At 46.7% G+C, this 67,915-nt stretch overlaps 6 protein-coding genes across 15 annotated transcripts; 3 read left to right on the top strand and 3 right to left on the bottom strand.

Moving 5' to 3' along the window:
- Positions 1 to 20,103: 20,103 nt before the first annotated feature.
- LOC136551836 (germin-like protein 3-1) lies at positions 20,104 to 21,216 on the bottom strand. Its single transcript, XM_066543383.1, has 2 exons — positions 21,084 to 21,216; positions 20,104 to 20,973 (listed from the first exon to the last, which is right to left on the bottom strand). Exon 2 carries the CDS (start codon positions 20,892 to 20,894, stop codon positions 20,181 to 20,183), a length of 714 nt encoding a protein of 237 aa, XP_066399480.1. The 5' UTR covers positions 20,895 to 20,973; positions 21,084 to 21,216; the 3' UTR covers positions 20,104 to 20,180.
- LOC136551781 (uncharacterized) lies at positions 20,940 to 32,785 on the bottom strand. Of its 5 annotated transcripts, none has more exons than XM_066543326.1 (17): positions 32,647 to 32,767; positions 28,491 to 28,748; positions 28,057 to 28,181; positions 26,915 to 27,116; positions 26,692 to 26,817; positions 26,160 to 26,416; positions 25,803 to 25,910; positions 25,591 to 25,732; positions 25,390 to 25,480; positions 24,563 to 24,643; positions 23,825 to 23,982; positions 23,382 to 23,705; positions 23,206 to 23,280; positions 22,939 to 23,008; positions 22,705 to 22,862; positions 21,334 to 21,582; positions 20,940 to 21,185 (listed from the first exon to the last, which is right to left on the bottom strand). In XM_066543326.1, exons 1-16 carry the CDS (start codon positions 32,728 to 32,730, stop codon positions 21,541 to 21,543), a joined length of 2,301 nt encoding a protein of 766 aa, XP_066399423.1. In that variant the 5' UTR covers positions 32,731 to 32,767; the 3' UTR covers positions 20,940 to 21,185; positions 21,334 to 21,540. The 5 variants fall into 5 exon arrangements, with proteins under 5 accessions (XP_066399423.1, XP_066399441.1, XP_066399435.1 ...); XM_066543344.1 differs by lacking the exon at positions 20,940 to 21,185 and adding an exon at positions 29,857 to 29,989 and having other exon boundaries at positions 21,445 to 21,582; positions 32,647 to 32,741; XM_066543338.1 differs by lacking the exons at positions 20,940 to 21,185; positions 32,647 to 32,767 and adding an exon at positions 29,857 to 30,581 and having other exon boundaries at positions 21,445 to 21,582.
- Positions 24,649 to 40,893, top strand: LOC136551817 (uncharacterized). 3 transcript variants are annotated; one of them, XM_066543369.1, is made up of 5 exons: positions 24,649 to 25,151; positions 33,520 to 34,508; positions 40,036 to 40,131; positions 40,236 to 40,303; positions 40,416 to 40,893. In XM_066543369.1, the coding sequence occupies exons 2-5, from the start codon at positions 33,591 to 33,593 to the stop codon at positions 40,549 to 40,551; spliced, it is 1,218 nt and encodes a 405-aa protein (XP_066399466.1). In that variant the 5' UTR covers positions 24,649 to 25,151; positions 33,520 to 33,590; the 3' UTR covers positions 40,552 to 40,893. The 3 variants fall into 3 exon arrangements, with proteins under 3 accessions (XP_066399466.1, XP_066399458.1, XP_066399473.1); XM_066543361.1 differs by lacking the exon at positions 24,649 to 25,151 and adding an exon at positions 33,240 to 33,377; XM_066543376.1 differs by lacking the exon at positions 24,649 to 25,151 and adding an exon at positions 33,240 to 33,377 and having other exon boundaries at positions 40,378 to 40,893.
- A 1,347-nt stretch (positions 40,894 to 42,240) lies between these two features.
- Positions 42,241 to 45,222, top strand: LOC136506502 (uncharacterized). 2 transcript variants are annotated; one of them, XM_066501430.1, is made up of 4 exons: positions 42,263 to 43,129; positions 44,530 to 44,622; positions 44,736 to 44,803; positions 44,938 to 45,222. In XM_066501430.1, the coding sequence occupies exons 1-4, from the start codon at positions 42,458 to 42,460 to the stop codon at positions 45,086 to 45,088; spliced, it is 984 nt and encodes a 327-aa protein (XP_066357527.1). In that variant the 5' UTR covers positions 42,263 to 42,457; the 3' UTR covers positions 45,089 to 45,222. The 2 variants fall into 2 exon arrangements, with proteins under 2 accessions (XP_066357534.1, XP_066357527.1); XM_066501437.1 differs by lacking the exon at positions 44,530 to 44,622 and having other exon boundaries at positions 42,241 to 43,129; positions 44,645 to 44,803.
- A 3,325-nt stretch (positions 45,223 to 48,547) lies between these two features.
- LOC136551749 (guanine nucleotide-binding protein alpha-1 subunit-like) lies at positions 48,548 to 53,156 on the top strand. 3 transcript variants are annotated; one of them, XM_066543299.1, is made up of 14 exons: positions 48,548 to 48,691; positions 48,893 to 49,009; positions 49,112 to 49,184; positions 49,410 to 49,447; positions 49,537 to 49,626; positions 49,781 to 49,858; positions 50,433 to 50,540; positions 50,621 to 50,722; positions 51,584 to 51,639; positions 51,719 to 51,853; positions 52,155 to 52,248; positions 52,334 to 52,393; positions 52,480 to 52,559; positions 52,702 to 53,156. In XM_066543299.1, exons 2-14 carry the CDS (start codon positions 48,917 to 48,919, stop codon positions 52,865 to 52,867), a joined length of 1,173 nt encoding a protein of 390 aa, XP_066399396.1. In that variant the 5' UTR covers positions 48,548 to 48,691; positions 48,893 to 48,916; the 3' UTR covers positions 52,868 to 53,156. The 3 variants fall into 3 exon arrangements, with proteins under 3 accessions (XP_066399396.1, XP_066399388.1, XP_066399403.1); XM_066543291.1 differs by having other exon boundaries at positions 48,889 to 49,009; XM_066543306.1 differs by lacking the exon at positions 52,334 to 52,393 and having other exon boundaries at positions 48,889 to 49,009.
- A 176-nt stretch (positions 53,157 to 53,332) lies between these two features.
- Positions 53,333 to 55,142, bottom strand: LOC136551772 (ylmG homolog protein 2, chloroplastic-like). The gene is made up of 3 exons (XM_066543317.1): positions 54,854 to 55,142; positions 54,552 to 54,757; positions 53,333 to 53,946 (listed from the first exon to the last, which is right to left on the bottom strand). The coding sequence occupies exons 1-3, from the start codon at positions 55,085 to 55,087 to the stop codon at positions 53,667 to 53,669; spliced, it is 720 nt and encodes a 239-aa protein (XP_066399414.1). The 5' UTR covers positions 55,088 to 55,142; the 3' UTR covers positions 53,333 to 53,666.
- Between the last annotated feature and the right edge of the window lie 12,773 nt (positions 55,143 to 67,915).

Raw genomic sequence — 67,915 nt, 5'->3', positions numbered from 1 at the left:
TGTTTCCCTTGCCTTTGCCTAGGACCTTGGCGGGCCCCACTGCCCCCACGGCCTGACATATGAGTTTGGGCGCACGACAGGGATACAACGATCGGTTTCGGCGGGCAACGGGTGATGTCCAGGTAGTTGGCGGGGTAGTCATCGTCGGCGTCCACCCATCGGTGGCTCTTCATGTGCCCTCCCATGGGGCCACCCGGGTAGAACAGAGCCATGTCTAGAGAGAGGGTGGGCGAGCTAGAGGCGTTGACAGCGGAGAGAGCATCTGGCCCGCGGTGCGAAGACGTGGGTGGCGGCGGAGGTGGAGTCACAGACCGTGGTGACGGTGGCTGCTGTCATGCGGTGGCCTCCCTGCCATCAGTGGTTGTGGATCTGGCTGCCTGGGGCCGGCCTGCACGGGATCCAGGGAAGGGGCTGGCCGAAGGCACGGCGGCGGCCTCTAGAGAACCCACATGCCCAAAAGGCCCAGTCTTAGACCCGGATGGCGTGGATTCCCCACCACCGGCAGCGGTGGACCTGCCCGCACAGGAACTAGCACCCTCCATCACTGGTGCTAGTTGTGGCGGCCGAGCAGCGGTCCTGCCACCTCTGACGTCCTCTTCGACGCAGCTGCCATCTCCGACGACTGCATCCGTGGAGCTGGCACCTCCGACGATGGCGTGAGGCAGGGGATGAGCAGGCGGGGTGGTTGAAGATGAGGGAGAGGAGGGGAACGCGAGCGCCGGTGGCAGGGTAAGGGAGGCTGCCACCATGGGCGATGCCTTAGGGCTAGCGCCTGTGGCAGAACCGCTCGAAATAGCACACTTATGGAGGCGCTCGTCTTCCACCAGACACTAAGCACCCCGAAAGCAAGCTACAGCGGGCGGTGTCCGTCGGATACACCCTAAGGGAGAACCTGAAAGATCCACATTTTTCTCAAGGATCCAATAATGAGAACGAGTTACAATACTTGTCCATTTCATACATCAGAGTTTCTTAAAAAGTACATTATTACAATACCAAATGTCAGAGTGCGGAATGATAAACAACGAAATTTAAAATGAACATCTAGCGATAAGAACGAGGATCTGTCTGAGCCCACCAGAAGAATCCTCCACACAAAGGTACTTCTCATGCATCACCTACAACAGGGGTAAATAAACTTCCCTAAAAAAACAAGGGTAAATAAACCCTGAGTACACAATGTACTCGCAAGACTTATCCGATTAGTGGGAATAATTTCCCGACTCCAAGGAACATGAGAAGCTTTATGGTTTGCTGGTTTATTTTAGCAGAAAGCAATACTAATAGTGAGTCCTTATTTAGGTTATTATTATTGGCCGTATCAAGTTATTATCTATCCAGTCTATATAAGCACATGTTCTACTTTCAAGCAAGAGTTGAGCAATCAGTTCCATTTCATCATCTTTCATCTTTCAGTTCTTACTACGATGCTAGAGTTAAGACAAGTCGTACCGACTCAGCGGCGATTCGCGAACTAATGTGACCAGCTGGGTGCCTAGAAAACACACACCCCGCTTGTACCCTAAGCACAAGCAGGACCAACCCATCACTCTCCTATCCCGGGTGTCCAGGTCCCCGTCCAAACTTGGACTCCCAGCTCCCACTCCTGAGTCCTGGACTCAGTGTGGTGCAAGGACCTCCACCATCTCCGCCTCCAATCGGTCGGTCCGGAAAGAGCCGGATCCGCGACAAGAGAGCAACAAGTCTTCCATGCGCCCATACCCAAGTATGCGCTCGGGACAATAGATCTGTGACTTGCCTAGCGTCCATTGCAACGACCGGTCCTTAATTGACACAGATAGAGAAAAAGTATAACCGAGCTATGCCCCGCTGGCCGCAGGACACAACCCCTTATACCTACCAGTACCCAAACCATATCCCTGCCCGGTCACCATTTCCATTTCCACCATTTTATCATGAGTGATCATATTTTATCACCTATTTGCGAGTAACGGCAGGTTACTTACGCTACCGATATCCTGAGCATAGCAGCTACTCGACCTGTACTAGTAGGACTCATAGGTAGATATATTTATGCATGTAGTTTCTATAAAATTCCTATAACTTAAATGCACATCACATATATATATTCAGTGATCATTAAAATAGGGGTTATGCACTGGGGCTTGCCTTGGGCAGACGACGGGTCAGTACGATCAAAACCAATAGGCTCCAGGGCTCCCTCCTGCACGAGGATCTCCTCCTCATACTCCTCAATCACCTCATCGTACTCCTGCTCGTCGACGGGCACGAAATCTACCAGCTAATGATCTACATGCATGAAATGATGATGCAATGCTCAGTAATATAGCAACAACAACTTTTAAAATAAAGGTACATTTGTTTAACCACTAAGATAGTGCTACTGACCACACTATTAAGCTATCTATCGTTGCCGATAACAAACTTGACGTATGGCATACAATATTATAACAACTACATGTATTCTTACTCCTAACGCTGATCTACACTATATACGATAAAGCAAGGGTAATAGCTATTCTATTTCGCAACCCATTCTAAGGCTACAAAATTTACAACAAGTACATAATAACCTAGCGAGCCTACTGTAAAAATTTTATAGCTATATCCATCTCCAATCTACCACAAAAATTCATACAATTATTAATCCACATAATACTAAGCCATTTAGTTTGAATTTATGAACCTACCATTATCATAGCTAACTGTAATCTAACTGTACTAACAAGTATATGGTAATTTTGTGAATCTAACAAAATTGGTTTCACTATTTTTGGACTTCTACATAATTTACTACAATTTATCAAAGTTCAGCTCGTAACTAAATTAAATAAGCATTTCGACTTTACTGGAAATTGAAGAAACCGCTTTCAAACTTGTGGCTCGGCCCACAACGGCACGACGCGCGCGCAGGTGCAGCGCGGTCCACGCTGGGGCGTGGCCCAGCCGGACGACGGCCCGTGACGGGAAGGACCCGCGCGCGCCGGTCAAAATGCAGAAACGCCCTCGGACTGTCCCGTAATCACCCGAGCGCTAAGTGCACTATTCCACTAGTCTACCGTTTTATAGCTACGCCCTCGGAAAATCCTACCTTCACAACAGCTACATCCCCGACACCCCCGCGCGCGCTTCGGCGCGGCGGCGCTGGCACCGGAGCCATACGCCGGCCATAGCAGACCTTCCCCTCCCCAACAACCGAGCCGACCCTTACCTAGGAGCGAACGCAAAGTGCCGGGCGAAGGAAGCGCGAGCCAGGATGTAGCAGCGCGGTCTGACCACGGTGGCGGAGGTCCTGCAGTCATGGCGGTGCCGTTCCGGTGAATGTCAGCAAGTCCGGGGCAAAATAGGTAGCTAGTGAGCTCTAGTGACTCACCACGGAACCCTTCGAGACGGTGATTCGTTCGGAGATGGCCTGATCCGAGCTGGCCACGTGCGTGTGGGGTGGTGCGGCGGCGCACGGCGATGGCACGGCCTCATCAGGGAAAGCTGGGCTACGGTAGCGTTACGGCCGAGGTGCGTAGGGTACTTAGGAGGGGGAGACGAGGTCGGTGGTGCAAGGAATCGCCACGGGGTGCTTTGGATAGGTGGCTTGCCGACGGCGTGCGCCCGTCCGGTCTTAAGGACCCGGCGGAGCGGCGATTCCAAATTGAGGCACTGTGCGGCGGTACAAGTAGCTAGGTGGGGACGGTCATGTGGCTAGCTACCCAGCGGAGCCGAGGATGCGGCTAATTGGATTAAGGCGCTGCCATCACAGCGAATCGAAGGAAACGGCCCCGCCGGCCAAGGCGACAGCGGAGACAGGGGGGTTAGGCACGGCCTGGCTCGACACTGTCGTGGCCTTCAACGCAAGGTACAAGTGCGCACGGGCGATGGGGAGCAGCGAGGCGTGCACAAGACGTTGCCACACTGCACCCCACGCGCGTCGATGGCGACTCGGCACTGATCGCCGCAAAGGATGGCAGGTCCAGGAAGGTAGCGACGAAATGTGGCAGCGGACACGGGCGTGCTAGCGAAATAGGCGGCTGTCCCATGCGCGTGCAGCTGCGCTGCGTCAACGACAATAGTGACGCGCAGGTGGTGCTCGTGAGCGTGCCTGGCAAACGGCGACACCAGAACGGCGCAAGCGGACGCGACAGCGGGCAGAGTAGCAGGACCCATCGGTGCAGTGCGCGTGCGTGCACGAGCGTATGCCAGGGCGCACCAGGGACCCTGGCTAGCAATGCGGCCATACGCATGGGCGATGCGCGCGGGCGCGACGGCGGTGCAGCGCAGCGCGGCGATACGAGACCGCGTGGTAGGGCGCGAGCGCGAGCTTGCGCGGCGTGCCAAGGCAGCAACGCGGCGTGGTCAGTAGGGCGGTGCTAGTGGCGAGGACGGCCGGTGCAGCGGCCCATGCATGGCGCGCTCGCAGGGCAGCAGACGCGGCGACGACGAGCGCTGGCGCGGCAACACCGAGCCGATCAAGGTGACCGCGGCCAGCGCTGGCACCGTTCACAGATACATGACCTGCACACTTATTAAAGCAGCTCAAAAACTCAAACCCGATGCTCCAAACGCCAAGCCAGTTGTTCAACACTCAAAAGGGTACCTAGGGGTAGCCAACTGTGCCAAAACATCTCGCCACTCCTTAACTTGATCGCTCTACAAAAATTGCCGAACATGGCTTCGTCGACCCATTTTCAAACTTAACGCGAAAGGACTTAAACTTCGAACGGTTTCGTGTCGCATTCCGTTCCCAAGCTACTTGACACACTAGCTAGCGAACCCCATTTCCGACCGCAAGTATTTAACCGTCACCTATGAAGTTTATACTACCCACTTTATTAAAGTTCACATACGCATCCTATAGCATTTCCGTTCAATAAAAATTCATTAAGAACCCTAAGTAACACCATGCGGCATGAAATGTAAACTCGTTGCCTATTTCAATTAAACGCTTCAAGTTTCGAAATTTGCTTTATACCTTATAATACCAACATGTATACACAAATATGATGCTTATGCAGTGTGTAGCTGTACAATGTAACACCGATGGTGTTACAGCGCCCGGCGACGGTAGCGGCTGCAGATCTCGTGCTCATGGCTACTAGGGAGTAGCTCGCAGGGTGGAGGGAGGAAGGGGAGGGGAGGGAGCTGCTCGCACAGAGATGCACATATCGACGACACGTGTATTTCTGTACGGAGAGCTTGTTTACAAGGTAAATTCAAATATTCAAAAAACACACAATGACACAAGACAGGAGGCCATGCATGTATATGTCCGTCCTAACGCCCGCTAGGTGCATGCATGGAGTCCGTGTTGTGGATCCCAGCGGGATTAACCACTAACGACCAGCTGAGTCCCAGTGGCAACGTGCTAGGATATACGGTGGCCAAAGATTAGATAGAGTTGCAAGTTGCTACCGCAACCCTGACGTCGCATGCATGGTGATGATGCATGCTCTTGACGAGTTACACCGTCCCGGCCGGCCAAGCCGTGACGAGAGGTCGATCGATCGCCGATCGGGGACGACCCTTACCGCTCTTACGTAGCGCCTCTGCGTGGACAGAGAGTCAGCGCTCTGCGATCGCAGCATAGACCGTTGGACCGGACCGGAGGAAGGGCTCTCCTGTGTCCTGTCCGGACCATGCATATCCATCCGGTCGTGTGCTAGCTTCACGGATTTTTTTTTTAATTTTAACTTTTTTTAAACTAATTTTAAATTTAACGTGTCCGATTTTTTTTAAAAAAAAACTAACACTTTTGGCCGCGTCTATTGCCCTGGCGCGGCCAAATGCCTGTGCCGCGCCATCAGAGCTGACGTGACGGCGACCAGGAGTGATGACCGCTGACGAGGCAGGGCCTGCCGCGCCACCCATCTTGGCGCGGCAGTGCCGCGTCAGGGGTCATGGCACGGCTGGGCCAAATAAACCCCCACAGCCAGTCATGCCAGCCTGAGCAGCAAGCCTGCCCGCCGCGCCCGCCGCCAACCCGGCGGTACCTGGACGGTTTAATCGGAACGCGTCGCGCCGATGGTGGGAGTTGTTGTAAGTATTGTTTGACGTAAAATGAATAGTGAATTTGTTTCTATATTTTGTTAAATTTTTTCAAGGCCGAATAGAGAAATTGATAAGGCAATTGATATTTTTTTCGTCTTTCATAATATGGTTAAACACCATGTTAACTAATCAATTACGAAAAATTGGATCGGATTGAAACGAATATTTTTTGAAAGCCGTTTTTTAAACTAGTTGCTACTTAATCTCGCAAGCAGTGATGTCACGACGCATTAAAACGAAAATGAAGCAAATAACATAAGTTAACAAGCTGCCACATAAGTTTGACTTAAGATCGATATAACATAACCAAATAAGCCTGCAAGTTTCGGACCCCGATAATAGTTCGACCTAACAAACTAAGACCTAGGAGTGTAAGGATTCCTCGGACGCCTATGTCTCTTCGGATTTGTTGGCAACACATTGGGAGTGTAGCCAACGTCGGTGCGGTCGCGTCACCGGTGCGTATGGCTCGTACCCTGCAAGTATGTGATATGCACGATTACTTAGAATTATTTGTGATCGTTAGTTCATGTAGCCTACGTATTTAAAGAAACTACCTTGTTAGTACCTGTGATGCTCCTTGGGTGCCAAGCGGGGCACCACCTAGCTGAGGCATACCGATCTCGTCCTACGGCCAATCTTCCCACTCGTCGTCGTCGTCGTCGTCCTCGTCGTCCTCGATTGCAGGGTCCTTCCCAACGCTATAATGTGGTGGTGTACGCACTGCGAAAGTGGCACATGTCACCGGCTGAGAAGAGCTGGCTGGCGTCCTCAAAGAGGCTGAAGACGTACCACCCGACTGCGCTGGGAGTGGCGGTTCCTCATAAGGAGTGTCCATGCAGCTCAACTTTTGAGCTAGCTTCCTGCAGCTCTTCTTCACCTTCTGCATAAATAGACGTTAAAGTTAGCGTATTTCACAAACGCATATACACTAAAGAAACAATTTCGGAACAGACTAGTTTATGTTTACCTCCACAAAAGCTTCGAGAACGTCTGGCCCCTGCCCTCTAGACTCGTGAAGCCGGTACGCTGTTTCGTTGGACAGTCTCGACAATTATGTCGCCTGGGTTTAGAAACGCGGTTGAACATTTTTAGTATACATAATTAATACCAAATGGATAACAAATTGTACCATTCAAGTATCTTACCACGTATCTTTGTAGCAGGGCTCTCTGTAGCTGTGTGTCCTCTCTAGTGGCAACGTCGTACACATCTTCGATCATATCTTCCTCCGAGTCCTCGTCAATCGCCTCCTCGGTGTACGGGGGCTTGATATGTGTCCTCGTAGACCTGTAAAGCCAGCGCAGGTACTCGTCGAAGGTGTGCTGATCGTGTGGAGGACCCGCATGGACCGACTACCGTTCCCTGTTCTCCCACAAGTGGATGTACGCGCTGTGTGTCACGCGCCAATCCTTGGTCTTGTACCTCTTCTTGTGGTCAAACCTGCAACAAAACAATGTTAGTTCTACTACACACACCTCTGGATTGTAGCTCTGTTATTAATAAGTAAAGCACTCGTGCAATACTTGGTTGGTGGAGTAAAGCGGTGGTGGTGAAAGGTCCTAATGGCTAGAGGAGGGGTGAATAGCCTAATAAAAATTTCTACAACAACACTTAACAAAATGGTTAGACAATTATAAGGTGAAGCAAGTGTTGCGCTAGCCTAATCAAAATGCAAGCCACCTACCACAATTCTAGTTTAGATAGTATCTATCCACACAATAGCTATGACACTACCCTATGTTAGTGTGCTCTCAAAGGCTAACTAAAAAGCCACACCAACCGACCAAGCAAGCTCTCACAACTAGCTACACTAAAGAGCTTGACAACTAGTTTACGGTAATGTAAAGAGAGTGATCAAGAAGATTATACCGCCGTGTAGATGAGAGAACCAATCAATCACAAGGATGAATAACAATGAAGACCAATCACCTCAGAATCAATGATGAACACAATGATTTTTTACCGAGGTTCACTTACTTGCTGGCAAGCTAGTCCTCGTTGTGGCGATTCACTCACTTGGAGGTTCACGTGCTAATTGGCTTCACACGCCAAACCCTCAATAGGGCGCCGCACAACCAACACAAGATGAGGATCACACAAGCCACGAGCAATCCACTAGAGTATCTTTTGGCTCTCCGCCGGGGAAAGGTCAAGAAACCCTCACAATCACCACGATCAGAGCCGGAGACAATCACCACCCTCCGCTCAACGATCCTCGCTGCTCCAAGCCATCTAGGTGGCGGCAACCACCAAGAGTAACAAGCGAAATCCGCAGCGGAACACGAACACCAAGTGCCTCTAGATGCAATCACTCAAGCAATGCACTTGGATTCACTCCCAATCTCACTATGATGTTGAATCAATGATGGAGATGAGTGGGAGGGCTTTGGCTAAGCTCACAAGGTTGCTATGTCAATGAAAATGTGCAAGAGGGTGAGCTTCAACCGGCCATGGGGCTTAAATAGAAGCCCCCATAAAATAGAGCTGTTATACCCCTTCACTGGGCATAACATGGGTTGACCGGACGCTGCAGTCCAACTGACCGGACACAGCACCGGATGCTCCGGTCGTGAATACCGAACGTGTCCGGTAGCCCCAGACCGCCACGTGTCCAGTTCAAACTGACTTAGTCGTTGCTGCCCCTTCTGCTAACGACCGGACGCTCACACTGGATGTAGAACTACGAACGACCGGACACAGAGCCACCGAGTCCGGTCGAGTCTAGTAAGCCACCAGGCCGACCGGACGCGTTTGCTAGAAAACGACCGGATGCTGAGCCTCAGCGTCCGGTGGAGTACAGTAAGCATCCTAGCCCGACCGGACGCGTCTGGTGATACCGAACCGAACGCTGCCAGCGTCCGATCGGTTGTCCTCCATATACTGTTGTTTCTGATTCACACCGGACGCGTCCGGTGTGGCGACCGGACGCGTCCGGTCGCTGAGTCTGTCGCCAAAATTCCGGATGTGTCCGGTCACATACCGGACGCGTTCGGTCACTCTGTAACCAGCGCGACTAACTCCTCTTCGACTCTATCTTCTTCACCCTTGCTCAAATGTGCCAACCACCAAGTGTATCACCTTGTGCACTTGTGTTAGCATATTTTCACAAATATTTTCAAGGGTGTTAGCACTCCACTAGATCCTAAATGCATATGCAATGGGTTAGAGTATCTAGTGGCACTTTGATAACCGCATTCCGATACGAGTTTCACCCCTCTTAATAGTACGGCTATCAAACCTAAATGTGATCACACTCTCTAAGTGTCTTGATTACTAAAACAAAATAGCTCCTATAGTTTATACCTTTGCCTTGAGCTTTTTATTTTTCTCTTTCTTCTTTCCAAGTCCAAGCACTTGATCATCATTATGATATCAACATCATCATGCTATGGTCTTCATTTGCTTCATCACTTGGAGTGTGCTACCTATCTCATGATCACTTGATAAACTAGGTTAGCACTTAGGGTTTCATCAATTCACCAAAACCAAACTAGAGCTTTCAGTTGGGTAGCCTGTCATTCTTCCAAACTATCTACAGACCCTAACGGAGAAGTGAATCTCGACCATGTGGAAGAAAATAAGAGGGACGTTGCAGCGATACTCCTCTGACTCGTCCCTAGTGACAGGACTAAGATAGTTCTACAACTCCAAAGCATCCCAAGGACACCAATGCACCTGAACATTTTGTAATTGAGTTAGGCTGTGATATAGTGTAGATCAAACAAGACACATGTATGATAGTAAAAAGAGCGTAACCTGGTGCTGTGTTAGGACGTCGAGACCGTCCGTGTACTCCCTGTACTTGCGCCTCACATTCCCTCTAACTAACTCTGATTCCGTCCAGATAAACAGAGCTATAGAGAGTGTATCTTGTCCGTTCCATTGCTGCATTGAACATGATAATGAATTAGCCATTAATAAACTCATCATATGTAACCATATCGAAGAATATAATGAACCCAAGTACTTACCGGTAAACCCATATTAAGGGGCCTCCCAACGGGCCATCGTTCCTAACACCAAACCTGGAGTAGGTACGAGCAACCCCCAAGGTTCGCATACCCTGAGGTGCGACGACAGGCAACGCATAGCTGTCGATACGTCCATGCCAGGACAGTGCTGCCCCAGCTGTACGCCGCTATGTTCTCCCATGGCTGGCGTAGTATGTTAAGGAAGATCCAGCTGATGGTGTTGCTCGAGGCGTCTGAAAAGAGGAAAGCGCCAAGAAAGTGCCGGAGCCACACTCGAGCGAACCTGTCGATCTGAGCCTCCTCAGCCTGTGGGTCCAAGTAATCAAAGCGCTCTGTGATCCAGGACGACGAAACACCAGAAGTTTTCCTAAAATTTACCAAAGAAAATGAGACCCGATGGCTGCAGGAAAGCGATGCAAATATTAAATAGGCTTGAATTTCTCACTTATTTTTCTTGGAAGCCTCGTCGTCCGGTGGAACAAAGCCAGTAAACTGAGCCACTAGCTCCCTCCAGTGATCGTTATCAACTATCCCTGTCACTAGAAGTCCCCCCAATCGAAGGCCTAAAATAGCATTCACGTCCTGCAACGTCAAGGTCATCTCGCCACAAGGTAGGTGGAACGTGTGGGTCTCAGGCCTCCACCTGTTATAAGAATAGAACGACTGTTAGTTGCCTCAAATTTGTTACAAGAAAGTTTATGTATAAAGAATGCACTCGCACCTGTCTACAACTGCGGTAAGTAGTGCTGGGTCAAGGGGCGGAAGACCGTGGTTGACAACACGGACAAGCTCAAGGAAGCCGGCACGCCGTATGTACGGCGCGTAATGCTCGTCCCACTGGTGCGCCCTGGTGTGTGTGCGGGGCCTCAAAGGAGGCAAGGCCACCTCTGCGTCGTTGTCACTCAAGATGTGTGCTCGGTGCTGGTCGTCGTACTCCACCTCAAGAATGGGGTACAATGGGTGCTGCGTGGGATGGGCCATCCTGTTACAAATTGATAAACAAAGCGTTAGAGTACTCAAATTAACAAAATTCAAATTAACATTATATAGCATTGTAAAGTAAAATATTCACTCTAACCCAAAATAAATCGGCACAAGGATAGGATAAACAAGCGCGCAAAAGAGCTAAAGCCCGATGGTCATGTGCTAGGGACGTGGATAGAGGCTAGAGATCATAGTACGACAAAACCAACCAAGAAGCGAGGGAGCCAGTTACGCTCAGCGTTATGGCCACTGCGGGATGAACCTACGATCGAAACGTTCGAATGGAATATGATCCCTCGACCAGCTCGCTATAATCCCTAACTAAATAACTAACTATAAACTAAATAATAACCGGATCTACCAGTGACAACCGCATCGCTACAATCCCTAACTAAATCAATAACTACAAACTAAATAACAAATACCTAATCAATCCCTAAACCTAAAATTCTAACCTAAAAACTAAAAACTACATACGTATATCACAAACTAATTATGCTAAAACAATAATAATCATAATAACATTAAACCGAGAGGGAGGTACCCTAGGAGCGGGCGGCCTCAACGCGCCGAGGTTCGTGGCGCGGCCGGCGTGAGTGCTGTGAGGGCGAGGGCCGCCCGAGTGGCCGGGCGTGGCCGGCGAGGGCGCCGGAGGTGGGCGCGGTGTGGGCGCGGGCAGGCATGGGTGCTAGAGGCGGGTGATGGCCGGCAGCGGGGCGCGTCGGCTGGCTGGCGGTGCAGGCGGGCGGGCAGGGGTGCGTGCGGCCGGGAGCTTGGCCGCGGGGTTTTATTTGGCCCAGACGCGCCATGACCCCTGGCGCGGCACTGCCGCGCCAAGATGGGTGGCGCGGCAGTGTAACACCCCGGTGTTACGATTCTTTTTAGCGCTACGATTTGGGCTTCAGTAAAACTTTCAAAACGAGTTTCTCGAAATTTTGATTTAAAATATACGGCAAACGATAAGCGAAGCTTGCGTAAATTAGTAAACCGTGTAAAAGTTACGACAGATGAACGTGCTCCAAAGTAAAGTGCTGTTACGACGATATATATAAGAGTGTCGGAGTCAGAAGCACATGGTACTGTTTCCGAGTCAACTCGTGTCAATTTCGCCGCGCTGTCCCTACATCGATGGAGTTGGCCGAACCCGTACTCATCTCCTTGCCTGGCTCAGCTTGTCCCTGCCTCTGGGCTGAGCCGTGCACTGAGGTTTGCTCCATGCTAGGAGAGTACTGGACGTTTGTTTCCTCGTTGACTCGTTCTCGTCCTCGCTGCTACGGTTTTGTTTGTTTTCGCTCTCACTGCTTGCCACGTCCTCTCCTCGCATTAATACGGCCTTGCCTGTGCTTGCAGTGTACGTGGTTCTCTGCCTCACCGTGGCTTGTCCAAATCAGTCCTCGCTTGTCTGGACTGCCTCGGTACCGAGCCAAGCACCGATTGACAGCGTCCCAGTTGCTTTGGCTTACTCACCGTGCCTCCTTGTTTTCTCCGCTCCGCTCTTCCTTCCTCGCTCTTCTAGCGCTGCCTCCTCCCTTTTCTCTTTGCTGCCCGCAGCTGCGCACGTTGCTCCCCCTAGGCCTTCGTCGTCGTGCCGCACCACCGCGCGGCCAGCCTCGCGGACGAGCCGCCCCTTCCACGCTTGGGGCGCCTTTCCCGCGCGTCTCCAGCGCCTTCCTCTTCCTTCCCCATAGCTCCATAGCATTCGACCTCCGCATCCACACCGAACCACGGTCCCACGGTGGTCCCATTGCCATCCCGCGTGCCGGCGCTCGCAACCAGCCAAGCCGCAGCCGCGCCCGTGTGCGCCTGAGCTCCTTGCGCCCCGCACTGGGCCTGCTGCGCAGCAGCGCTGCTCCGCCCTGGCCTGCACTGGTTCGCCACCTATGCATGCGCCGTGGCCGCGGACCTCCCACGCCTGAGCCCCGCTACCTCCCGTGTGCGCGCACGAGCTTCCTTGCCTCGCGCCGGAGCCACTGCTCCAAGTTCCTCCTCATCCGCGCATGCACCAGCGCCCCCTCCTCTTCCTCTTGGGTGCCCGCAGCAGCCATACCTGGAGCCGTGGAGCCCTCCTGCCAGCGCGTGGCTCTGCCTCACTTCATCTTCCTCCCCGCGCGCCTGCGCCCCGCCATCAACCGAGCCGCAGCACCTTGCCTCCACCTACGCCGCCGTCTTCCGTCTCCTCGCGTACGCGCGCACCGCAGTCTCGCGCTGGACCACAGCCGTCGTGGCCTGGCTCAGGTTTTCTCTGTGCCGCCCGCACCTATGGCCGTGACGGCCATAGCGCCAGGTCCGCCTCGCTGCCCTGCGCACCATCTCCATCGCCGGCGTACCGCCGCTGCGGCCGGCGCTCTATTTTCCTCCGTGCTCTGCTTCAAGACTGATAAAAGGTAGAGCAAGGACCCGAAAGCAAATAGCAAGTCGTACTGTGTCTATTTTGCAAAAACGTTAGACTCATAAATTTGCAAATGAGGGCTTAGTTGATTTAGGGAACTTCGGGGGGCCTTTATGCAAGTTACCACCGCACCGGTAGGCTCGTCCGCGCTAGGCCGGCCTGCTCCTGTGCGTCCGCTGGGCCGCCTACGCCGCGCCTGTCCCGTGCTGGGCCGGCTGCTGGCACGCGCTCCTGGCCCGCGCCCGTCCACCTGGGCCGCTGCGCCTTGCCGCGCGCTGCGCTCCGGTGGGCCGCGCCTGCTGTGGGCCATTTTGGTGACAGCTGGCCCCTTTTATTTTTCTAAAGCACTTGATAATTTTGTTTGGGAAGTAAACTTGTAAAATAAATATAAAATAGTATAGAGATACAAAAATAGTGAAACCAGTTTGGTTGAGCTCCAAAAATTAGGATCTTCCTATTAGTATATTTTGTGCACATAGTTTGATAATATTTTTGGGAGCTATATAATTAAATTTGGATACTTAATATGGCAAAATATAAACTTGTTGAAACTTCCGTGATAAATTGGTAATAGTATTGGATCTGAAATCTTTACAGGAGGTTCCTAGCAATATTAGCTGCTCACCGTAATTTTTGTAGCTCTAGAATAATCAGTTGCTAGATAAATAATGATGTCCTATTACGAATAAAGAAACACCGTTAGCTTATATAACTAAAAGAATTGTTGAGAAATAACGTCTTATGCGACAACATAGATATGTAGCCTAAGTATGGTCGTCGTTAGAACTAGCTCGATCACTTGAGAGACGTAGAGCGTAGTTATACGAGTCACGATTGCAGTCAGTTGATCATACCCTTGCAATTCATTACATTGCATATTATGATAGGGACGTCGATGGATCACGGAGTCATCGGGAGTTGCTGGAGAAATGGTGCTTTTAGAGATCATGTCGCCATGATGGAAAGCTAACTTCTGATTATATTTTACCCAGGCAAGCCCCGGTGCATAACCCCTACTTTTCTGCAGTTTAAATTATATTTGTGCATTAAGTTTCAAGGAGTTGAATGAAACCACTTGCATATATATCTTTATCCTATGAGTCTTACTAGTATGACAGGATCGTGTAGACTGCTATGCTACAGGACTCCGGTAGAAGTCGAGTGATTGCCTGTCACTCGCGAGATATAGGAAATATGTTACTATATGATTATCACTTGGAATATATAAAATGGTGGAAAGGAAAATGATAACCGGGCAGGGATATGGTTTGGGTATTGGTGGGTGTAAGAAGTTGTGTCGCCGCGGAGGCGGGTCATAGCTTGGTTACATCGTTTTTCCTTGTCTGGTCGGTTAAGGACCGATCATTGCATATGACTCTAGGCAGGTCACAGACTTATTATCCCGAGCACATACTTGTGTATGGGCGCTTGGAAGACTTGTTGCTCTCTTATCGCGGATCCGGCTCTTTCCGGACCGACTGTTAGGGTTTTATTTTGGTGGAGGAGGTCTTTGCACCGCACTGAGTTCGGGACTCAGGGGCAGAGGCTTGGAGTCCCAGTTTGAACGGAGACCTAGACACCCGGGACAGGAGAGTGATGGGTTGGTCCTGCTTGTGCCTGAGGTACAAGCGGGGCATGTGTTTTCGGGGTACCCAGCTAGGGGCATTGATTCGCGAATCGCTGGACTATCCGGTACGGCTTGTCTACGGTTTAACATCGTAGTAAGAACTGAAGATGAATGATGGAAGATGGGACAAGGAAATCTGATTGCTTACCACCTGCTTGAAAGTAGCACATGTGCTTACATAGAATGGTTAGTAATGAACCAATGCGGCTATTAATAAAGAATCGAATATAAGGACGCACGCTTAGTAATGCTTCCTGCAAATGCAACCCATAAGCCAGAAAGCCTTGCATATCCTTGGAGTCTTTTCTTTCCTCCTGTCGGGTAAGTCTTGCTGATTACAATTGAGTACTTAGGGTTTAATTCCCCCTGTTGCAGGTAACAGGTGAAGGCTTGAGCTGACCTTTGTGTGTGGATTTCTCCTGGTGGGCTCAGAGAGAATTTCCTTTACGCTGCGATCGTAGTTGCTATTTATAACTCTCACCAAATGCTTTTATAAATGAAAGTTTCATAATCTATTGTCGTAGTGTATATATCAATACTTCATCATGTCATTAATAGATGTTTATTTCCGCTATAGCTCTGTTCACATGTTTAAATTCCGCTGTTCAATTAAATTATTCATAACTCTGATAATATGATTTCATTCTACGGTTATAATAATAAATATTATACTCTAATATTGTATTAAAAGTGATGTAAGAAATGGTTAAATGTTGTAAGCTTTATTATCTTATTTGTGATCCTGACGGCAAAAATATGGATTTTCGGGTTCTTCCCTGGGGTATGCCCGACGGAACCGAGTAATTTAGTGTTCTCCTTTGGTTGCTTAGTGTCTAATGGAAGACAAGCACTCCTGGGAGGCATTAGATTAGGCGGTTCTGCCACAGGTAGGCCCTGCCCCGTCAGCGGTCATCGCTCCTGGTTGTCGCCACGTCAGCCCTGTGCCGCGCCACCATGCATGGCGCGGCACAGGCATTTGACCGCGTCAGGACAATAGGCGCGGCTAAAAGTGTTAGTTTTAAAAAAAATCGGACATGTTAGATTTAAAATTAGTTTCGAAAAAAGGTTAAAATTAAAAAAAAAATCGCTTCACGCCACACGGGACGCGCGGACGCGGTTTCGCAGTTCGTCCCGGTGGCCGGCCGTTGGGCAGCTCGTCCCAGGGCCCCGGCGGCCGCAACCGCAACCCAAGCCAGGCCTTGGTCTCGTCTGATCTGCGTGGAAGCCCAGGATGGGGCCGCCCGCCGCGCCCGCGAGGTCCGCGGACCACCGTACCGGACCGGCAGTGCACAGGTCGGAGTACGGTGTACCCAAGGGGAAACCTTCGTTCGCGCGTCTAATCTCTAATCGGCTCGCGACCAGGACCATCAGATCGGAGTAGCCAAGTCGTCAGGCGCGGCGACGCTGCCAGCCGGCTGACGAGTGGTGACGTCCGTCCAAACTGCAGCCGGTTTACCAAGCCGATCATCAATCAGTTCGTCGATGCATGACTATAGGTACAAGTAGATTACTACTTCGTGTGACGCTGTGATCGACCTGTGGACGTCGATCTATACTTTATTACCACCGAACCATGGATTTCAAAACAACAGTCCGGCTGCATGCGGGACTAGTATAGACGGTTAAATGGGGGTTGGTGAGCTGACGACGTGAAAACGTTTAATATTTTTCCCCCCTCGTCCTTTTGAACGTGATGTGTAATGTTGGTTGGCCTGCCTGCCAAGCAACCCGGTCGGTCGTTCCGTGCGCATGCATGGAGATGGAGCACACCAATTTGTCCCTAGTTTCGCCTAACAACAACGTATATATAGCTATGCAACAAATCATCTGTAGCTCCCATGTGTCACAAAGCTAGCTCGCTACTACATTCAATTCACCAATCAAAACAGCGCGTCCAAGTTCATATTCTCTACGTGTCCGCCTCATCCCGGCCAGATGCATGTTCATACATCACTAAATAATGTCCCGTCCTAAGTAGAGCTGTTAAAGTTTAACACGTACGTACTAAGGCGAGTTTTTACACGCCGATCGATACCTGTCGTCGTGATCCTGAATCTTTTTTTTCATGGCGTCGCTACCTTAAAGCTTGTACTGTAGTGGCCTTTGACAAGAACGCAAAGGTACACACATCCTTTTTTTCAACAGTGATGCATGCAAGAGACAAGGGCGTACGTCTTAATCAAATATATATCAACATCTCAATGGCTGCACCACCCAAACCCAATAAACACACTAGGATGCAGGTGCTTAGCCTGATATACACACCCAAGTTCAGTTTTCGAAAACTTTTCCGAGGGAAAATTAAGATCGATGACGAGGAACGAAGAAGAGACTATTTGAAGACATCAGCTAGGCTACAGATCGAGTATTGTACACACAAGAGCAAGTTGAGATGAACAAATTACATACAAGTCAAGAAGCGACAACAACATCTTGATCAAGATGGAGTGTCTCAAAGATATTCCCGGCCTATTAACTCAGAGTTGGGTGCAACCACAGCTTATACTTGAGGTTTACTTTATCTCCGAGAGATGACTGAGTGACTAGCGTGATTGATCTACACTGGAAACACGTCGACTAATTAATAGAATTTTTTAAGAAAAGGAAAGGATAATAATTATTATTAACATTGGCTGCCGGTTGATAGTCTTTCTAGAAAGAAACGTACGGTTCATTTGAAGATAGAAATGCATGCATCAAGCTGACTTAAGCTCCAGATTTGATCATGTAAACTTTGTCCGTCCAGTCATCTCAATCACGATGAATACACCAGTTTTTAAGAGGATAATTCAAAGAACATGCTGATCTCCATCTACCTGAGCTGAATCCTTGGAATAATTTCAACGGTACATTATCTCACCGTATTGAAATTCGAAACACTTTGAGTTAGTTCCTGCAGATATTTGTCAACAACAGTCGACAATGTTAACTAGCCACTTTCAACTAAGTTAATAATGATGCTGACCTTGCTGAGTTAACCTAGTTGGCCCTTTATGAACCAGCCTAGTGTCAACGGCGGAAGAAGCAAGCAAGCTAAACCATTGCACGCTGCCTTTAGAATTGTTGATGTACAGGACGGTGAAGTCTACTGTCTTTCTAATTTTCTCCAGGGAAAGAATTTTCAGTTCAGAGGCAGCCCCAACTTTTTTATAAAAAAAACACTTTGATTCTATCTCTGTCAGACGATGACGACGACCTATCAGTGTCGTATGGCATGTCCATGTCAGGGATTAGGTGCAGAATTGGACACTCCGTTCGTATCAGCAAACTGAATTGCGTTTGCGTCCGTCCGCAGAGAATAGTTTTGAGAGACGGACATCATATCTGAACATCACCAGGAAATTAAAACATCATATCTGAACATCACCAGCAAACTGGATTCCAATCACCAGCAAACAGGACTTGAGACGAAGACGGGCTCGCTGGGAGATTGACGAATGGGTCCTTACCTAGAACAGCCGAAAACGATGGGGTCTCTTGGCAAGTACCGTACCACGCAGCTGCACTGCTGCAGCTTGTGTGGCACATGTTTGAATCTTATATAGAAGAAAGGGTGTGTTTAACAAGGATCAGGATTATTTTAGCTCGAGGCTGTAATTGCATTGATTGATTGATTGAAGTCGCATGACACTCGTTTGTTATTAATTATCAAGTATAGTCTCCCTTTTAATTTGGACAGTACTAGTCGTACACAACTCGAACGTGCTTTCTGATTTGAAAACTTTTGGTTTCTGATAGAGCCTTTCAGAAATCAAATCATAGGGCCATCCAGCGAATCCAGGTTTTCCTTCTTGCTGCAGCAGATCGATCAGAATACCGTGCCGTTTGAACTTGGAACACCAGCTAGCTGTGTCATGCTATGCCAATAGGCATCCTGTCAGATTTCATCGGCGTCGTCCTGGATCGTGTTCTGTCAGGTTTGGCCGAGACTGGGTAATCCGGCAGCTTATGAAGCAAACAAAATTGAGAAAAAAACACACGCGCTCATGACTTCTAAGATCACGTAAGCCGCCGCTTGTCGATCCGATCCGACGGGGTTCCACCAGTGCTGAGCGTCGTTTGGGTTACCTTGTTTGACGGTTCATTCATGATTCATGCTACTGACAGCCACATACAAGAGATCAAATGAGCCCTGGTCGTCGTCTTCCAAACACAGACCCAATTGATGTCAAGCCGCAAGAAATAGGAACGAGCAAAACATCTGGGAGGAAAAACATGTCCCCTCGGCTTCGATCGCAATGCGTGTGTCGCCAGCATCCTTCGCCTTTAACGATCGATGCTCCCCAAAAGACAGGATCGGCCGGGAAAAGGCTTCGGGGGCGTAGAAAGCAGAGACGCTTTGCGTCCGGTTTCACATCACGTCGCTGTAGCCGTCCGGAGCTCTTCGGCCACGGAAGGGAGGACGAATCGGCGCAACCACCACCGGTTCGCGTCACGGGTAGACCGTAGACGCAGAAGAGTACACTGCTGCTCTGCACGAACAATGGCCACACGAAACGAGAGAGGAAGATCGCGAGGTCTTCCTGCTTAGCTTGCGTTGTCAATGGAAGATTCGCGTAGAAGGAGACGAGCAAGATAAAGATACGCATCCATGCCGTATTGCCGTGGGAATTCAGCGGTGTCCCCTAAAAAGAGAGTAGAAGGTGTCGTTCAGATAGATTGAAAAGAGACCGATCTGTTTCTCGCTAAAGCAGAATGCTTTTAGATTTCTGCTGCGACTAGCCCGTGTGTTCTTCCCTGCTGCCCGGCCCAGCACCCCCGCCACGTGCAGCAGGTGTCGCCGGTTTTTCCAACGCATCATACGCACGCAAATTAACTAGCCGGAAACTTGCGCCGGAATACCCTCCAGAAATCTTCACAAGTCAACGCATCATATATGCACTTTGTGTTCATCAGCATGACATGCACATGATGCGTGTGTCACACTTGGCACGTATTTGTACGTGTATCTCGCTCCCTAGCAATATATATACGGCCATGTTCTGCATTAGCATTACCTGCGCGTATTTCTTTCCACGGTCCACACACGTACCGGGCCAGGCCTTTTATGCAGCAGAGAGTTGTGGGCCCAAATCTTTGTTTCGGGCCTTTTCGGATTGCATTCCATATTTTTTTTCCATTATCATTTCTAGTAATTGCATGCTAAATCAAAGTTTATATATGAAGAAAAATACTGTATTGCTGTCTATGAGGATCCGGCGAGGTTTCTTTGGATCCTGTGCACGTCCTGGCCGTTGATCTTGAACGCTTTCTTGAGCACCTCCTCCGGCACCCGCGGCTCCGTCCGGAACGCCGAGAAGGGCACGAGGTGCGCGCCGGGGCTCTGGCTGTTGAGCCCCGACAGCACCACGGCGGGCGCCGCCACGTCTATGTTGTACAGGAAGTGCACCATCCCACGCGGGAACACGAACGCCTCCCCGGCGCGCAGCAGCTGCGTGTACAGCCGGTACGACGTGTCCGCGAACCCCACCAGGACGCTGCCGGCCAGCACCAGCGCCACCTCCGACGCGCGCGGGTGGGTGTGCGGCGGCGCCAGACCGCCCGGGGCCAGGTCGGTGCGCGCCATGGCGAGACCCTGCGCGTTCGCGCCGGGGAGAGACGACGCGGGGTTCGTCACCGTCACGTTGAAGCCGAACGGTGCCGTGGCGGCGGACGGGTGCTCCGGCGTCGCCCGCGACGACAGCGCCGAGGTGGCGAAGTGCTCCGCCCGAGCTGACGCCGGGTCGATGCAGGCCAGGCCGTTGAGGTGAAACTGGGACGGCGGAGAGGACGCCGTGTCGGCGACGCAGTAGTCCAGGAGGAGGTCGGGGTCGGACCTGCAGACGGCGGCGAAGAGGAAGAGGGGGAGGAGGATTCGGTGGCTGATACCGATGTGGCCACCATCAGCTGTAGCTCTCATGGCTACAATTCGATTTGTTTGCTCTGAATTCTCTCATGGCTGGTTCAGTGATCCGTGTGGTCGCGTATTAATAGTACTCCTACAGTAGCACCACAGATGAAGTGTAGTTGATGACACGCGAGAATACAAGCTCACGCTTTGAAGTTATTATTTATATGAGTGACAGAGGGGTAATGTCTAGTGGTCTACCTTGCCTTCAAGAACGAGCCTGTTGGTGTAGCACGCTCCGAGTGAAGCGCGATTTAACAAGCAGCATCACGTGTTCACATCCCCGCTATACCCTCGGCAAGCCTGGGCAAACCACGATTCATTGAGAATAAACTGGCAAAAAACGGGCAACAGACCCTTAGTCCTATCCCATATGGCAACTGACAAGCAGGTCAAACATATCATGTTGTGATAAATCTGATGTTACAGCAGCCTCCGGGGCGATGCTTACAAGGGCGATACATTTGTTTGCTCGTCAAGAAAGAGGCAGCCAAACACCGTGTTGAAAAAATCACGGCCTCTGATGGTATCCTGGCTTCCTACCAGAGCATCGGCATGTTCGGTTGGCTGGTTCGTATCGTTGCTGGTTCGTGAAGAAGTACTGCTGGCTGGTTTGTGTGAGAGAAAAATACTGTTCCGGCTGGAAATTTACGATCGTTTACGACAAGCCACAGCCAAACGAGTCTGGACAATATGTCACCTGCATCCCATTTCAGGACAGGTCTGGTTAGAATTAGAATACATGTTAGGTAGCTATACTGTAGGCAGCACCACAGCAAGCTTTTAGATATCCACACTCACTTATGTTCAGACACAGAAAAATAAGTAGCAAAAGCAAAACCGAAATGCAAACTGGAAGATTGCAGTTTTTGCTTTCTATATAAGCAGGGTTTTCCTCCGTAAAAAAAATAAAAAATGGAAGATTGCAGTTAATGATGGAGCAGAACGGCTCCTATGTTACAGCCTTATCGTGACTTGTATTTTCTATCTGGTCTGGACTCGTCTGTCCTTGGACACTCTTACACTCTCATGATTACAATAGTGTGGCTAACAAATCCAACTGGCAAAGTACGAGTTACTACAAGTAGTACTATCTTATTAATGTCAGCATGCTATGGCTGCAAGCTGCATCCACACATTTGTATGTAGTTTCATACTTTGTAGAGCACAAAATGAGAATACCTAAAAGCTTTTCTCTGCTCCAGCGGAGCAAACACTTGTTCGCTAGCCTGTTCGCTTGAACTTATCAGCCGGCTTATCAGCTAGAATAACTAGCCTGTTCGCTTGAACTTATCAGCCGGCTTATCAGCTAGAATCTATAGTATTTTCCTCTCACAACAAAACAGCTTCAGCCGGCTTTAATACCAGCCGAACAGGCCAGAGCAGGTTTATAACAATACTGGAGAGATAACAAGCTACAATTAGGATGTGTTTGGTTTGTGGAATAAATTGGTCCATCATCATCTCACTCTTTAGATTTTTGTTTGGTTTGTGGAATAGAATTAGTTGATCCATCACCACCCCATTCCTCACAAGCTAATAATTAGTACTAGTATGAGGAATAGGGTCATTCCACTAAATTTAGGGGCTGTTTGGTTCGCAGCGTGGCCTGGGGGCGCTCGCCCAGGCAGGTCCATCCAACCACCAGGCGCTCAAAATCGACGGCCTGGGGAGCTGCCTGGCCCAAGCACCTGCGCCAGGGTCAGAACCAAACAGCCCCTTAAGGAATGAACTCATGATGCATCACCTCAATCTAGAATGGGATGATTCCCCAAACCAAACACCCCATTACAAGACAGTACTGTAAGTCCTTGACACATACCTCTAGAATCTTTGGTTTGAATCTGTTATCAAGCATAACATCTACACCATACATGGCCCTGGAGAATGGGTTCTGCGTCTCAGGATGAACAGCTGCGGCTGACTCAAAGACACAGCGTATCGTAGACCGTATGCTTTCATGGATGTCCAGCCATTTAACTACAAGTTAAAAGTAAAAAATTAGTAATGTACAACTAAGAAGTCACATAAAAGAGAGAATGCAGGATGTTACAACCTTGGTGCTCCTTCTCAAACTCCTTGACGAACTCTGGTGTATTCATATGTTTCATCCTTCCAATATAATTCTGGATCAGCAGAAACAGTCAGGTAACTAGTTAAATGTAATATGACAACCGATCACAATATAAGCATACGCTAGGAGATATGGGCAGACTTAGCAGAATCGCGCAAAGCATACAAGAGAATGCGGCATTAATAAATCTTCAACAGCAACTAATAATTAGATGTTATCCCATAGAAGTGAGAATGAGTTGGATCTCACCATCACAGTGAAATGGGTCTCATACTCAAAAAAGCTAGTCTTCTCCAAAGTGTACTGATTGTTTGCTAACCTAACCTAGAATAGAAAAAACAAACACGAGAGTTGTCAAACAAAGAATGATAATGGCCAAAGGGATTTATCAAGTATCATCAGAATTTCAGAATTTCAGGTCATACCCAGAAAACATCAGATAGAAATATTTCCAAAGGGCGGATACTACGGACCAAAACAATGTACCGAAGATCAAACTTCCTTCCTTGGAAAAGTGCAGGGCGCTCAATATATTTTTGGCATATCTTGGGGCCTGTCTCCATAAGTCTGATGATAGCAGACAAATCACCAGTAACTGTGGTATCGATTGTTCTCGCCATGTTCCAAGGCTTCATGATCCATAAATTGTCCATGCCATCTCGTTTCCTCACAAAATAATCACCAGTGAGTGGAGACAAATGGGTCTCTAGGTTATATGTAGGTTGAAGCCATTCAGGTGAGCCCCAAGCCTGCATGAGTATGATCTTAGTTTCAAATGCCACCAATGTTGATGTTGTCAAACTCAACGCATTCTAGATTCAGTACGCCACACAAGGTCCCCTAACCACACAAAAAAAGAGAAACTAACCTTGTGGATGGTCTCCGCAAGGTGGTGCTTCATGACAAGGCAAGCCTCAAAAGGAAATTGATTTGTGTATTGTTGGTCTGTGAGCCCTACAGCTTTCTTTACTTCTGAATCCACTTGCATGCTTACCCAGATAATGTCAGCCTCCTTTGGATCAGTTGCTGCAGGTATACAGAACAGGTGTGAAAGAGTTCCCTTTGATGCATACATTTGCAGAAATAATGGAAGATACCCAACTAAATTCCACTAGTTGTCAAGGTTATAGGAATGTATTAAAGGAAACAAACTGATAAGATGGCATCACAACAGTTTCATACTAAAGTGAATACTACAAAAACTATATATCACATAATTTTGATTTGGTTCGCTGGCAAGCATTACAAGATAGGTTGACAATACTGTAAGTCACAAATTACATGGTGCATGAATAGATCACAGAGTATTATCACAAGGGTGCACAAGAAAAATAACAGAATACTTTAATGAGTCGTTGGATAAAATAATAATACCAAACATGCAAAGAATTTTGAAGGTTCAGATGATCCAGATAAATGAATATTCTTTGTTGAAGACAAGCTAACCATTGCTTTTCAAGTAACAAGTACTGATGGTAAGGAGAAAAGGCGCAAAAAGAAGAGGAAAAGGACTGCAAGCATTGGTTGAAAACTTGTGTGAACGATAACTAGAATCCTTCAAGCGAAAGGGAAGACAAATCATAAGACAGGATTGAATGTTGCTTACTGAGAACAAACTCTGGCCGTCTTAAAAACTCCTCTACATGAGGTATGTCAGTATATACTCGAAGTGCACGACCATCACTTGCCATGTTTTCTGATCGTCCGATTAATCGCGATTAATCGTCCTGATCGGTATTTAGCACTCGATTAGGCCCTCCGATCAGATCAGAGCGATCAGAAACCTGATCGTCCGATTAATCGTCCTGATCGTCCGATTAATCGTCCGATTAGCTTTCTGGGTCGATCAGAACTAAATAGACAGATGGGCTGCTTCAGTTACTGGGCTCTATTTATTTGGGCCAGGCCCATTAGGGTTTCTCTTATAACCTCACCCCCACTCTCTCTCTCCTCAGTCCTCACTCCCACTCCCACTCTAGCCGTCAACAGCAGCTGCTGAGCTCTCTTCCTGCTGCCTGCGTGCATCTCCCTCCCTCCTCCCTTCCTTCCAGTTCCAATCCAAGCAGCCCGTCCGTGGATCTTCCCTGCTGCTTGCTGCTTCCTCCTCCCTCCTGCTGCAGACTGCAGAGTAGCCCTCTTCCCCAACTACAAGCTGCAGGTCCAAGGGAGAACGAAGATGAGCCCCTCCTCTGATGGTGAGTCATTAAATATAGTCTTGATGCTCATTGTCTACTATATAAATATATAGCATATGGTATATATTCCATACATATATGATATATAGTCCTGCTATATGCTGGACGATTATATGGACGATCAGACCGATCAGAGGTCGATTAATCGTCCTGATCGTCCGATTAATCGTCCTGATCGTCCTGATCGGTCCCAGAACGATTAGAAAGTTCAGCCCGATCAGAAAACATTGATCACTTGGACGTATACTTTTGGTAGAGGGTGTCTCTTCTATTTTTGTCGAAGAACAAATGCTATTTGATTGAAGTTGTTCCTGGTACTTCCTGAATTCCTATAAAGTAGAAGAAAGATATATATGGAGTTGTGATAAGGTTATTCGCGCAGCCTCCAGTACCAAAAGAAGCATCTTTGTGTACAAAATAGGCGCAGAAGCAAAATTGCCTGAATAAAGTAGTTCTCAGGTGTGCGGAACCAAGCTGTAAGCCTAGCCGAACACTGTTTGTCCTCGCCAATACCAAACAAGAAATCACAGGTACACTCTTCTCCAGTATGAACATCATGAGTGGGCCACAGAATTGTGTAACTGAAAATATTGGATATTAGCAAACTATAGTGTTAATAAGTTATAGGAAATGTATATCAAGGGTCAATGCCTTATAGCAGTGTCTAGTTTCCCTTCTGGCATGAACAAGAATGGAGCTATTCTGAAGTTTGCATTATCACTGTGGTGCATGGCTGAGCCCAACTCGTCCATGACATACCTACATAAATAACCAAGCATCATGAAAACAGTATGGACTGACAAAATATCCTCTGCTCGGAGTCCAGGCATTCTGTTTACAACGAGGCAAAGGTAAATCGAGATAATCGGATAATCTAACTCTAGGTAACGGGTCATAATGGTGTGCAATGATCTTTTGACCAAACTTTTGCGGAGATCCACCTAGTTACTAGCGAGTCAGTAATGCTTTCAAAAAAGTTATAAGAAAAGAATGGAAACCAAGGCATACCAAACAGGTGTTTCATCAATATTTTCCTCATCAGCAAGCCGGTATGTCATAAGATACAACCACATTGCACCAATAACTCTTTCAGCAAGGGGTTCTTCAGGCGACCATTCTGGAAGCCGTAGTTCAAGTACAGAGTCAACTATATGCTTCCCACTCTCTATTATACTTGAGGAATCCACACCATTTAGCAAAGATAAATTAGGGAGAGACTCAAGAATGGAGATTGCGCTGTTTCCCAGAGGACCAGGAATGTCAACCTGTGAAATGAGTTTGCTAGGTAAAATTTGATTACAGTGATCCTTGTCAAGAATCTAGACAAAAAAACGAGAAAAAACACAATAGGCCACTGAATAAGTGCATGTAACACAATACGCCACTTGTCGTGAAGCTGACATGTTATCTTGGGCATGTCAGTGAGACATCAAAGCTGTATTGTAGGCATATGAACCTATTCAGTGGAATATAGGGGATTTCTTGAAAAAGGACACATGAAGATATGTCAAAAGAAGATATGTAAGCTGTATCATAGTACCTCCAACTCTTGTAACTGAGTGAATCCACCAAATAGCTTTAAGAGATCATCGCCAGAAATTTGATCCAGAGGATTACCACGGATGTTCAATTTTGACAGAGATGGCAAATTACTAGGAGAGAATACCTAGGGGTTTAAACACCAAAGAGAGGGAAATTGTCAGTACAAGTGTTGAGAAGTGCATCATGTCATTCGTAGAAGATCAGTTGGGGTCATTAGATACCTCGGGGAGCTTGTGAATGCATCTATCAGAAAGGTCAATAATCTCAATACTCCCTAACAGTGTGCTTTCCACAGAAGAACAGGGATTATCTGCTCCAACAATGTCTGCACAAAAAACTAATGCCCACTCTCCAGCTTTACTCGTAAAATGTGAATTGTATATTTCCAATCCAGAGAGACCATCTAGAACAGCTTTGTCAATACTAGCAAGACCAACAGGACAACAAGAATGTCAGATCATGATAACATAGGCTATTAAAAGACTCTACTGCCTGAAAATACACATGACAATAAAATTCTATAAGCCTGATTCCTTGCTCCTTAAGCCTGTTCGGCAGGGATCCAGTTCAAGAAATCTTGGATCTCAAGCTAGAGGTGCATCAAGAGCATATGGATGAATCACTTTGTTTGCAGATTGTACTAAATACAAATATTTAAACCACTTTAATTCAATCTACAAACTACAGATCCAACCTAGATCTTGGAGCTGAAGCTGTGCCAAACGGACCTTAATCAGGGAATTGCTGTTCCCTTTCATGGCATTGCTGTTACCAGACATGTATTGTAACCAAATGTAGCAGTAGACTCTGTTATTTAGACAAATTAAGTTTCCATGACCTAAACTTCATGCATGCATAACCACTCTTCTGTTGTAGCTAGGATTGTTGATACCATAAAGGCTCAAAATGCATGGATGGCAATGAGCTGGCAAGTGTTCTACTACTTTTCTGTCCCAAATCCGCTTTTGGCACCTCAAATTCATCCATATATTAAATCAATTATTTGAACAGCCACAAAACACAACATTTCGGGCCTAGAATTTGTATGAATGAATGCTATGATTAATGCACCTTGAAGTATTTCATGAAGATAAATTACTTCCCAGCTTCCATCAATGTAATGTTAGGTTTTTCAACTTGAGTTCTCTTTGGCCCTCCAATTGCCATTGAAGTATGCACGGAAGACAAGTTGCTTACCAATTTCCATCAATGTGATATACTGATATTGATAGTTTTATCTCAAATTGAGTTATATTTGGCCCTTGAATTGCCATGGAAGTATGCACTGAAGATTTTTTTTTTTGTGTGTGTGTGAACAGCACTGAAGAATTTGTTAAACAGCCTAAGAAAAAAAAAGTCTCACCTTTTGCCAAGAATAGGATTCTCGTTCAACCAAAGTGCCTTTAGCTTTGCACACTTCCTGATTTCTTGCATAACTTTCTCTGGATCCTGCAGCTTGTTTCCCCGTAGGTTCAGAGCTACCAGATTCTAGTCAGATACAACAGGGAATAGTTAAGATAAATTGAAGACCAAGGACAAAGTGTCAAAAACAGTTGTTCTGAGTTCTGACAACTAGCATAAAACGTTAAAAAAATACTTTATTGAAGTCACCACTAGTAACATTAAGTATTAGACAAAACGCTAAAATTCACAGGTGAAATCTTTTATTTTCATGGGGAACGTGAGAACAAGCACATAACCATTTTTCCTGACTGTATATTACAAATGAGCAAAATGGAGAACCTGTACATTGGAAAGAATCAGACTGTTCTTTTTTCTAGAAAAAGAGAACCAGACAGGAAATTTTGCAGATAGATCCAAGGCTACTAGCATGTCATCATCAATTCCAAGTTCTTCAAGTTCCAGCCATGCTACAGAATCACTTCCCCTCTCCTGAACTCTAGCCCTTTCTTTGTCGACTACTTGCAATACATGCTCCAAGCTCCCACTCTCGTCACCATCCTGCTCATCTGCCTCTTCGGTTTCAATCCTGCGGTCCAAATCCACACACATCAATGCTGCCATCCTTTCAGCCAATCCTGGTACTCCCCGCAACTGCAGAATTACCAAAACGCATGCATAAGATCACCCGTAATAACATGACAAAATCCTGTAAGTGGACACTGACAATTCTTCCTTGCTGACCGCTGACCATGCATAGATAATAACAGAGGAGTTGAAGAAGGCACTGATTGTTGTATGGTTAAACAAGTAGTGTGATGACAATTATGTCCGTCTTAGCTAGAACAGCTTAAGGTATCTGAAATTCTACCCGCCACCTAATGGATTGTACTAGTTACAATATAGAATGACCAATTATCCACACTTCAGCACATAGAATTCCTAATCATTCTATTGGGTTCATAAACCCAGGGTCCCCAATGGGTCCGCTTCCCAGCAAAAGCTCGGCCCAGCAGACGGCATTACAACAAACGCGCGACTCCTGGGCCAGCCCAGATACCTAACGACAGGCCGGAAGAGCGATCCAGTCTCCGACCGGAAGGTCTGGCCAAGGAGGGGACAACACTCGCTTCCGACTCCGACCCGCTTTTCCGACCAGGAATACACCGAACATCTGCTTACAGCTCTTCTCCGACCGGCGCGGTCGGAGCCGACTGGGAACAACTGACCGGGGACACCCGCTCGGTGAGGACCCAAGAATCGCTCGGGGGCGCGGCGGCGGCGATCGCGACCCCAATTCCCCGAGCGCCGTCTCGACAATGGCACCCAGCTCTGCGGCCTTCTACTTCTACAACAACACTGTGTCCGACATGCTCGCCGAGGTGCCGGCCGGGGAGAACGCGTCGGCCATGCTGAGCGGCGGCTGGAGCAGTGGGTTTTGGCGGTGGCGTCGTCGGACATGGTGGGGAGCATCCTCGGGACCTCAGCTACTGGCTCTTGGTGTAAAGGGTGAAGTCGTTGGTGTCGTCGCCGGCTTCAAGGTCGTGGGCTTGCCCCTGGAGGTCGGAGGCTACCATCGCCATGTTCATCGGCGAGAGCGTCGCATTACGTCCTATGCGTCACCAAGCTGTCTCTGCTACCCAAACAAGAAGCTTACCACTGAAAAAATATACCATTGTATTCTTGTGCACAGCCAATTACAGGTGAAATGATATTACAGGTGAAAAACTGTACAACCTTTCCAAACAGAGCCTGACTATACCTCATAAAACTTGTCACTTTGTCGATCACGGCCATGCTATCCATTTATTACCAACCGGCCGGTCCCCGGTTGCTTTCTCCCATCATCTTTCAGACTTTCTTCACCCGCATCCTCCAATCCACCAAATTCCAAACTGTCCATGTAATTGAATGGGGGTATTAATTCATCATTTTTGAAAAATCAGGTATTGATTCGTTTGCCCGGCAAAATGGTGAAGCATGCTGACTTCGCTAGTAGGATCTCTTTGGCATGACTCGGGGTCCGGATCCAAATTTTGGCAAAGAAGCCAAAGAGCTATTTTTGTAGAAGCTGGAGCTACAATTTATGTCTCCTTTCTTTGACTCCACCTTTAACTCCTCCAACGAAGAACATGGGAGAGGATGTCAAACGATGTATTAGGGATTTAGGGTTATGACTAGAAAACAGGCGCAGCTTTGCTGCGCCCTTGCTAGAGTAAATCAGCCTGTGGATGTCTCTAGCTATCCAAAATGGCCAGCCCTCTCTTTGTTGACCCTGTATCGGTAGGGGAAAAACATGGAGTAATTTGGCGTGGCGTAATTTCTGGAGTGACGTACCGATCTTTTGTTCTTGTAGTGATTATTACATGAACTCCAAATGGTAGAGCTCCAATCAAATGTGAAGGCAAATGATAGGTTATGAATGATGTTGTATATTTTGAGTTATTCTACAAATAACTGCATTTTTTTTTAACTTGTCACTGCAGTGTACGCAATGGGACTTACAGACTAAGGTAGAGCAGCTGTTAATTACCAATGTTAAGTGAGGTAACTTGTCACCATAAATTTGAGGAATACATTAGAACAAAAGAAATAGCATATACCTAAGGTTGGTAGCTTACATGAATCTCTGTAAAGTAACATACCAAATTCTCAGTTGAAGTATATATTTTTTAATAGAAACTATCTTAAGAATAAAATGATGGTGCAATGATCCTTGTGTTTACTCGCTGGAGCAATCAGTCTGTGATGGTTAAAATTTCAAGCCCTCCTTTGATGTGCCTTGGCACGTGAGCTCGAAAGTGTGACATATAGGAGCAACAGGTAACTAAATATGTGCCTGCTGATGTATTGCAAGAATAAGCTAAAATATGCAACAAATATGCAATGTAGTTCGTGTAGTTAGCATACTTTTAGCAATTGCAAGATCGACTAATAACAAGTTGACAGAAGTCATAAACGATCGAATTTAATTTGAGCTTGCATCGGCACTATTTGATCTGTGAACCATACTTCAGAAACAACCTTAGTGAAATGTAGTAGAGGCTCACTTAAATCTCTTATACAACTGAATTTGTTTGTTTTTAACTCAGATCATATAATTAGAACACCAAACTGATTCTGTTCTGTAGGTAATTTGTAAGAACAGATCAAGTTGAATGGCATTGAGCTTTCTTCTGGATTTGTCCCCCAAACTATTAGGAAAATTATTTTAGGATTGCATATACAAACTGCAAGATGCAAACATTTAGTTCAGTTTGTGATGGACAAACATAAGTGTTGTAGCTTGCAAAACATGGATTATACTGAATCTAATATTATCAAGTAGCGAGGAGAGCTTTTTATACTAAAAAATTTAAAAGTTGTACCGAGCCATGCGACATGATAACCAGGGCTCTAGGAGACTAAGACACAGAGCAAGGATACTTCAAAGATACACTCTCACATGGCTCTGTTGTCACTTTCTTTACCTGTCTCTTAAATGAGGCTTGTGGAAACAGGATAAGATTGTTATTCATTAGCAAGAGATCGTTTTTAAATAATGAAAAGCGCGCAATCAAGATTACATGATCCAGTGAACGATTATGGGTGAAAGTTATGAACGATCTTGTTGTGACAATGGACTTTGAGAATCCCATGAAGAGCTCTAAGCAGCGTATCATGCAGTTCTGGAATGAGGTAAAGCAAGCCAGCATATTCCTACCCACCTTGTTCGTATTCCTTTGGCAAGCAACACCGCAATCAGACTGTGCCATGTTTTTCTTCATGTATGTTCACAGACTTATTTTATCAGCTTAAATGTTTAATTGCTATCTTCATGTGCTATCTTTTCATAAATTTCAGCACAAATAAGCTTGGGATTTACTATAGAATTTCTAGGACGTGTATAATTCATTTTTTGAAGGAAGTTTCATTGAGGAAAATACTTCTGGTGACAACAGTTTTAGGTTCTGCCCTTGGAATGACACAGGTCCTCTTCTGTGCTTGTGTACTGTGTCTGTGTGGGACTAATGATTCTTCTAAAACATGACATAGATTGCCCTGTTCGCTTGACTGATAAGCCATGGCTGAAAGTACTGTTGGCTGATTTGTTGTGAGAGAAAAATAATGTTCGTTGGCTGAAAAAGTACGGCTTATAAGCCAAGCGAACAGGGTGTCACAGTTTTGTTTTGGGTATCACAGTTCATCTGAAGATTGCCAACCAAATGTGAATCAACAACAGATAATACATCCAGTTATGTATTCCAGAAGACAAAAGGACACACTGAAATGCTTCTGTTCAATATGGAAGAGTATAAATCACATGATGAACATGGACAGTATTACTGAATCAACTAATCCTGCTCTGTTGCTCGACCGGTATGTTCAGTCTATACACTTCGCATGTGCTAATCACCATTCACTACAGCTACAATTAGCGTGGATACATCAGTATGCACTTCCTGCTTATGATGGATCCCTGGATTGTACAGCGTGTTACTCGTAGGCTAAAACTGATTTCCATCTACCACAGGCATTTGAGCGAACAGGTGGAGTGCATGCTATTGCATACCTTGGAGCACGGGAGCAGCACCACGAAGGCAGCCCGCCGCCGGCACGGCCTAGCGAGCGCCGGCAACAGCAGGGGCGGGGCCATCTGTATCACCCGGTTCGGGTCCACGAAGCACTACCCGGCGTCGTCTGCAGCGCCGTCGGCCGCGTCCTCCTCTCCCGTAGTCCCGTTGCAGTGGCGCCGGCGCGCGCACGGTGTGCACCGCCGTCCGCGGCCACGCCACCCTGTCTCGGTCGCACCACCCCGCCTCGGTAGCGCTCGCGCCGATGCGGCGATGCTCCTCGTCCGCGGCCACACTGCGCCGCTGCCCCGCCTCGGCGGCTCACGCTGATGCGCCTCCATTCGCGGCCCGCCCTCCACCTCGGCCGCGCTAGCACCACGCCGCCGCCGCCGCCGCCGTGCGTGATCACGCCGCCCCGCGACCCCGCAGCTGGCCTTCTGCCATTGCGCCTTCGCCAACCGCGGCCACGTCGTGTCGCCATCCCGCAGCTAGCTTGCTGCAACAGCGCCGCCGTCGTCGAGGAGTAGGAGAGGAGGGGCTTGCGAGGTCGGGGGTCGAGGATCTCGGCTCGGGTTCGCGATGATTCGCAAGTTCCCGGGTTGACGGGCGACAGGCCCGACGAACCCGCATCGGACGGTCTTCCTTGCGCGGGCGGCTGATCCAACGGGTGGCAGGTTAACGGGCTACGTGGTCCTATCCACCGCCCGAGAATCCCAGCCGCTTTCGTAAGGTAGAGATGAGCCCAATTTCAATTGCAGTTTCACAGGAGTTTCATAAACATTAAATACACTGATATATCATAATATAAAGAGAAAAAAGATGATAATTTCTTATGGGATAAAATTTGTTTGAAATATTTCAATTGGAAACAGGGACATTAATTTGCCCGGCAAAACGGCGTGGCATGCTGACAGGGTAGGCCGGCAGGGGAGGGCTAGGGCGCATGGCAGTCTATTTATATAAACATGCTGCACCACTGCTGCCTGCTCCAAGCCCATCGTCCCCGTCCACCGATCTGGGAAGGCATCGTTTTCTTGTACTTTCCCTTCCGTCAGTGCCCTCGACCTCGATGCGCATCTCCGTCCCGTCCATGCGCGCGACGGCGGGCAGTGCCAGTGCCAGTGTCACCGCGCTGGCGGCAGCCATGAACATGAAACAGCAGCCGCACGGCGCGTCCACGCTCTTCGTGCTGCTCTCCCTCGCGCTGCTCCTCCTCCGCCTGCTCCTCCGCCTCCGCCTGGCCGCCTTCCGCGACGCCGCGCTGTCGCTCCACCTCCTGGCGCGCCTCCGCCTCCGCCCCGTCCTCCTCCGCCTCCATGACGGCGGCGGCGGCGCCAGCGCCACCACGCTGCGCGTCTGGTGCCCCGCCACCCCGTCCTCCAAGCCGCCGCTGCTCCTCCTCCACGGCTTCGGCGGGGACGCCAAGTGGACGTGGGCGCGCAACCTTCCGCGCCTGTCTCGCCACTTCCACGTGTACGCGCCGGACCTCCTCTTCTTCGGCGCGCAGTCCCGGTCCGCGTCGCCGCTCCGCTCCGTGGCGTTCCAGGCCCGCTGCGCCGCCGAGGCCATGCGCCTCCTCGGCGTGACCCGCTACGACGTCGCCGGGATCAGCTACGGCGGCTTCGTCGCCTACCGGATGGCCGCCGCCGAGGCCAGCGACGCCGTGGGCAGGCTTGTCATCATGACCACCGGCGTCGCGGCGACGCCCGGGGAGATGCGGGCCATGGCGGCGCGGGAGGACCGCGCCGTCGAGGAGGCGCTGCTGCCGGACACCGCCGAGGGGCTGCGCTTCCTCGTGCGACGCTCCATGCATCGCCCCCCGCCGTGGATGCCGGACTTCGTGCTTGACGACTTCATCCAGGTTACCGCTCCATCTCGTTCGGTGTTTTTTTCCCCGTTATTATTTCTATATAAGTTTTTTTTTCTCGATCTCTTTCTATACGGCTAATTATTTTAGACTGCGTGACTTGTTTTTTTTTTTGAGGGAAGACTGCGTGACTTGTTTAGCGTACGCTAAAGCTCAGTAGTGATAGTTGCATAAAAAAAGCTCAGTAGTGATAGTGAAGCATCAAGCATGTTTACACGAAACTTATAATATAATAATTGTATATTCATGCATTTGGATTTCGTAATCTCTTGCACTCTCTTGCACGAAACATGTCTCATCCCATGAAAATATGACTATGAGAGCTCAATTTTATAAGAAAGCTTTTTTTAAAAATAACACAAAATGCTACAAAAATTCATAGTGATCAAATTATTTTTACAGAAAAACATGTTTAAGAAACCATTTTCTACTCAGTCCTCCTTAATTTTAATGTCACATCATTATTTTACTTAGAGAGTAATGCACTAATCATAATAAATATATAAATTATTCTAGTTTATGTATTGTGACTGCACTAAGGCCAGTCTCAAGATTTTATCCCACCGTTTTTAAGACGTAATAGCACTGGTAGGTGAGAATAAAACAGACTCCTCTCGATGCACATTTATATTTTACAATTTCATAGACTAGTTACAGCATTTAATTCTTGTAATATGCTGGGATCGGCTGTGTCATGTTAACTGTCGAAGTGTTCGGCTAGTATGAATTCAACATTGCTCGTGCTGAAATTATTATTTATACTAAAATATTATAAGAGAAAAACACACATATTCCTCAGCCAGCCGAACACTCCGTGTGTATGCACTGCTCGCTTCAGCAACAAGCGGCTGCAGGCCTGCAGTAAAACAGCCGAGTGCCAGTGCACTGTAGCGGTGCAGTTGTAGCTACAGACTAGTACAGCCAGAGTCTCCGATCAGACATTACACGGCTGTAGCCATTTTCTTGACTCAGGGCTTATTTGGTAGGGCTCCTCTCCGGCTTCTTTAGAGGAGTCCTGCTAAATATTTTTTTGGAGGAGCTGTTTTTCAATAAAAAACAGAGGAACTAGAGCCGTTTTAGAGGAGCCATAATTTATAGAGCCTCTCGGGAGTAGCCGTGCCAAACCAGCCCTCAATTTCATCGTTCTCTCCTTCCTCTGCCAACGACAGCAACCAATGCGCCAACCAAATTCTCTGAACCTGCTCTACCTCTCTTCAATTCCGTAAATCCACAGACGCGCCTTGAGCTTCTCATCCTTTTCCCCAAGATTGGGTTGAGCAATTTGAACAGGAAGCCATCTTCCCAAGCGAGCAGACCGTGCAGTGGACCGACGCTAACGCGGCCGCTAGCACAGGCAAGGAGGATCCCGGCGCTGCGCGGAGGAGCTAGCAGCCATGGCCCCAAGCTGCGGGCGGCCGTGACGCCCGGCCCTTGCTCCCCCAAGCCGCGGCGCCCGGCCCTGCTTCCCCGGCCTCGTCGATGACCGCGGAAGCGGCGGCGGCTCCGAGAGCTCGCTGTGCAAAGGTCGCCTGGCGGTTCGTCAACATCTCCGGGATGGCAGAGCCGCACGGCACGGCCGCACTGGATCGGATGAAACGAGAAAAACCGTCTCAACGCAGGTATCGTGCGGTTTCCAAGCCGTGGGAAACAGCGCCCATTCGTTTGGTCATGGTGGCCATGAAACTCCGTACATGCAAAGCGGTTTTTTTCCCTAATATGTCATGTCATTTAACGCACGTGGTGATTTTTTTCCCAACAAATCAGGATAAGCATCGGTATAAATTAAATTTCAGCGAAACGAACCTGACCTTTGATTTTAACCAACTTTATAAAAAGAAGATAATATTAACCTCTTATTATAAAAATATATATTTCATAATCATTTAGTAATAATAATACTAAGTACTACATCTGTCCCTAAAAGAATATAACTATGGATTGAGTGCCACTTTGAGTGCTTCACATTTGACCAACGCCTTGTTTGTGTTGGGCTTGTTTGGCTGATAAGCCATGTCTGAAAGTATTGTTGGTTGATTTGGTGTGAGAAAAAAATATTGTTCGTTGACTGAAAAAGTACGGCTTATAAGCCAAACAAGCCTAAACGAACAGGACGTAAGTTTCTAGTAAATACTATTTACATTTATGACTCTAAATTAATTTATTATGAAAATACAATCCATAATTAATCTAATGATATTTATTTTATATCATAAATATTTATGTTTTTTTATATATATAAATTGGTCAAAGATGATATAATAAAATATGATATTGTTTTAGAATTATATTCTTTTGGGGATGGAGTAGGTATTATAGATGTTATTATCTTTATAACTTTTATTCATTAATTTGGAAATTGAATGGTTTATTAGAAAGGCTAAACTTGCTATCGTTGGAATCCTAACTTTTTGATGATGAATGAACGAGGGAGTACAAGAAAAAACACGAACGCCTAGGCAACCACTCCTATTCCAGAGTGTGCGGAGAAAGACACGCAGGTCCAGTAGATCTGGTGCGGCGTGTCACGGATGCCGCCAATCTCGTCGATTCCTTTGGTCGCTGGCTCCTTACGTGGTCCACGTGTCCCCACCCTCTAGTAAAAAGAAATCGGCAAAGATTCCCTGATTCAAAAACACTTTTGCCCCGTTCGATTGTCTGGAAAAAAGAAGCAAAAACACTGTAGCGGCTGGTTTTGTGAGAGAGAAATACTGTAGCGGCTGAAAGATGCACTGTAGCATTGTGAGGAGAACAAGCCGGACCAACCGGCTGGTCTGAAATTTTCATACCAGCCGAACGCCGCCTTTGATGACTCGACTGCCACGTTCCTGGTGGAGCCTTCCGCCGATCGAGCATGTACAGTAGTTTTTAGGTCCCATTTGTTTTCGTGAAAATACGAGGATAGAGACTAAATTTTAATCCGTTTAGTCCTTTTAACGAGATAGATGGACTAAAACAGTAACTACATACTAAAAGGTAGAAGTCTTTAGGTGAGGCTTATCGGTACTTTTGGGGCCAAATTGACACCCCATGTCCTTCTCTGGTCCCGACCTCTCCCGGTCTCCACCCTGAGGGTGAGGGTATTTTAGTCTTTGTTCAGTAGCTTTAATGACTTTTAGTTCCCTCTAATCCATTCAAACAAACACCATTAAGGACAACTGTTTAGTGCCTGTTTAGATGGACTAGGACTAACGACTAGTGCTATTAGCTCTAGGCCATGTTTGGATCCATAGAACTAACAACTAGTTGACTAATTTTTAGTCCATAATTATCAAATAGACAGACTAATTCTTAGTCCATTAGTCATGGACTAGTTGTTAGAGCATCTCCAAGAGTTTCCTAAACATCCTTTTAATCCTTATTTTTTAGAAAGATAAAAAAAAATCTCTCTCCAACAACTCTTAATATTTTAGGACTCGAGAAATTCCTTCCCATTCCGCCTACCTTTTACGCGGACGAAGCCACGCGCGGCGACGCCGTTCCCACGCGCCGTCCTCTTCCGGCGCTGTATTTTGCCGCGAGGAACACCTCGGCCTCGCCGCCTCCTCGCCGTTCCTGCTATCCGGCTTCGCGCATTACGGGCCGCTGCACCACGGCGCGACGAGCCAGGTACAGCTCCTGGAAGGCAGCGTCTACGGCGGCGGCGGCGGGCTCCCGGACATGTCCAACAAGCAACAGCAGCAGCCCGTGCCGGCGCCGGCGCCGCCGTGCAAGAAGGGGGGGGGGGGGAGCGTCTGAGCTCGTCGCAGGACACGGGGCTGACCCCAGACGTGAACCCCGAGATCTCCTCCTCCTCCGGCGCCCAACGGTTCGACCACGGCCACCTCTGCTGGGGCTACTGATCGAGCCGCACATCATCACGTCATTACTAGCGATTAGTATAGCACTGCTGTAAAATAAGCACATCTACTACATCTGTGTGAGGTAGATCGATCGATCATCGATCGCGGCATGCATCGAGCTACGTACCTCCATCGCTCGCCACCAGGAACTCGCCGCTCCATCGCTCGCCACCAAGAAGAGGATAGACGCAAAAAAAGTTGAGTGGAACCCAGATTTGATCATTGAGCATTGAAATATTAGAAATTATTGGAGATGGTATTCTTTTTTTTCTCCTAATATATTTTTAGGAGTTGGCAAACATGGAGTTTAGGAGAAACATTTAGGGAACACTTGGAGATGCTCTTAGTTCACTAGTTCACCCATAAGAGCTAATAGAACTAGTTATCAGTACTAGTTCATTCAAACAGCCCTAAGTGGACTAGTGAACTAATAACTAGTCCATGATTAGTGGATTGACAATTAGTCCACATATTTAAATGTTTGATTAGTGGATTGACAATTAGTCCACATATTTAAATGTTTGAGGACTAGTTCTATAGTCTAAACAGGACCTTAGTTCCTGTTGTAGTCTCTGGTCGTAGAACCATAGAAACAAACAAAAGAATTCGGCAGTCGGGCATGCGGCAGCGTAATGCGAGCGGACAGACAGGCACACGGCAGCGTACGCGACGCTGTAAGTTGCGTGCACATCGAGCAGCGGACACGGACAGCTGGACAGGACGGAATAGATAGGGGCTGGGATTGTCTTCGTCTCCTTTCCTCGGAGGGCGAGGTCATGATGGGTCTGTGAATCCGTTGATAGATGCACAGTTCGTTCCAAGCGACGGACGGACGGGGCCGAAGAGGCAAAGAGGTGTAAACAGTGTTTTTCATGCGGGAACAGTAAAATCCGGCTGGTTTTCACAGCAGCCGAACGCAGCCAATCGGCCTGTTCGCTGGTCGGTTTCTGGACTGGTTTGGGCTGGCTGGTGCTGGTTTATTGTGAGAGAAAAATACTGTTGGCTGGCTGGTTTGGGCTGGCTGAAACCAACAGACGAACAGGCCGAATATCAGGTCCGCGTCACGTCCGTAGTCCGTACACGCGCGCGCGTGGGCGACATGGCGAGCGATAGCTTGTGGCTCGCATCCATCCACCTGCTCTCTGTACTTCGTTCGTTGCGGTTGCCCTTCTGCTCCTGGCCGTTCTGGGGCTGTGCTTGTCTCTTCTTTCCGGCGGTGCGGTGTGGTTTCCGTCCCGTCTCGGTTTCGCGCCGGGTACGATGAACCGACGCCCCGGCGCCTGCCGGCTGGCGTTCGCCCGCGTCCAAGGATTTCCGAGCACGTAATCGCAGCAAGGATTAGGATGCGGCACGCAATGGCCCAGTGCGCATGTGGAACGTGCTACCCGTGGGCCGTGGATAGACCCGAAAATCTTCCTGATGGGATCAAACGTTTGCCTGTCCCTGGCCATTTCAAGTAGCTATGGCTGTGCCGTGAAACAAGTCCGGTGTCCATCTCCGTCAGCGGACCTGTCCGTCTGTCTGCCAGGGGCAAATTGGTTTGTTGTCGTCAAAACTAGCTTGTCAGTTTTGTGGCGTTCTGTCCCTGCCAGATCGTTCGTTATATTATTTCTACTGTACTACAGTAGGAGTACAATACAACAAACACATTTCCCCACGCTTTTTTTTCCCCTCTGCTGCAGCTCATGTACGTGGATCAGAAAAGGGAGAGGGCAGAGTTGCTGCACGAATTGCTCAAGAACGGAAGTGGCTTCGACCCCCTCCCGGTTCTTACCCAGGTAGTACTAGTAACTACGACATCGCAGTAGTTACCGCATGAGCTCGCACAAAACACTCAATCTGAAATAAAAATACTGACAATCTTCAGCTTCCGCTCCTCCAGGAAACACTGATCATCTGGGGAGACAAAGACCAGGTGTTCCCCGTCGATCTTGGCCACAGGCTGCACAGGTAAGTGAAACGCACAACACTGCACTTCCCAAAACTCTCTCTTGAATCCGATCCACTACGCCACTTTGCTTCAGATTGTTCAGAGCACTGCCATGCGCTGGCGTGAATGCAGGCTCCTGGGAGAGAGATCCAGGCTAGAGATCGTCAGGGACGCAGGGCACGCGCTGCAGCTGGAGGGCGCCGACCACGTCAACCGCTTCATCAAGTCGTTCCTCCTGGACGAACGAATTGGGCCGGAAGTAAGATGAGGCCTTTTCCTGTCGAGGCCCAGAAGCAAACAAAGGCCTGCTCGCAGGTGGTTGCATTGCACGCTGCAACGATGCGACGCGCCGACGCCAACTGTAGTTAAAGCAGCGGAGCGGCAATGATCTGCATGCAGACGCCCCGCAGACACAATCATGCAGCGTTGGGGCTACAGATTACAAAAGTACAGAGAAGCGTCGCTCCGAACTTGTTTGTTTGTACAATAATGTTTTGTAGGAGTACAATAATGTCTGAAAAAATGAACTTTTTGGAGCTGAAATTCAGAGAGCTGTCTCTGTCTGGTGCCGTGACCCGTGATGCGCACAGTCTGTCTCTGTTCTTTCTTCTGGCTCAGCCCCAAGACCTGTATGGCTACTTTTCGACGAGGCTATATTCACATTCCAGAATTGTTCATGTGATGCTGTGCTGATGGACCACTAGTCGCTGACAGCCCACCTGTGCAGCGTATAGAACCCTAATGCTCAATCCAATTGTGGCTGCCGTATCCGTATCTTCTTGTCCTCCCTTTTACATAACATCTCCTTTTGGTGAACACGCCTCTCTTTCAGCAAAGCAAAGAAAAGAAGTTTAAACCAAGGGGAGTACATAAATCTTCCCGTGGCCGCCACTCTCATCTGTAAGACCGTAAGTCTGTAATGCTGTGTTCGACGTATCTGTAATGCTGAAATTCAGAGAGCTGTCTCTGATGCGCACAGTCTGTCCCTGTTCTTTCTTCTCGCCAATACGTATTGCAGTATTACTAAACTGACTGCCCTTTTCACAAGGTTCTATTCACATTGCAGACTCCAGAGTTATTCTTGTGATGCTGTGCTGATGGACCACTAGTCGCTGACAGCCCACTCGTGCAGCATATAGAAGCCTAATGCTTAATCAAATTCTTCTTGTCCTTCCTTTACATAACATCATCCTTTTGGTGAACAAGCATCTCTTTCAGCAAAGAAAAGAAAAGAAGTTTAAACAAAGGGGAGTGCAGAAAGCCTGTTCGGCTGGTATTAAAGCCGACTGAAGCAGTTTCGTTGTGAGATAAAAATACTGTTGATTCTAGCCGATAAACCGGCGGCTGATAAGTTGTAGTGAACATGCCAGCTTCGCCGCCACTCACATCAGTAGTACTGTGTTCGACGTATCTGCGATGGCCACGCGTAAGACATCGCCAGTGTTTTGCTGCATGGACCCCACATCGGACGGTCCTCCTTAACTCTGTCAACATCATCACCGCCCCTTCCTCAATGGTTCCCTTGAAGAAAAAGGGAACTACAAGAGTCATTTTGTTATTAATCGCAAAAAAAAGAGTGATTTTGTTATTTTATGAATAAGAATTATGCTCAGGGAGACAAATCTCAATTATAAATTAAATGAAATCAAACATAAAAAACATAGTAAAATAAATTGATATTTCACCATGATCTATCTTAGCAGGGTTTTGAATTTTGAACTTCCAAAACTGAAGTGAACCTGGGATACTTGCCTTTATTCCCTTTATATCAAAAAGCATAAGAAAACTTGGTAAACTTTTGGGCTCTTCTATGTAATAATAAGTGAGTAAAAAGACAGAGACAGTAGTAAAAAGACGCGAATGAACCTAGTACAAGAACAGCCGAACAAGTACATTCACGGGCATCCACGACGGCACTGCTCTCTTCCTAGTAACTGTTCCACTGTTTACGATTTCATTTTCAATCTCGGCAAAAGTTTGGTCCACTCAACCACCTTTCCCTTGCAAATCTGCAATGCCATTGCCTGGGAACCCTCCCTCCACCACCAACCTGCTCTCTTTAAGCTAAACCATCGCCTCCCGTTCTCTTGCCATGTACACTTGCAAACTCTGGCTGCCAGCTGAAGGTAGCGCCGACCAGTGGTAGCTCAGTGCCGCCAGCCAGAGCCAGAGCCATGGGGGCCAGCCTGAGCCTCGTGCCGGTGCTCGACTACTTCGCCCGCCGCGAGTGCCTCGGCGCCGGCCTCCGCCAGAACGCCGTCACGCTCCCGTACCCCGACGGCGGCGCCGGGGCGACTTGCACCGTCCAGTACTGGGCTCCGCAGGGGGAGCCGCAGCTCCCGCCGCTCCTGCTGGTCCACGGCTTCGGTCCCCGGGCCGCCTGGCAGTGGCGCTGCCAGGTGGGCCCGCTCTCGCGCCACTTCCACGTCATCGTCCCGGACCTCCTGGGCTTCGGCGGCAGCTCGTACCCGTTCGAGACGGCGCCGCCGCCGACGGAGGCGACGCAGGCCGCCGTCCTGGCGGCGCTGCTGGACGCGCTGCCCGGGATGGAGGGCCGGCGCGTGGCCGTGGCGGGCACGAGCTACGGCGGGTTCGTGGCGTACTGGCTGGCGCGCGCCGCGGGGGCCGCGAGGGTGGGCCCCGTGGTGATCGCGAGCTCCGACCTGCTCAAGACGGCCGCCGACGACAGGGCGTTCCTGAAGCGCGCCGGCGAAGGGTGGGGCGGCGTGGACGAGATCCTCCTCCCCGCCGAGCCCGCCGCGCTGCGGAAGCTCCTGGAGCTGGCCTCCTACCGCCCGCCGCCGCGGCTGATGACGCCGGACTTCCTGCTCCGTGACTTCATCCAGGTGCGGGTGCTCGCCGAAATCTTCCTCCTCGACCGTTTCTTTGGTACCGGGAGTCAACGTCACTCTGAGTTTTCGATCCTATATATAGTCTAGAATTGCTCGTCTTTTCAGTAGCATTACAAAATCAAAAGTCAAAGTAACATGGACAGGCCGGCGAGATACCTAACCCGCCATTAATCCAGTGCCCACGTTTAGAAGTTCCGGACAAATCGGGTGCGACGCAACACCGCATTCTGCAGTAGTAAACAAACAAACAACTCGTTTGGAAACTCTGCAACCGCAGCAGCTTCCTTTCGGTAGATTGAGATTGACGGGAAACCCAGCAACATTGCTACTAGTAGCTAGTAGCATAACATGTAAATCTTGCATTTTACTTCCTCAGTTCTGAAGTAAGTGTACCTCGCGCTTCTCTTCGGGAGTCAATTTTTAAAAAATTTAATTAACAAGCATACATATACATAGAAAATAGTACCAATATATATATCTCTAAATAAGTTTTTTATAAAATGTATTTTTTAATAATTAATACTGGTTATGTATTATAAATATTTACTCCCTCCGTATCGTAATTAGATGACGTTTAGGACATGAGTACGATTACCAATGGGTGATTAATTAGGGGTTAGTTTTCCTGTTTTGGCCTTATTAAATACTCCTGAGGGTGCTACCTATACAGCAATCCATCGTAGCTCGGTTAGCCAAGGCTCCACGGCCCGATGCATGAGCTCCACGGACCCCTGGCAGCCTTTTTCGTTGTCGCCACAATTTTTGCATGCTCGTGTTTGGCCGTTCGCGCGTGCTGCGCGTTTTCGTTGTTTCGCGAGTTTGGCAGCGTTGCGTGGCACTGGCGCGCGTGCGGTGCCGTGTGGATTCATTTGGCTGGGCGAGGCGCGCGCGTTTAGCAGCGTTTTTGCGCGCGTTTAATGACAAGGAGTCCGCGATTAATGACGAGCCATGCGAACGGGCGGCGCGCGTGCCTGGCTAAGGGTAATCACGTCCAAAGTTGTCCTCGGTACCGTGAACGTCATCTTTTGCTGCAAACGGCCTGGCCTCCAGAACGTCATCTAATTACGATACGGAGGGAGTATGTATTTGGTTTTTTTTGAAAGACTTCGGGAGAAACCAGACGAGTAATTATTTTTTGTACTATCTCTCTCTCTCTCTCTCTGAAAGAATGTAATTCTAGTACGGCGTAACTCATCGGTACGTACATTTCGACGGTGTAACTCATCGGTCGTCAATAATGCCCAACCACTTCCACGTACTACTTCGTCCCTTCCTCAAACGGTTGGAGTCTGTCTGTTCTCTTCTGTGAGTGGGCATTGATGTCGCGTGTCCACTGGTCCAACCAGTTCAGCAGCAGCAAAGTACCGAACTTTTTTTTACATGTCATCTGTCAGAAACTTTTCACGGAGAACAGGGAGCGGCTTGTTCATATCCTGAAGGGGATTACGGTCGGCACTGATAAATTCCAAGTGACACCAATATCTCAGGTACTGTTACATTAAAATGCAGGTTGTCTCGCGCTGTCAGATGACGCTCTGGCGAGCTTGTGTCTGTGAGCCTGTGACTAAACTTCAGCCATGGTCGTGCGTGCGTTGTGTAGGAAGTGCTGATTGTATGGGGAGACCACGACCAGCTGTTCCCGGTGGAGAAGGCGTTTGCAGTTCAGAGGTAGGGGGTTTCTACACACGCACACTTTGGCACTCTGCAAAGCCCATTTTTTCCCCCAAACTGATGGCTGGCCGTCAGCCCGTGCTAAGTACAGTGACACTGACTGGCTTGTAACATTATTGCTGTGTCTTCAGGGCTCTGAACGGGAGCGCTAGACTGGAGGTCATAAAGAAGACAGGCCACGCTCCTCAGCTGGAGGATCCTGCTCGCTTCAACAAGGTCATGCTGGACTTCTTGCCGGCTTCTCACAAGCCTGATCCATCGGCTAATCCTAGCTCGCAGTAAGGTGCATTGGTGATTGGTTAATGGTAGCCGACTCGATTGTTTGTATTTGTAATAAGATCGCTGGACAATTCAGTTTCAGTCCACTCATGGTACAGATTTGAATGTGTTCCTATATAGCAACTCCCTTTGCCCTATATACGAAGCTGCTAATAAGCGCGTAGTCGATTCTCAGGCCCTGTTTGTTTCCGCGACACCGTATCGTGCGTTCGCGTTTGAGCCAACGCGGCTTGGAGGCTGCGTTTTGCGAATCGCGGGTCGTAGTTAAGTTTCGCGCGTTCCATGCCGCGTGCGATTCCCGGTCGCACGTTGGTTACGGGGCGTTCGGCGGGATTATCTCGCTTTCCTTGTTCACTCGCAACGCGAACGCGGGAATACGCGGAAACCAACAAGCCAGAAGGAACCAGAAGAAGCTGCGAGAGTTCAGCATGCAGCCACGGCTGACTGACGTAGCACATGCACGAGGACAAATATTTCTTGCTTTGACGTCAGTGCACTTGTTCCCACCCACCGCTTTTCCTCCGCTTCGCCTCCACTGCACCGGTTAACGAAGCCGCGACGCGATCGTCTATTGGTCTCTGAGGGACCTGAATAGCCTGTTTCATATGGAACGATCGAACCAATGGCTGTCACAAGTCACAAGTCACAACTGCACACTGTAAAGATGCTAGCTGTCAAATTACGGCAGTATATTGTAATTGCAGACTGCCGTATTAATACCTTTTTTTTGCATGGCACGTGTCGCAGGTGTTTAGGAGAGAATGTTACGTTGGAAATCGTCGAGAAAACAGGCCATGTGCCCAGTGGCGGATCTAGAAAATATATTTAGGGAGGGCTGGGAACTCATCTTCAACTCGAAACTCATCCAACTTCCATCGGGAGCACTCCAACACCTTCTTCCCTGTTGTTAATGGCTGAAAAATTCATGGGAGGCTCCAATCAGATGGAGGACCCGGATCGGTTCGACAAGGTCGTCTTGGATTTCTTATTGGCATCACAAAAGCCTTCTTCGACTCGCCATGCTCGGTAGCTGTTCAAACGGTCGAGTCGGTTGAGTTTGGGCTCTGGGCATCAGCATGGAGAATGTTGAGAATCTGACTCCGGGAGTCGCAGTCGCAGAAATTCCATGGAGACGCTTCGAGAACTAAAAGTTGTTGTTCAGTCTTGTAAATTAAACCTGTTACTCTCTGAAAGTTAAGGGTAAAATGTTCGAAGTGTAAGGCCTCGTTTTGGCGAGGCTTCTGACGGCTCCTTGCCCTCTGGCATGACATCTTTCAGAAAGTAGATGAACCTAACGGCTTCGCACGTGGGGACGCATATACGCTCGTCGCTAGGGAGCCATTGCTCGCTGGTTTATTTTTGTCCACCACGCTCTCCATTTAGATGAGGAAGTAAATTTGAGCGTGATTACGTAGGTAAAAACAAATAAGATGTAAAAAAATGTCTCGGTTACTGAACTTAAGTCACTGGTAGGTGGGTTAACCGTAAGCCAGTGACTAAAGCCACTCTAACTTAAGTAGAAAAAACTATATAACTCAGGTGCCTGTTTCTGAACTTAACATGCGTTCGGTTTGGGATATAGTGGGATGTCATGGTTTCATCTCAGGTTTGAGAGATGGAACCGTGACCTGTCCATATTATGCACTTCTGCGTTTGGTTGACATGATAGAATTGTTCACATTCTATGTTTGGTTGAGGGATGCTAGAAAGTGAGATGAAGCACCTGACAAGTGGTTTTCATTCGCCAATTTTTTTTTCATTCTTTCTTCTTCCTCTAACATGTCTTTCTCCTCCATTTTCCCAACAACAACCCTGTAGTCCACGCCAGCCATTGCCCTCAGCTCCTGCACGCCGGAGGTTGCCTCGTCCCCGCATGCCGCAAGCTAGAGATCCAACTGTGCCCCATTGCGTCAAGCTTGACCGGCCTCGCTGACCCCCCCCCCCCCCCCCCCCCCCCCCCTCAGTGTGCTCGCATTGATCCCTCCTCGCCCCCCTCGACTTTCGATAATCGAGTTGTCCCGCATATTAAGGGAATATTTTATGACAACGATAATTCCATTCTATGTCACTATAATTCATGCACCATGTTCGCTGGTTGGTTTCAGCCAGCCCAAACCAGCCAGCCAACAGTGTTTTCCTCTCATAATAAACCAGCACCAGCCAGTCCAAACCAGCCCAGAAACCAACCAGCGAACATGCCGATGGTATTGGAAAGTTTCGTGACCCCCCAACCATACATATCCGGTGTTTGGATCCCTTGTTATAGCTTACTTAGCTTTATCTAGCAAGAAGCTAGAACAATACTCTCTCTATTCCAAATTATAAGACCCGACTTTTCTAGATACATTACTTTAGCTATATATCTAAACATAGTATGTACTATCTCCGTCCACAAAAAAATGCAACTACGAGATCTGTCCTGATCAATCTAGTCTAAGTTTGACCAAATTTATAATAAATAGTATTAGCGTTTATATCTATATAAATAAAACTATTATTAAAATATATTCTATAACGAATCTAATGGTACTTATTTTGTATCATGAATATTAGAACTTTTTATATAAATTTAGTTTTTTTTTCTCGATGGGGGTTTAGCCAAAGTTAACTTTGAAAAATGTGAATTGTATTCTTTTATGGGAGTATCTAAGTACATAGCAATATATATATATATATATATATATATATATATATATATATATATATATATATATATATATATATATATATATATATATATATATATATATAACACTACTACCCTGTAGCTGGCTACAAAATAACTTATTTGGTAGCCACTTTGAGTTACGATAATTACTATGTTAATTTACGAGATTATAGTAACTCATTACTAAGTGGTTTACTATAATGTTATGGTAAATATCCCCATGTGTTATAGTAACTCAACTATCGTAAATATGTATTGACATTGAGGCTGTTCGCTGGTCTGGTCTGAACCAGCCAGCCAGCTGATCCCCCTCTCATTTCACTGTTCACCAAATCAGCCAACAGTGTTTTTCTCTCACAACAATTCAGCCGGAACAGTATTTTCAGCCAAGTTTCAGACCAGCGAACGGGGCCATTATCGTAAATTAGTATATAAAATTATTGTAAATGGAGGTGGCTACAAAATAACTTATTTTGTAGCTATCTACTGAATATACTCTCCCTGTATATATATATATAGAAAACCAAAATATCTTATAATTTGAAACCGTGAGAGTACATGTTATTAGTTGGTATGCTAGTTGTTTTATGTTTTACATGTAACAGTAAGCAAGTTTCCTCTCACTTTGTAGGCAAACCAATTTGACCCTCGTGGACTCTCTTGTGCTTGTGCCTTTCCTTCTCCCTTACACTGGCAGCAGGTGGCGACCATACAGCACGGAACTCCAGTTCACCGCTTTCCTTTCTTCTCCCGTTCAGTCGTTCACCCCGCGTGCGCTCGCTCACTCACTCGCACACCCCCCCTCCCCCCCGCCCCTCTGAGTGGCGCAACTGGGCGGCGCCGCCGCCTCCCTACGCCAGGTGCCCAGGTGTAGCATCGTCAGGCCCTTCGCCAGGTCTTCGCCAGGCCCTTCGCCGGCGATGAGCACCCACCACCAGGTAGGCGCACCCCTCCTCTTCGCTTCCTTCTGTGCGAGACCGAGCACCCGAACCCTAACCTAAGCTATTCTGGGTATTTGTATTCGGATCTGATCTAATTGCAAGCGTATATATGTATCATGCCTACTAACTTCGTGTTTTTGCAAACATTATTGGGTGTACATGTGTACGCCCATGTCCTTGTGTCCGCCCCTCAGTCAGGCATGAGAGCGCGCTTCTAGAATAATGTCTGTGCTTACCTGTGTGATTGAAAGCATGGGTTCATCCTGTAGCAGATCCCATTCCTTCGACGAGACTGAAGCAGCTGAAAATGCAAAGGTAACTTATCTCTTAGACCAGGCTAATGCAGTCAGTAGGTTTCATTTTTGTGTTGGTAAGAAGTAACATTCTTACCTTCTAACATTAGTAGAGTGGTTGCAGTCTGCAGACATCGACCGGAGGATTTTGCAAGAAACAAAGGCCGAGCAACACATCCACAAGCTCTTACTTCTTGGTAATGCCAACTTACTTGAACTCGTGGTATTTTGTCATGTGAAGTATACCTGTTTTGTAGACTTTTGTCTTGATAGTTTGCTGGGTCAGCCAAAAGAACTATCGTGAAGTTGATCCCTAGTCAATTCTCGCCTGCATTCTAGACTTGATAATGTGTTGTCCATCGCTAAATTACTTTGCGTGTCTTCCTAACATTGGTCCTCTTTTTCAATCGCTTCTTTGAAAGGTGCTGGAGAATCAGGGAAGTCTACAATATTTAAACAAGTAAGGCTTATGCCATTCCCTGGAGAATCATAATTCCTATGTCATCAGCAAGACAGCAAGTCATATATATGTCTGACAACTTATTGCAGATAAAGCTCCTTTTCCAAACTGGCTTTGACGAGGCAGAGCTTAAGAGCTACACGTCAGTCATCCATGCGAACGTGTATCAGACAACTAAAGTATGCTATACTAGAAAGGGTGTGTCTTTTTTTTTTCTCTTACGTTGTAGTGATGATTATGTAGGAAGTTTTGATTATGGAGTTGTTTGCTGCTCCAATGAGGGCGTATTTGCTAATATTTTGTCTCAGTAATGAGTTAAATGTGCATTCCCAGATATTATATGAGGGAGCTAAAGAGCTAGCCCAAGTGGAACCAGATTCCTCAAAATATGTTTTATCTCCAGATAGTCAGGTTTGCACCTTTTTCCTTGGAAATTAGAGTTAAATTTTGCCAAACTTGCTTGTTTTGCAACATAATTGTCCTAATGTGGTTTGGCTGACACAATTGCTATGGTTTAACTAACGTGCCTGGAGCTTTGCTAACCTAAAATGCCTTATTATGCTTTGCATGATTACATGCTCATGAATGATATCTGTTGAAATTAAATTCAAGTAAATGGAACAGGGAGGTAAAGAAATGGCTAGGTCATTGTTTTTATGCATTTCTCCTTAGATTTTCCAGAAAATTGTTTACATCTTTTGGTATCTGGTAACCGCACCTACATTTTATTGCTTCAGAGAAGGCAGCTCTAGATATGCTAAAATATTTCTTGTTTGAAATGTTTGTTATGTGATATTCATCTAGATCAGGTTTTGAGCATTTGCTTTGTTTGTAGCTATGAGTTTAAACAGTTAACAAATGTCAACTTTGTAGGCATTTCAATGCATTTATTAGCTCTTAGAAGCTTCTCATTGCACAGAGCACACCTTATTAGCCCACTAAAATACCTTTTGTGTATTTGTATTGTAATTTATTATAACTTCAGGAGATTGGAGAAAAACTATCAGAAATTGGTGTCAGGTTGGATTACCCATCGCTGAACAAAGAACATGTACAGGATGTAAGAAAACTATGGCAAGATCCAGCCATTCAGGTGAGGTTTCTTCTACTTTGATTTTAAAAATGTATAAACTTTTAAACAGAAAGCTTGATTATTTAGAAATTCGTTTGTAGGAAACTTACTCACGAGGAAGTATTCTGCAAGTCCCAGACTGTGCACAGTACTTCATGGAAAATTTGGACAGATTATCTGAAGTAGATTATGTACCAACAAAGGTACACAGTTATCCTCAATCTACTTTTTTAAAGAGAGATTTTACCTATTTGTTTTCTGACGTCGGCATAATATTTCATGTTGATTGTCATGGTACTGAAATTTACATACTGTTTGAGGTTGTCAACTAGCAGCAGAACAAGAACCTTTTCTTTTGAAGACCTTAGGAGACCATTAGTTTAAATATTCAGGGAGGGAACACATTTACAATTTACACCTTATATATAACAATATAGACTCACCATGCCTAGTTGTAGTGCAGTGAGGGGAAAAGCTACTGAACTTCTATATAACAGGTTCAATCTTATCTGAGTCCCTCAGGTCTCAACCTCTGGTGTTTCCATGCGATTATCTACCAGAAACTTTTCTTTGCTGTAAAGACTTTTGATTCCTTTCTCAACTTCCATAACATAAGCATGGTCACACTACCGAGGTTATTTTTCTCTAGCAACAATGTTCCCTCCTCTCAAGCAAAGAAAATTGTTAAATTACATCTATGTATTTGAATAATAGTGGTACATTAGGAAGCAGTCTCTAAAGTGCATAAATTGGAATAATCTTGTTCTGATCTGTCATGACTCATGATACTACTTGTGGATATTTTCCTTAAGGTATTTCTTGATTGATCATATATGCTACTTGTCTAATATCTATAGGTTTTGTTGGTCTGAACATCGAATTCTGTCTGAATTGGCCGAATCTAGTCATCCTCATGCTATATAGAAACATTTCCTTGCATGTGGATGTTTCATCATATCTATTTCTGTTACTACCTGGTTATTTGAGATAGGTCTTAAAAGGCTTGCTCTTGATTTTACTCTTAATAATTTATGTGGACTACTTGACAAGGACTGATTTTGCAGGAGGACGTGCTTCATGCAAGAGTACGGACAAATGGTGTGGTAGAAACTCAGTTTAGGTAATCTGCTATTGTGCTACTTGTTTATCACTAGTTAGATATAACTCTTAATAATCAAATTCATGTATTTTTTCTGCAGCCCTCCAGGAGAGAGCAAAAGAGGCGGAGAGGTCTATAGGCTACACGATGTAGGAGGCCAGAGAAACGAGAGAAGGAAATGGATCCATCTTTTTGAAGGTGTTAATGCTGTAATATTCTGTGCTGCCATTAGCGAGTAAGACCAGTTTCCTAGTTTACACTTGATTAGCTTGAACTTAACCTATAATGGCAAATTCTACTCAGAAGGTGCCTTTTTTCCAGATTTGGTTTGGGCACTGCAAAATTGTGTTGTAGTTGCCTCTAAGTCAATGTAGCACTGATTGGTTTTCCATGATCAGAACATTTGTTCTGTTACTGATACTATCCAGTTCTATTTTTAGTGCCTTTTATATTACTTATATTTCTAATTGAAATAAATATGATTTTTTTGCCAAAAATTTTTCATAGCCTTACTTGTTTGGTGGGGCACTTTTCAGGTACGACCAGATGTTATGTGAGGATGAGACGAAGAACAGAATGATGGAGACTAAAGAACTCTTTGATTGGGTGCTAAAGCAAAGATGTTTTGAGGTTTGTATCATAATTATCACAATGTCTGTTCTCATACTATGTTTTAGTCATTCCAAGACCTAGCTGATGCAATTTTGACATCCAGAAAACCTCATTCATGTTATTTCTCAACAAATTTAACATATTTGAGAGAAAAATACAAAAGGTAACTATTGCCCTTCTTTACCTACCAAGAGCCGAGTATAATACACTAATTCACACATGTGAATAACACTTGTTCTCCTAATGTAGGTTCCTTTAAGTGTGTGCGAGTGGTTTAAAGATTACCAGCCCATCGCACCTGGCAAACAGGAGGTGGAACATGCCTATGAGTGAGTATGCTTCTCTGTCTCCCTATGGCTTGGCAGTATCTTATAAAGATGTATATGCGCACATGGATGCCAAAATAAGTTTTCCACTTTGCTGTCATCTTTATGTGCTGGTTTTATATTGACTAGGGAATCATTTTTATAGGTTTGTAAAAAAGAAGTTTGAGGAACTCTACTTCCAAAGCAGCAAGCCTGATCGTGTCGACCGAGTGTTCAAGATCTACAGAACAACAGCCCTGGATCAGAAACTTGTAAAGAAGACATTCAAGCTGATCGATGAGAGCATGAGGCGCTCCAGAGAAGGAACTTGATTGAGGATGTGTTGTTATGAGCCACATGACAAGTAACTAGAATGGTGAGAGGAACAGAAAGTTTACGGTGTCACAGCTTTGCCTATTGTGATTCTTTTTACATGAGGAACATTTGTTGATCTTTTTGCTCCACCACAAGCCAGTAAAAGTATCTGTTTTGTGCCGTGGTCTTGGGGAAGTTTGGATCCTCTCCATTCCACCCAATTTTAGGACAAAATGTTCTGCCAATCTTTTGGAGCACTGCCTGTTTGATCTCGCAATATTAAGTTCATTCGTTGTTGTCTATGCAGCATGCATAGTCACGAATTGTCTGAATTTATTAACCAGCACTAGATGGAACTTCGATTGATAAGTTATGAAAGTGTCCCAAGACTAGATTTATCTACGCATCGCGATCACACTATCAGAATTTAACAATCAAGAAAGGTAGACGTCTGAAAGAGCGAAAGTGTGATCATACCATCGGAATTCAAGAAAGCTGGACGTCTGAAAGACCAAAAGTGCTATTACAGTAAAGCAGGTTCCTCTACATACATGCAGAAAGCAAAGCCCTCAAAGGAAGAAAGTTCCGCAACGCCAACGCATTACAACGCAAAAAACCATTTGAAGCAACGTGATGAACCAAAGTGAATTCTGCATGCGGCATTGCCAGAATTTGCGTTCGATGGCTAGAGAGCAAAGAGCATGCATGTCCAACACAGTGTTGTGCAGATCTCGAGCGTCTGATGCGAAGCATGATCCCCAGCTGGTAAGAACAAGGCACTGACGATTTGACGAACACAGCCACAAACTCACAAGCCTAGTTATCATCACCTTCTCCCTGTGACTTCTGTGACCGCATTCTCCGCATCCATTTCCTCTGGTTGGACGTCGCCTCAAGCGGCGCCGAGCTGGGTGGAGCAGCGGTCCTCTGGTGATGTTGTGCAGCTGCCGAGGTGGGGAGCTCCGCCGGAAGCGCGGCGGCCGTGCTGGTGATGGCGTTGAGGACGACGAAAGCGAGGATAGGCGACAGGTCCAGCGTTCCCCCGAGCGGCGGGATGATGCCCCGGAAGATGTTTAGGTACGGGTCACATATCGTGCTGCATTGCATTGCCATTGTTGTTACATATACAGTATATACATGTCAGTAAAACAGCTCATTTTATTTTTCACTTTTAGACGTCTCCACAAGCATACGAAAAAACCATCTAGGAACACTTATCTGAAGAAGAAGAAAGTACAAGGCAGAGAAGCTTTTCTGCTTTCCCACTATTTGGTTCATTGATCACTTCGATTGAGGAAGCGAACTTGCGAGTGACAGTTGAGCATATGTCACTGTAACATGTCCATCGTTTGAATTTTTTGACGAAAGAAATGGCACACTGTCATATGCTAGTTTCGGAAATGTTTTTGTTTCCGAAAGGCGGCAAAACATTTAGCCATATTTTTATTAGACGGGAAAAAAGAAAAAACAGAAACAAAACATAATTACAAGAGAAAAACACCGACTCTACTATCGCCTACTCCCTACACCTCTGGCCACAGGGCCCAGAGAACCCACCTCTGAAATATAGGTTCTCTGGTTGTGAAATCATATCGTTTTCTAGTGATCCAGGATATCTACATTTCTACCTAAATCTCAAAATTTTGAACCACACCAATAAGTAAATATAGCATGTACTACCATAGTTGCAATGGCGCTTACCTCAGAGGCGCGACGATAGCGGGCGGCGTGCTTGGGAACCAGGTGAGCACGAGCCTGACGACGAGCACCGTGTTGTAAAGGTTGAGGAAGTTGTTGATACCGTTGGACACCACCATCCCGGCCACCGAGTCCCCGAGCACCGCCGCGAAGCAGTGCTCCCCAGACAGCAGCGTCGCACGCCGCGCCACCACCAGCCGCCTCCTGCCCTGCTCGTTGCTCGTTCCATCAAACAACGGCGGCGTTGGGTTCCGTCTACTGTGTTAACGAGACCGAGCTCACGAATGCAGCGCGTGCTTGCCTACCTGGGAGAAGGAAGAGAGGTGGGAGTGGGCGGCGAAGAGCGGCTTCAGGAGCGGGTGGGCGGCCGCCGCGGACGCGAGCTCCTCGAGGCGGCGGGCGAGAGGGGTGAGGACGTCGGGGCCGGGGAGCGTGCGTGTCCGGTGGACGCCGGGGAGCGGCAGGTGGCGTACGGCGAGGAGCAGTGGCGGCGTCGAGGCGTGGTGCTGTTGAGCCGGGTCGGCGTTGGGGGAGGCCATTGGTGCCGTGCTTGAGCCTTCAGGCGGGTCGAGGCGGATGGCGGACGAGAGGGTTACAGGGTTCAGATAACGTTTCGAGGCAGCCAGATCAGATGGTACGGGATTGTTTTTCTTGATTGGTCCTTGGACTGTTTAGAAATTATCAGGGGCTGGGCGTGGCTATCGCCGTGTCGTGCGAACGCCGACGCAGCCTGCCCCGTCCGCCTTCGCCCCGTCCCACACGCGCACTTCGTCCTATCTCTGCGCACATCGATCGCCTCTGACCTCCTCCTCTTTCTCTACGCGGGCAACACTAGGGAGCCGGGATGAACAACTGAGGACGAACACGCCCCCAGCGCAGCCCGACTGTAGCACCACCGTCCGCGAGCCCCCCGTGGTCCCGTCCGTCAGCCCCCAGGCGCGCCGGGCGCCTAGTCCGCTCACCCCCGCTGTACAGCATAAAACACTTGCAATATGAAAAAAATTTGAATGCAACATGCATCTGAAAATAGATGAAACATTTGAAACACGCATTTGCAACATGTGTGTGAAACACACACGAAACATCCACATTTACAACTCACAACATGAAATCACTTTAAAAGCATCTAGGCCCCTAGTTGAATTTTGATGATTAATGACAGTACATGATTACTGTGACTAACGTGTGTTTTGCAGAGGCAATTAAGTTAGGTCACAGTAATAGAGATCGATTGTGATATCATGGTGGTCATGCCCCTACAATGGAAATCGTTTCGATTTTTAAAGGATGGACGACAAAATTAAGGATGGACTAGTTCTAAGTGTCGTTTGGTGTTGAGGAGACACTTAGAGTAGTTTAGGACTTTATTTTTCCTTTGGCCGTACTATTAAGGGGGTATGGATGGGTAGCTTGACCTAGATGAGTCTAGTGAGTTAGGTGTAGTGCACACTTGCTAAATCTAGCACTAGGTAGCTCCTAAAAAGCCCTTAGATCAATTGGAGCAAACTTCATTCATGAGAGTTGGAAGTGAATGGAGGGTCCAATGCTGACCGGACGCTGGTTCCGGAGTGACCGGATGCTGGCGCAGAGTCTGATCAGTTCATTTGATCAAGGTGATTTCGTCTGGTATGATCGGACACTGAGAGGTGAGTGACCGGACGCTGGGTGCCAGCGTCCGATCGACTCCAGTAAGGTTTCAGAAAGGAAAAATTATGATCGGACGCATCCGGTCAGTGCTGACCGGACACTGTCCAACGTTCGGTCACAACTTAATCACTGGAGATCAGGGAGAACTGATCGGAGCGTTCGGTCAACATGATCGGAGCATCCGGTCACCCCGCAGAGGCACATAACGATTCGTTTTTCAACCAAGGTTATAACTACTTCCTCCATTCGTGTAAGGGGGTACTTTTGCTCATTCCAACAGCTGAGAAATACCTTTGAGAGTGTTAAGAAGAGCAAGGTCCTAGTGAGGTGATTGAGATTTGAGAATCCCAAAGAGAGCCCTTATTAGTGAAAGCAAGAGTAGCAAAGTGTGCATCCACCCTTCTCATTAGGCTTGTCGTGGTCAAGTAAGAGTTCGTACTTATTACTCTTGGTGATCGCCATCACCTATACGGCTTGGTGGTGATTGGGAGCTTGGTGATCATCCATCGGAGCTTATGGATGATCCAACTCAAGTTATGAGCGGTTGTGGGTGATTCACCGTGACGGAGTGTCGAAGAATCAACCCGTAGAGAGCACTTGATCCTTGCGTGGATCAAGAGGGAGCTACACCCTTACGCGGGTGCTCCAACGAGGACTAGTGGAGAGTGACGACTCTCCGATACCTCGGCAAAACATCGCCGCATTCCTCGTTCTCTCTTTACTTTGAGCAATTTAATTCTTATCATTTATATTCATAGAATTGTCATGCTAGAGTAGGATTGGAACATAGGTTGCTAAATTTTTGTGCGGTAGATCAATAGAAACACTTTCTAGACACAAGGGGTTAATTAGGCTAACCGTAGGACTTAATTATTGTAAAGAAATTTAGAATTAGTCCAATTCAACCCTTTCTTGGGCATCTTGATCCTTTTAATTGGTATCAGAACATCGTACTCACGTATTTAGGCTTAACCACCTAGTGAAAGATGTCTCACGGGGATGTACCTCCTCCTATCTTTGAGGAGGATAATTTTCCTTATTAGAAAATCCGTATGGAGGTGTATTTAGAAGCTCTAGACGTTGTAATACTTAGAGCCGCCTCACAAGGCTTCCCAAAATCTTGGGATGCTACACACCTACAAGGCGATGAGATGAATTACGAGAAATGAAATGCAAAGGTTTGAAACACCATCTTTAGAGGTCTTTGCAAAGATGTATTTAACTAGGTGAGGAACCACAAAGACGCCCATGCACTATGGTCGGATATTTGTGCGCTCTATAAGGGAACAAAGAGTGAGCGTGAGGAACACTATCATCTTGTCATGAAAAAACTTAACTCTTTTGATATACTTCCTAAAGAATATGCTAATGAGATGTACTCATGTTTAAATGTTTTTGTAGAGGAAGTCAATGAACTTGGACTCACTCAAATGCAGCCATCCGATGTTGTAAGAAAAATCTTGAGTGTCCTTCCCATTGATAAATATGGGCATATTGTGACCGTACGTCATCAAGGTGATCTTTCCACCGCTACACCAACACAAATCTTAGGGAAGATCAATGCTCATGAGATATACATGTACATCACATCTCAAGATGGCTCATCCTCTACTAAGAAGAAAGGAAAAGACTTAGCATTCAAAGCTAGCCAAGAGAATGGCAAAGCAAGGCTTGAGTATGAGAGCTCAAGTGATGATAAAATTGATGATGCAAGTCTTGCTCTCATGGTGAGAAGAACTGCCAAGATTCTAAAGAAGCTCAACAAGAGTGGCATCAAGTTTGATGGCAAGAAGAAAAAGTTCTTTACTAGCTCTAGAAGGAAGCCAATCTCCGAGATTGATTACTACAATTGTGGAGAACTTAGTCATCTAGCATACCAATACACCAAGCCCAAAAAAAAATAAGTTCTAAGAACAAGTACAAGGGCAAGAAATATGACTCAAGCAATGAAGAAGAAAAACAAGCCATACAAGAAAAGAGATGGCAAGAAGGACTTCCACAAGAAGAAAAAAAGTGAAAAGGCATACATCGTCGGTGATTGGCTCACGGACATTGATTCATCTAGTGGCTCATCCGATGATGATAATGACAACGAGAAGCTGGCCACCATTGTTATTGACTCTTCATCATCTTCACTGCCATCATCCTCTACATACCTATACCTTATGGCTAAAGGTGATCGCAAGGTATCAAATGATGATAGTAGTGGTGATGAACATGCTGGCAATGATGATAGCGATTGTGATGATGATGAATATGAATCACCTTCTTATGATGATCTTGTTAAATTGCTAAATCAATACACTAAGATCATTAGAAAGAGTAAAGCTAAAAATAAAAAACTAGAAGCTAAGAATGATTCTCTTTTAGCTAAATGTGATATAGCCGAAAACACTAGTGTTGAGCTTAGAGAAGCAAATGATACTATATCATCCAAACTCAAGGAGCTTAAATCTTCTAAGAAAGAGTTTAAAGACAAACATGATAAACTTTAGAGGATACACAATAAGCTCGTCACTAGCCACAACATGCTAAAAGAAGAATATACTACTCTTAAGATTAATCATGATAATCTTGTCATTGCTCAAGAATATTTATCCAATGAGCCACATGATGCTACTAACAATGTTGTTAAGATTGATATAGCTACATCATGTGATGATTTGATCATTGAGAGCATTGAGCAAAGTTCTAGTTGCAAGGGTAAGCAAGTGGTTGAGACCGAAGATTATGATGAGTTTGTCAAGCTCAAGAATAACAATGAAAAGCTCAAGAAAGATCTTAAAGAGATCAAAAGCCACAATACTATTGTGCTAAAAACTCTTGATTATGATAGTGATTTAATTCTTGAGAATGAGAATCTCAAAGAAGAGAATAAGAAGTTTAAGGAAGAGAAAAATAATGATGCTCTCAAAAAAGAGAACAAGAAGCTTAAGTTGAAGAAAGAGCATCTTAAGATTGGATTGAGCAAGTTCACAAGAGACAAGCATCTTTAAAGTGGGCTACTAATGAACATCGTCATGAAGATAGATAGAAGTGGCATTAGGTACTTGGCAAACCAAGAGAAGAAAGCTCAAGCTCACCAACAACATAACTCAAAGCAAAAGCCAAAGAGATGTTTTGAGTGTGGACAAGAAAGCCACTTTACCCATGAGTGCTAAACTCCACCACCACAACCCTTGCCCAAGCATGCTAGACCTTTTACTTTCAATGCTCATTACATGCTTAGAAAGGATTCTAGTAGAAAGATGAAAGTCATGTTCTTAGGACCTCCCAACAAAAATAGGCCTACGAAAATTTGGGTAGCAAAGTCACTTATTGAGAAGGTGAAGGGCCCTCAACAAGTTTGGGTTTCTAAAGCTTGATCTCTTATGTGTAGGTGAACTACAAGACCGATGAAAGTTATTGGGTTATTGATAGTGGTTGCACACAACATATGGCCGGTGATTCTCGTATATTCACCTCACTAGATGAATAAGTAGATGGACAAGAAAGAATCATATTTGGAGATAATTTAAAGAGCAAGGTTAAAGGATTGGACAAAGTGGCAATATCAAATGATCATTCTATCTCAAATGTGCTATATGTTGCTTCATTAAGCTTCAACTTGCTATCCGTTGGATAATTATGTGACCTTAGCTTCCAATGCTTGTTTACCGAGAAGACAGTTGTTGTATCTAAGAAGGATGATGATCAAGTGATATTCAAAGGATTTAGATAAAATAACCTATATCTAGTGGACTTCACCTCTGAAGATGTAAATTTAAAGACTTGCTTATTCACTAAAATAACACTTGGGTGGTGAAAGAACCTAGGATGCCGCCTAGAGGGGGGTGAATAGGCGTTTCTGAAAATTAACACCTTTAAAAGCGGAAACAATTAGTAAAGTGAGTTTCCAAAAATGGAAACTCCAAATAAAGAGTACCACCCCTCACAAGTTAGCCACAGAGTATATAAAAGATACTAAATAAATCTAGGAGCCAAACGCCTGCAACCAAAGAGTTAGAGCATAATTCAATTCAGTTTAGCGAAGGGGTTAATACCGGACGTGTCTGGTATTCACGACTTCAGTGGAACAGCTCCGAATTTGCTCCTTTTGATTTCTATCTTCAATCCAAACTGCAGGAAACTATTAGAGATAGTAATATACATAGAGTATCTACAGAATAGCTAAAGCAACACAAATATCAAATGAAATGCGAATTGAGACACGATATTTGTTTTACCGAAGTTCGGACTCGTTCGAGTCCTACTCTCCGTTGAGGGGGCTGCGAGCGACCCAGCAAAGGTCAGCCCTAGAGGGTACCACGAAGGTCACTCTAGTCGGAGTCTTTTTCAACTCCTTTTCCTCCTTCCACTAAATGATTCCGAGGCGGCGGAATCGACCGTTACAAACTCTCCGAAGCAACCACAATCTCTCGGTTGCTCTCCGGCTACGCCTAGCCGTCTAGGACCAAAGAGTCCAAGAGTAACAAATGCGAATCACGAGATTGACAATATACACAAGTGCTCAAGTGGTGGCTTGCTCTCTTTTTCAAATTCTCTCTTAACCCATAAATTGATTTTGCAATTTGGATCACACACTCACTAAGAGAGGGGTTAAGAGAGTTAGCAAGACTTAAAAATGTGTGTCTATCTTAGTAGAATCAGCAGCCTCCAAAGGTGGAGGCTTGGGGGTATTTATAGCCCCCTTGGAAAACTAGCCGTTTTATAGCCGTTGTAATACCAGACATGTCCGGTATGCATACAGGACACGTCCGGTATGACTCACACTGTGCCAACGGTAACTAAGTTACAGTGATGTTGTGAGGCGTCGGAACTCTCGAAGAATGCCGGGACTTCCGACCGTCGGAACTCCTAACTCAAGTCGGAACCCCCGACCCTCAGCAATTTTGAAAAACATGTAACTCAGTTAAAGTTAGTGAGGTGTCGAAACTCCCGACGCATGTCGGAACTCCCGACCGTCGGAACTCCCGACTCACGTCGTAACTCCCGACCCTCAAGGCTTTTGAAAACTAGCCGTTGGCTTCTTGGTCATCCATACCGGACATGTTCGGTATGAATATCGAACACGTCCGGTATGACCAGGACAGTGAACCCTCCAAGTTAGTTGAAGTGCGAGACGTCGGAACTCCCGACCCATGCCGGGACTCCCGATGAACCAACCCGAGAACAACAATTTTATAGCTGCTGGACAAATACCGGACACGTCCGGTGTGAATACCGGACACGTCCGGTATTGCCAGACCAGCAACAAATCAGTTAGCTCTTTTGTCGCTCAAATACTCAAAAACTCACATGGGTTGGCTTGAGCACTTATGAAACATTATCTATCAATATGATGCATCCCTCTTAATAGTACAACATACCTATTAAACTCAAGATCAAAGGAAAAATAAATTTATACCACTTAAGTTGATTTCTTTTGAATTGATGCCGTCCCTTCCAATCTTCATCAAGTAAGGGTGCTAACAAGTTGATGTTGATCTTTTTACTTGAGCATAGCCATCTTGAGCATAGCCATCTTGAGCATGTGACTTGATTCCATTCATCAATTTTGAATAATCCCAAATGTATCAAGTCACTTCCATCAAATACTTCATTATAGATTTGATTCTTCATATCAATATGACCATCTTTAGCTTGATTAGTACCTCAACTAAATGCAAGTACTTTCTTCTTCACCTTAGCTAGGTTCTTCGGCCGCTAAGCCGTCGCTTGCCCTTCACCCTTGCTTAGTACCTCGAAGCCTTTCCTTGCTATCTTCACCATCTCAAGCCATCAAGTCACATCTTGTTGTTGAATCATCCATTCATATGTATTGTTATCTTTTTCATTTTAATTTAGCAAGCTTCAAATATGAGACCATTCCATATGCAATTCCTCATGTCTCATTAACTAATAATCACGAGCTTACTTTTACATAGTACATGGAAATCCCACAATAAATAAGCCTTCATATGAATTCCATTTGCATTATTGTCTTGTGCTTGAACTAGATTATTTATACAACAACACATTATTTTGGCTTTCACTAAGTACCTATGAGCTAACCTATTACCTGTCCACACTTAGCAAACGGGTTAGTCCTTTAATCATGTTGTCATTCAATCATCCAAAACCCACTAAAGGGCTAGATGCACTTTCAAGTGGCTATGGCATAGAAGACTTACTTATGTTGGAATGAGCTCACTCAAGAAGGTAATAAAGAATGATTTGGTGAGAGGGTTGAAGGATGTGAAGTTTGAGAAGAACAAGCTTTGTAGTGCATGTCAAGCCGGCAAGCAAGTTGCAAATACTCATCCAACAAAAGCTTTTATGTCAACCACAAAAGTGCTAGAACTCCTTCATATGGACTTATTTGGACCAACAATATACAAGAGTTTAGGAGGAAATCTTTATTGTCTTGTGATTGTTAATGACTATTCAAGATATACATGAGTATTCTTCTTTCATGACAAATCTAAAGTTGCATCTTGCTTCAAGAAATTTACCAAGAGAGTACAAAATAAGTTTGAAGTAAAGCTCAAGAAGATTAGAAGTGACAACGATAAAGAATTTGACAACAAAAACATAGAAGCCTATTGTGATGAAGTTGGGATCAAACATGAGGTCTCCACAATATATACTCCTCAATAAAATAGTATAGTTGAGAGAAAGAATCGGACATTGATCACTCTTACAAGAACAATGCTAGATGAGTACAACACCCCCTGAAGCTCTATGGGCGGAAACTATCAACACCGTATGCTATGCATCCAACCGCCTATTCCTTCAAAAGTTTTTTGGCAAGACACCTTATGAGTTGCTCGATGGGAAGAAGCCGAACGTCTCTTTCTTTAGAGTGTTTGGTTGCAAATGCTACATCTATAAGTTGAAGGTTTGGATTTTAGAGAGACCTTTGCACCGGTTGTAAGACTAGAAGCCATTCGTATCCTCCTTGCATATGCATCGCATCATGACATGAAACTATATCAAATGGATGTGAAAAATACATTTTTAAATGACTTTATTAATGAACTAGTCTATGTTGATCAACCTCCCGGATATCCTAATCATGTTTATAGGTTATCCAAGGCGCTATATGGGCTTAAGCAAGCCTTAAGAGCTTGGTATGAGCGTCTTTGGGACTTCCTCATTGAGAAGGGCTTCACCATTAGGAAGGTCAGCACCACACTATTCACCAAGAAGCTTGATGGACACATCTTCATTTGTCAAGTGTACGTTGATGATATCATCTTTGGATCATTAAATGAAGATTTTTGCAAAGAGTTTGGTAAATTGATATCAAAGGAGTTCGAGATGTCAATGATTGAAGAACTTACATTCTTTCTTGGTTTTCAAGTCAAACAAATGAGAGAAGAAATTTTTATCTCTCAAGAGAAATATATAAATGATCTTCTCAAGAGATTCAAGATGAATGAATATAAGCCAATCAAGACACCAATGCCAACTAATGGACATCTCGACCTAGATGAGGAAGATAAAACGATTGATCAAACTCTCTACCGCTCTATGATTGGTAGCTTGTTATATTTAACCGCATCTAAGCCCGACATCATGTTTAGTATGTGTATGTGTGCTAGATTTCAAGCTAATCCTAAGGAAACTCATTTGATTGCCGTTAAAAGAATCCTTAGGTATCTTAAGCACATACCAAGCATTGGCCTTTGGTATCTCAAAGGAGCTATATTTGAATTAGTTGGCTATTCCGATTCGGATTATGCTGATTGCAAAGTTGATAGAAAAAGCACATCTAGAGGGTGCCATTTGCTTGGTAGATGACTTGTGTCTTGGTCCTCTAAGAAATAAAATAGTGTGGCTTTTTCCACCTCCGAAGCGGAATACATTGCCGCGGGTGCTTGTTGTGCACAAATACTTTATATGAAACAAACTTTGCTAGACTATGGTGTAGTTCTAGAAAAAGTGCCTCTTTTGTGCGACAATGGAAGTACGGTAAAACTTGCAAATAATCCGGTTCAACACTCTCGCACCAAACACATAGATATCCGTTATCACTTTTTTAGAGATCATATTGCAAAGAATGATATTTCATTAGAAGGTGTAAGGACCGAGGATCAATTGGCGGATATCTTCACTAAACCGCTAGATGAGACGACTTTTTGTCGATTGCGGAATGAGCTCAATGTTCTTGATTTTAATAACTTTACTAAAAAATGAGCTTGTGTTGTCCCTTACATTGCATTGTAATATACAACATGTTTACTTTATAGTAATGCACTTAGGGCTTGTCTAATATGGTTAAGATAACCGTCGTAAAGCGTGTGAAGAAGCTTAACCTTGGATCAAACTTGACAAGCAACTAGATTTACTTTCAAGTATTGCATTGCATATGTATGAATGTTGCTTTGTTGTTTATCTTCAATTGCCCACTTATTGCCTATTTTCTTAAAAAGAATTATAGCCTAAGGCAAAATATTTTGAAAAATTTGAGGATTTGAGAGAGGTCACTCACATCAGTCCCAATTGGTGTTTATTTGGGTCTTATTCATGTTGGGACTTGATTGGGAACAGACAACATGAAGGACTTTGAAGACTTGCTGAAAAAAGAGTGATCGGACGCTACACCGGACTTTGAAGTCTAGTGTTCGGTCAGTTCATAGGAGGTGAACGTGCTATGATGGAGTGACCGGACTCTGCTATTCAGCGTCCGATCAGATGACGTTCCCACATCCGGTCGAGCAAAGACGATGAAGACAAGTTGGACCGAACTCTGGCTGTGTTCGGTAAGTTGTGATCGGACGTGTTTGGTCGCGATTCCAGTTGTTTTGGACCTCTCTGGAATCGACCGGACTCTGGGTGGCAGCATCCAGTCGTTGCCACCGGAGCGTCCGGTCAGTTGAAATCGTGTGGGTTCAGGACTTCTTCTTTGTTTCCTTTTTCTGTCTTCCTAGGGGCCACCATATAACCACCGTACAAGCCGTGACCTATCCCGCATCCCGCACCACGCCGACATCGTCGCCTCGCCTCGAGCTCGCCATTGCCCGCGCCTATGCCCTAGCCGCCGCAAGCTCCAGCGTCTGTGCTACACAGCCTCACGCCGCCTTTTTGCACCAGAGCCACCCGCGTGCCACCGCGCCGTCCACACCCGCGCCCGCAGCAATCCTGTGCCGCCGTGCCCTGCATCCAGCGCCGCCCTACTCTAGCACCCGTGCGCTGCTGCTCACCATCGCATCCTACGCCAAACTGTGCCTCCCTGCTTCGCCGCCCGTGCCCTACGTCCGTGCCTACGCCGTCCACGCCTACGCCATGCTCCAACACTACCACCCACACCATGCCCTAGCACTGCCATGGTCCTACCCTGCTTCAGCATCGCATCCAGAGCCCTACCAGAACCCTAGCCTCGCATTGCCAATCTGGTGGTTCCCCGATTCATTCATCTTCTTGTCGATTCGCCGGATCATCAGGTAGCAAGCCCTCGTTTTCAATTTCATATCTATTGCTTGCTTTCTTAGGGTTTCATATCTCTAGATATATTATGATTATTTATAAATCTGATCTATTCCAACGTGCAACGAGTCGGTGTTTCTGAGGTCACATTAGCAGTTGTCAATCAACTCGAGGCCAAGCTCGTGAGTACGAATCAAGGCCAAGCCTTGGAAGTGACAGTTGGTAGTTGATCTTTGTCAGCGGCCATTGTTCTTCTCAGCTTCATCAGATGGCTCATGTCAAGAATGTCAGAGGTGGTCCCAGTGATGAGGATCCAAGGCCCCCACCTTGTCAGCCTACAGATGCAAAAGGCAAGGCAACAAAGAAGCTAGCGACAAAGAAGCGCAAGTACCCTGATGCAGATACAGCGAGAGCAGCCGCAGTTGCAAAGGCCGCAGAGCACGTAGAGGGAGGAGGTACTCGAAGTGGTGTTGTTATTATAGATAAGCTTTCTCCATCTACGAGGGTTGCACTTGAGTAGGTTGAGCGTCATCATGGTGGTGCAGCTGGGACTGTCATGGTTGGAGGACGGTGTGTGGCTATTGATGAGAGTTAGCCTCAGGGGGAGTCACAACAGCAGCCATAGTCAGTAGAACAGACTCAGAAGGGAGAGCAGGCCGAGGAGACAGAGCAGGCACCTTAGCCACAACTTCGCCACTCTGGTCATACCCGTGCTCTAGTCACACCAAGGTCAGAGACACAGCGAAGGGGGTTCTCATCTACCTCCTAGACCATAGGGTCCGCCTCTAGTGACTCACTTGAATTTGAGGGCCACCACGGCCAAATAGGTGCAACAGCTCAGATTTATAGACTTTGAGCAGTGGTTCCCACCGAGGAGAGATGATCGAGCTTCAGAGGGTTTCTACACACCACTACAGAAAGATTTTTATAATGCATATCTCAACAGTGGGGTAGTATTCAGATCTCAGAGAGTGTGCAATATTAAATCCATTATAGCAACAGCTGGAGAGCATATTTGCCCTTACCTAGCTTATCTAACAGGGCTGATAGATTTACTTAGACGGATAGGCTTATATGTTCTATCTCGGATCCGTCAGTTCTATGCTACACTCTGGATTGACCCGCTGCATAGATTCATTCACTTTGCTTTCAGAGGCAGAGATTATAGGCTAATGAGCTCAAGGGTCAGAGAGATTCTCTGGCTTTCGGAGCAGCCAGTCTGGCTTCATGAGGTTTGCTATGGACAGATAGCGCCTCCTAGATGCCCTCATGGCGGTATAGTGCCCCCTATAGATCTAGTCCGCCATTGCTTCACAGAGCCTTTCAACAAGAGGTCAAACAGGACACCTAGTGATCTCACTCCTACTGCTAGAGTGCTTGATGCTATTATGAGGAGGACCCTGCTTTCGAGGATGGGATATCGCGAGGGCTTGACACGCATACAACTATGGCTACTGAACTCTTTGATGCCGCAGACTATGTTTGACATTTGGGATCTTCTTCTATCATAGATGGAGGATACTATTGTAGAGGGGTTCAGGGGTCATAGGCAGCTACTATATGCTTACTGGATTACATTCTTGATCCACAGGGCAGTTACTATGAGGCCACCTGAGATGCTGACAGAGTATAGTGGTGCTACTACAGAGTTCCCTGCATACAACATGACTCAGATGATCCGCCATAGTATAGTGAGGATACCCAGCTAGCCGCGCCATCATCTAGAGATGCTAGAGACTGTAGCCTAGCAGGATGAGACCATCAGGGGCATAGCGGCTACAGAGGAGGAGCAATTAGATGCTCAGCAGGAGGGGATGGTCGAGAGCGACCCCAGTGATAGCTCAGATGATGACTATCGTGATATCCCTTAGATGCCTCCACAATGACATGACCATGAGGTCGGTAGCTCTAGTTTAGCTCTACCTGCACCACAGCAGACCACGCTCTACTTGCCATACTTGAGCGGATGAGGCAGGATCAGGCTCGCCAAGCTCAGGAGACCGCTGCTATATTTGCACAGTTTTAGACTCGGTAGGATGAGTTCCAGCGACAGCAGTAGGCAATCTAGCAGTAGCAGCAGGCTGTACAATAGCAGCAGCTTCTCATGCAGCAACAACTACTTGGGTTCATGTAGCATGTTGTGATAGCTATTGGGGCTCCACTGCCATAGCCTTCACCCTAGCTAGGTTAGCCTACCTCCACTTCTATGACTCCAGTTGTACAACCCAGTGGGCTTTAGAGTCAGGGACAACCAGCGCCACAGTTTCCTTCACCTACAGAGCAGGTGTTCCAGTGGTTTGCTTCGCTAG

The sequence above is a fragment of the Miscanthus floridulus genome, chromosome 1, assembly GCF_019320115.1.
Source record: "Miscanthus floridulus cultivar M001 chromosome 1, ASM1932011v1, whole genome shotgun sequence".
NCBI lineage: Eukaryota > Viridiplantae > Streptophyta > Magnoliopsida > Poales > Poaceae > Miscanthus > Miscanthus floridulus.
This window is presented reverse-complemented; position numbering and strand designations above follow the sequence as displayed.

Excerpts from the sequence above, each read along its gene's own strand:
- LOC136551772 (XM_066543317.1), bottom strand. The coding sequence starts at position 55,087 with ATGGCCTCCCCCAACGCCGACCCGGCTCAACAGCACCACGCCTCGACG. Across the intron at positions 54,758-54,853 it reads ACCTCTCTTCCTTCTCCCAG|GGCAGGAGGCGGCTGGTGGT; the intron begins GTAGGCAAGCAC and ends AGCAACGAGCAG. Across the intron at positions 53,947-54,551 it reads GCTATCGTCGCGCCTCTGAG|CACGATATGTGACCCGTACC; the intron begins GTAAGCGCCATT and ends AATGCAATGCAG.
- LOC136551817 (XM_066543369.1), top strand. The coding sequence starts at position 33,591 with ATGGCAGTCTATTTATATAAACATGCTGCACCACTGCTGCCTGCTCCA. Across the intron at positions 34,509-40,035 it reads TGCTTGACGACTTCATCCAG|CTCATGTACGTGGATCAGAA; the intron begins GTTACCGCTCCA and ends CCTCTGCTGCAG. Across the intron at positions 40,132-40,235 it reads CCCTCCCGGTTCTTACCCAG|GAAACACTGATCATCTGGGG; the intron begins GTAGTACTAGTA and ends CCGCTCCTCCAG.
- LOC136551836 (XM_066543383.1), bottom strand. The coding sequence starts at position 20,894 with ATGAGAGCTACAGCTGATGGTGGCCACATCGGTATCAGCCACCGAATC.
- LOC136551781 (XM_066543326.1), bottom strand. The coding sequence starts at position 32,730 with ATGGCCCCGCCCCTGCTGTTGCCGGCGCTCGCTAGGCCGTGCCGGCGG. Across the intron at positions 27,117-28,056 it reads AATCCTATTCTTGGCAAAAG|TATTGACAAAGCTGTTCTAG; the intron begins GTGAGACTTTTT and ends TGGTCTTGCTAG. Across the intron at positions 25,733-25,802 it reads AAACTAGACACTGCTATAAG|TTACACAATTCTGTGGCCCA; the intron begins GCATTGACCCTT and ends CAATATTTTCAG.
- LOC136506502 (XM_066501430.1), top strand. The coding sequence starts at position 42,458 with ATGGGGGCCAGCCTGAGCCTCGTGCCGGTGCTCGACTACTTCGCCCGC. Across the intron at positions 43,130-44,529 it reads TGCTCCGTGACTTCATCCAG|AAACTTTTCACGGAGAACAG; the intron begins GTGCGGGTGCTC and ends GTCATCTGTCAG. Across the intron at positions 44,623-44,735 it reads AAGTGACACCAATATCTCAG|GAAGTGCTGATTGTATGGGG; the intron begins GTACTGTTACAT and ends TGCGTTGTGTAG.
- LOC136551749 (XM_066543299.1), top strand. The coding sequence starts at position 48,917 with ATGTCTGTGCTTACCTGTGTGATTGAAAGCATGGGTTCATCCTGTAGC. Across the intron at positions 52,249-52,333 it reads TAAAGCAAAGATGTTTTGAG|AAAACCTCATTCATGTTATT; the intron begins GTTTGTATCATA and ends TTTGACATCCAG. Across the intron at positions 52,394-52,479 it reads TTGAGAGAAAAATACAAAAG|GTTCCTTTAAGTGTGTGCGA; the intron begins GTAACTATTGCC and ends CTCCTAATGTAG.